The sequence below is a fragment of the Glycine soja genome, chromosome 12 (assembly GCF_004193775.1).
Source record: "Glycine soja cultivar W05 chromosome 12, ASM419377v2, whole genome shotgun sequence".
Classification (NCBI taxonomy): Eukaryota; Viridiplantae; Streptophyta; class Magnoliopsida; order Fabales; family Fabaceae; genus Glycine; species Glycine soja.
Genome location: NC_041013.1, coordinates 42,994,375 through 43,066,463, shown reverse-complemented (window position 1 = coordinate 43,066,463; position 72,089 = coordinate 42,994,375). Strand labels below are relative to the sequence as shown.

Sequence of the window (72,089 nt, the reverse complement as noted above, 5' to 3'; positions counted from 1 at the left end):
TCATACTAAATGCACGAATCACTTTCTCATAAATTGTCATAAATTATGCGTCCCTCGTTAACATACATTCACACGATTTTACCATTTATTAATCAAATAAGCACTACTAAACTGATAAACGGTTACATTTATCTACAACATATATGTAACCACTTAATTAAGGCTAGCTAGAAGATAACTCGTTTAGTAAGTAGGAGATTAAACATTCAATATATTTTTGGAGAAAAAAAGAGATTAAGGAAGCATCTTCAACACTACCAAACATGATGCCAAGGACATGTTGATGATACTGTTAGTGAATGTCTACTTAGAGAATAACTCTACAAGTTTAAGTTACAAAGTTTTACTCCCAATTGCTTAAAATGAGATTATTTCGGATCCTTAACTTCTTATCCCAACGCATTAGCAAACCTTCCATATTTTAAATGCTAGTTGTACAAACTAAGGTTGGATATATATATATATATATATATATATATATATATATATATATATATATATTCACAAGCAGTGCCATAATACAAATGTTGAAGTTTACAATGGCTTAATTCTTCCACTGTCAACACATAAACCTTACAACCCCTTCAAACTTAAAACAACAATGTATGAATTTTCAAACGCTTACCCCTCTAGAAAAGCTAAATATGTGTAAAGAAAGATATACTAAAGATGAAGCATATACCCTGCACTTTCAAACTATTTCTATATTTCTAATTTTAAAAACCAATATTACGTATGATAAGTAAATATCTATGTTATGATAAGTATAACAAATGAGTGAATCTCCTCTCTTGAATATGCTTTAACTTATTGTAAACTAACTTTGCTAAGGTATTTCTTTCTCCCAGTTGATTCTTTTTTTCTTAAGATCTCTTACTTGATTCTTGATATCATTAGTAATTAATTTGGAAACTTTACTCTGGTCGGACATGGAAATATTAGGATATACACGCATTAAAAGCACTGGTCCAAACACATGAGTTGATTCCATTTAGAAAATGAAATCATTTTAGATTAGTCCACTTATTACTACAAAACTTTGTAAAAGAAAAGAGTAAAAGAGTATTATCATAGAACTACATTACCCACTTAATGCGATTATATCCGAAACAATATCTATAGAAGAATTGATATTTCTGACCCAAAACAGTTATGCCAATATCATAATCTTAATATTACAACCACAAATATGCCAATATCCACAAAATTTTTATATCACCATTAACAAGGGGAGGGGCAAATATCACACCACAGACAGTAGGAGGAGCGACTAATTGTTGGGGCAGGGTTTACTTTGAGTTTGAGGTGATGTATGCCAGTTCCAATGCACTAGTTGGGAGATGCAACCTCAAACATGGTAGAGGTGACCAGAGTTGTTAATTTGGATTGGTTTTGAAACAAAAACCCCCATTGATATTACATGTCTAAGATCCATATTTGAAGAAAACACTCTTCTCAGTCCTTTTCATTTAATGTTCTCAAGGAAGAGGTTGTGGAAATACATATGTCACGTTCATTAAAGCAAGGACCAATAGCTTATTTGGTTCAACGTCAAATCACAAAGGATTCACATCAAATGAGAAGCTAGTGAGAGTAACTTCTGGTTATTTATTGTATTTGATGTGAATTTTTCTAGAGTAGTTGGAAATTCGTTAAAAAGTAAGAAATCGTACATTGAGAGGTGAAAGTTATAACTATTAGCTTCTCAGTAAATATGGAAAATCACATCTTAGAAGTGAAACCAAATACATTGTTATCGACGTGAGAACAAACACACACCAAGAATGGGAAAATTCGGCAATGCTCACATGTCGATCTGGCATGTGGGATGTAAATGAATGTTGTGACATGCAACTACATCATTGATGCTATTTGTTTCAAGAAGAGGATTCTTGAGGCTTTTGATGATTTTCCATGACATGAATGGGCGAGGTTGTCAACCCAATGTGGCCACTTACAATTTGCTTATTATGTACATGTGCAAGATAAGGAAAATGGAGGTGTATGAACTAGTGGATGTCATGGACGAGTTGCTTGCTTGATGCTGTTACTCATTGTTACTAGCTAAAGTCCTTGATGGAGCCATAGCAAGTTTTCAGGTTTTGGAGAGGAGGGAGAGAAATGGATGCAGATGTTTACAACTTGGTATTGAAGCTATACATGAAATGGGATTATATGGATGGAGACATGGAGTATGACAAACATGAGAAGAAATGGAAAGGAATGGAGAGGGACCATACAGGCTTTCATCATGATTCATGATCACTTTGAAAAAGTGAATGATGTCAGAGAGCTCAGGATGGATAAACATATAAATTCCATGAACATAGAGAGCATGAAAACAATGAATAATCTAAGGGGAGCCAACTATTCTTTGGGGTCTTACAATGTTGGTCCAATTGGAAAAAAGATTGACAATATTTCCTTCAACTATGTAGTTCAGCTTAGCAGCTTGAGTTTTGTTGGAAGTTGGAACCAAATATAATCGGTTTAATTTTAGACTTTTTAAATTTGGATAGTTATAAAATATAAAGCACAAAATCTAATACTCAAAAGTCGAAACAATATAGACACTCCAACACAAAGACACTAAATACACACACAATGATAGCAACAAAGAGGCAGAAAGAAGCTCAAATGAAATGAAATGAAGTGAATAACATAACAAAAGATTAAATTGACTATCAATGTTTATATATATTCTTGTTTAGAAATAAAATCAATGAATCAGCGAAGATATGACAACTTGAGCAGCAGATAGTCTGAACCTGATTCATCAAAGAAGGCTTAATTTATTTGGATTCTCTGAAGACAACATGGCGCTTTACCTTTGGATCATATTTCTTCAGCTCAAGCTAGTCCATTTTCCTGCTTTTCCTCATGGCATAAAAGAATCCAGTCCCAGCCGTTGAGACAAGCCTAATGATCTTATTCTATATGACAACAACAATAATCTAACTTTGTTATCCAGATGAACAAGCAAACAGTTAGTGAAGAAAATGAAATACTTAAGACCCCTAGTGTGTGCTTGTTTTTATGGTGGGAAATATTAGAATTGATTTTGTCTTCTGCCAAACTTGATTTTAGTATGGATACAAGTGTTTAAAAACCCGTTGGGAAAGAAGAAATGACATTTGAGATGTGGAAGCTATCCACATGTTTGGCTTCCCATTTTGTTAAGATTTTATAAGCATATGTGAGTAGCTCTGCATCTTTTTGTCAGTCTGATGCAATTTTTCTTATATACGCATGTTATCAACAAGTATCCAGACACACTCTATAACTATTAGCTTCTTAATACATTCGAGATGTGGAACCAAACATGCTAATAGATATTTGGTTATTAAATTAAATTGATTTTGCCTCCAAATCTCAGTTTGACTAAAAGTGATATAAAAGTAACTTTTGTTATACCAAGGGATTTTATACCTGTGTTCGATTCCATGGATAAAAAAAAGTAACTTTTGCAATTAGTTGAAAATTTCATCTTAAGGGTTTCAGCAAATTTGCTCTTTTGAATAAGAACATTCAAACAAACCATTTCATTTAAAAATCTATTTTAACCAAAATCAATATCACATGAAATCAATTGCAAATGCTCATCCAAACACACACATAGGCCATGGCAAATTCACTAGTAAGAAGTTCTTTTTGGCATAGTATTGAAGAAAGGGAAAAACAATGGCAAATAAAAAACGCAGCAATAGGTAGCAAGTATCAAATGCAATAATGAATGGCCAATTGATTGGTTCACACATAAAAATTGGACTTTGTAGAAATGGGGGTGCTAGCTAGTAGCTACCTTTTTCTTACTGCTGCTTCTTTAAGCCTTTCTTTGGGCCATGCAAACAACAGGAGCACGTGTTGGGCGGCAAAAAAACATGTCCTTTGACAAGTAACCTATACACGATCAATTCATTTTGGTGTTAAGCTAATGATCAAAATGGTTTACGGATATTTACATTAACATCACCTCTGGAGAAAACACCATTGGGTGAGAAAGAGGAGAAGGGCTTGAAATTTGAGTGAAGAAGAGTGGAAGAAAAAGGAGTGTGATTGAGATTGAAGAGTGGATTTCTTTATGTCAGTCTACTGCAAGTCAAATATTAAAATTAAATTATAATTAAAAATAAAAAAAAGCGGTGGGTGCGGCTATTTAATTTTTACACAATAGGAAGCACGTCCAAGGCTTATTTTTTATTATTTAAAACAATTTTTTTTTAAATTGTTAAAACGTTGTTTAAAGCAGACATAGATAAAATAATACATTTTACAATAACAAAAATGAAAAATCGCTAAATTACATTAAAAAAAATTAAGTTTTTTTATTTTATTTTTAAAAAAGCAGTGGGATGCGGCTTATTTTTACTCAATAGGAAAATAAATGAATATGACGTGCTTAGCTATAAGGAACCAGCATTAGGTGGAGTTAATTTAGGCTTCTTTTTTCTTAAATAAGATATTAAATCTGAGTCTGAAAAAACAACTAATTAAAATTAGAGATCTTATTAAAGATAATTAATTAAGTTCTTTTTATAAAAAAAATTGTAACATTTAAAGTTGGTAGATATTTTGGAGTATAACTAATTTTCCAAGTAATAATAAAATGAGCAATTATAATTAAAGATAATTAGTTATACTAACCTTACAGGTCTTATTAGAAAGGCGCAGAATTATTTTTTCTTACTAAATAAGAGTGTATTATGGGCTGATATAAAAGTGGCCCAGTCCAGAAATATTTTAAGCGAAAAAATATGCGCTGTACATACCAAATGGAATACTTGGTTGGGTTCCATGACTACGTGGGCTCTTGTGAGTGACGAACTACTTGGTTGGAGGCCTATTCAAAATTTAAATGGATACCTAAGGGAACTACTATTGTTACTACTAGAAATGCTAATGGCACTACCAAACCATTTAAAATGACCTAATAGCCCTTAGTTCCATTTTCCCACACCCCTCTCCCCTTATTCGTTCAACAACTCCCAAGATGCCGCACCACCCTCCCCCATCCGAATTCGAGAATGAGTTTGTCATTGTTGCCTCCCTCAACTCGCTCCACAACAACTCCGCCATCATCACAGCCTTTTCCCCAACAATATCGACAACCTCTCTATCTTTGACATTGACGATCGTCTCTGTCCACCACAATGCCACCATCAACGAACTCACCCACCCCCCCTCCAACGAGTGCACCCTCACCATGGTGAACCCTTGTTTGGGGGAAGCCTATTCTTTTTGTTATAGAGAGGGAGTATATTGAAGGGAGGGTTGAGACTTGAGACTCTAAGAGAGTAGAGAGAGCGTTTTGGGAGAGGAACAAAAATGAAGTGGAAATGTGAAAAAATTACTCAATGAAAATACAATTTCGTTGTTGTATAGTGTACAACAAAATTGTATTTTCGTTATTTTTTTATCCTTATATGTGCAATGAAAACATGATTTTGTTCTACAAGTGTGCAAGTGAATCATGTTTCCTTCAAAAGGGTAATTTTAGAAAATGCAAAACTCTATCCACATGGGTAGTGCTATTAGCACTTCCATTAGTGCCATAAAGTAGTTCCAATACCTAATCAATATTTGTTTTTTTCAAACCAAATAACGGGTTTGGGGATTTGAATCTTACAGTCCCATATATGTATCATGTACCACCCTCATTTATATTTGAAAATATCAAACTATCCTTTTGTTGTTATGGAATACCTATTTCAAAAACTATTTTTTATTGTTATGGTACACTTATTCTGGAAGACAATTATTTTTTACTGTTATGAAACACTTGTTTTAAAAGCTATTTTTTTACTGTTATGAAATACTTATTTCAAAAACTATTTTTTATTGTTATGGAATGCCTACTCCATAAGTTTTTTTTTTTATTGTTATGGAACATCTATTCAGGAAGGGAAAACTATTTTTTGCTATTATGAAATACCTATTCAGGAAACTATTTTTTTTTACTGTTATGTAATGTCTATCTTGGAAGTTATTTTTTATTATGAAACATCTATTATATAAGTTATTTTTTATTGTTATGAAACACCTATTTTGGAAGGAAAAATTATTTTTTATTGTTATGAAAAATTTAATTTAAAAGTTATTTTTTACTGTTATAAAACGTATATTTTAAAATGATATAATATGAAAAGGATAATTTAGAATTTTAAAATTTTTGGGAGGTGCAGGGTTCAAATCCCACGGATTTGTTTTTGGGCTATGTATACAAAGTGGAAGATGTATATATATGGTAAGAGATTTTTAACTGGTTCAGGCCTGAGTAAAACGGTTTGAACTCCCCCCCCATACTAAAGGAAGTAAAGAATTCCATATTAAAGTTTATGACTTCACGTGTATTATCTAGCCACCTCTAATAATATGAGTTTTTTTTTAAAAGACATGAGTTTAATTTTTATTATTTTGAATGTAAAATCTTTTATACTTTTAAGTGGTCATAAATTATTTTAATATGAATTTTGAAATAATTATTTTAAAAGTTAAAATTTTGTCACATTTAATAATGTATGAATAGATGATAATATAATTTTTTTATACTATATTGGTAAAATAAAAATTATTTTTAGGAAAAAAATGAAAGAAATATATGCAAAATATATTTAGCCTATTTTTCTACAATTCTTTAGTAATCTTTTGTGTTTTATTATATACTAAATTGTATACTTATTTTATTTATACCTCAATGTGCCTTTCTTTTTTATCGGGAAAGGGGTATAACCGTATAACCCTTATTACTATTCCAAAAATTTAAATTTTTATTTACTTGTGAACTTTTAAAAACACATCCTTAATAATACAGTTTTATAGATTTATTTATATGAATTAGTATTTAATTTGTGTATTATACAAGATAGACGTTTTTTCTTTATAAAATTAAAATTTATAATAATTAAATATATATTATATTTTAAATTTTAAATGAATAAATTAATATTATTATAAAGTTATTTAACTACAGACGTTTGTTTTTAAATAATTGGAATTTAATTTAAAGATGGAGATAAAAGAGTGAAAATTGAAAGGAGGCCCTTAAGATGATGTCGGGAACCTCTCAGCATCTTGATTGCTTCGCATCTGAGGTGCATCGGTAAAAGGATGAAAGTGAAATTAGACTATTTGACAATCAGTTTTAGAATATCCCTTTACCTCAGTTAATCTATTATGTTGTGTTTGGTTTAAAAAGAGAATTAGAGTAAATAAAATTTGAAGAAAGATAATTTGAAAAGAAAGAAATAGAGTATAACCAGAGTGATATATTTAAGAGAAATAGCGTAAAAAATAGAGTAAAAATAATATTGTAAAATTATAAAAGTACCATTATAGGTAAAGGTCACTTTTTATTAGATATATTTTGTTATTTGATTTAAGAGAAATAAGTGAGAAATAGAGTAAAAATAATATTATAAATTGCACTTTTATAACTTTACAATATTATTTTTATTTTATTTTTCACTTATTTTTCTTAAATCAAACAATAAAATAGACCACCAATAAACAATGAGAAATAGAATACCATTATAAGTAATAGTGACTTCTTATTTGTTTTCTACAATGGGGTCCACTTAATACAAAGTTAATTCTGCTACATGTAACAAATAATGAGAGTTTATTTTTGTCAGCACAAATGCAAGCTAAGTCCCAGATTTAACTTGGACTCAAATTGAAGCAAAAACACAACTTTTTATCATATGAGATCTAGTCGACCCAATAATCGAATCCATTTTGACAGCCTTAGATCTACAAGACTTTTGGTACATAATTTTACAGTTACTTAAAAAAAAAAATTAAAATATGAGAATTTGAATATGTACAAAATATTTAATAAAAAATAGGGTTTTAAAAGTCAAGAGACAAGATGAAAACGTCATCAACCGTTGTCAGTATTATGTTGAAACTTTATAGTAGTATCAATTAACTTTTTCATCTCTCACATTATGTTATTACGCTGAAACTTTATTTTTAAAGTACAATTTACTTTGTACAGTACTTGTTGGAAGAAGATTGCATATGACAATACTGTTCAATTCCCGTGATAATCATTAAACGTAACATATATACATTATTACCTGAGGTGTTTAGATTTGTATTTTCAAAAGTACAATTTATTTTGTACAGTAAATGTTGGAAGGGACTGTACTTTACTACTTCTAGGGTTTACAAATTGATTTGTTTATCTAAAGTAGTTTTTAGAACCTCAATTTAGTGTATATTAAATTTGCAGTTAAAATTATTGTAATACTTATTTTAATACAAATTTAACAAATAAAAATAAAGATTTTGATCTTTTAAAAAAGTAATTTTTCATCTGATTTTCAAATATGCTTTTAAACTTTGAAATATTTTGAATATCTTGAATAATAGTCCCCCGATCGTGTTTTATACATTAATCACATACTATAAGGAATACTTTGTCCTATTTATAAGTTACTAATTAACGTATTAATAATGATTTTTTTAATTTTATCTTTTATATTATTTTTAACACTTCTTTGTTAGAGAAACTTATTTTTCATGCACAGTCCATCCACTCTTCTCACTCCATGTAATTAATAAAAATATGAGTACCTCTTCAAATACTTCATTCTTTTTTTTTTATTGGTCCATATTCATTGATGGAAATAGTGGAATGATCATTGAAAGTTGCTATTGGTTCATAGATAGGGATAGTAGGGTAATGAGTGAATATTAATAATAGCATGGAAGAGGGAGAATGTGAGATGACAATTTAGGTTAAATATTTAATTAGTTATTAGTAAAATTAGTTAGATGTATAATTATGTTAGGATATAATTAGAAAATTATTTTATTTTTAGACATATTTAATGACTTAATTTTTCTTCTTTGATTTTGATGATTGAATTGGAAGTGATCGATGTATAAAATAGGAGGGACTAAAATATTTAGGAAATGATAAGAAAGAAGTATAGACAATAAAACTTAGTTAAATTTAAAATGTAGTATATTAAACCTTAAAGAAGAATTGTATTGAAATATAATAATGAGTTTTGACAAACATTGGAAGTACGAAATTGATTCTTAATTTGGACCTTGAAACAGTGCAGTGTTTGTGTGGTTGTACGAAACAGAGTGAGTACTGGTCGACCGACACACGACAAGTTGGTACTGCTACTCCGTACACGGTAGCTAAGTAGCAGCCACCCAATCAATTAATCAAACGGCGCAAAATGGCCCCATACCAATTACCGATCCCATCCAATCTAACACGTCATCCCACCTACCCACTTCCACATTATTAATCTTACCTCTCTCTCTCTCTCTCTCTCTTTATTTATCTTAGTACACCATCTCAAATTATATTAAACATCACACTAATTCGCTTCATATTACATTTCTTTTTCACTAAATTTTAATGCAAGTTTAGTTTTAAAAAATGGATTAAAACTATGTGTACTTTTTACTGCAAGAGATTCTGCTTGGATATTACTTTAAGTGTGCTCTTTTCTTTTAATTATTTTTTATTAATAAAGACTCAAATTCAAAATCTATTTTAAGGAACCTGAACTCATATTCATTCATACCAACAATAGGTTCGTGACAAATTCTGCTTAACAATGTGTTTGACACAGAAGAGAAACCAGAACTAACAGCTTTATATACTGATAATTCAAATTCAAAACTATTAATTAAAACCAAAACAACTTCGTACTCCATTAATTCATAAACTTAACGATATTAAGTTTATTGATGTTTATTAAACTCTAAAATATTTAAATTTTGAAAAAAAAGTAATACTAGTTTTTTTTTTCTAATAACAGCTCGATCTCTAAATCTTAAAAGTTTCATTTTTTAGCAATTTTAACATTAATAAATTATCCCTATAAAAACATCAATAAATTCGAGCTTTTTTTAAATAAAAAAAACACATGGATAAATTCGATTAATATTACTTACTCGACACTATTATTGCTTGCTATAAATAAAATATAAATAAAGAATGACCCCATGCACCCCTGTGACCGCGTAACCGGAGGGCGGCGGGGATGACCTAAGCTTTGTCGTCACGCGCGATTTCAGATCTCTCTCGGTTCACGCGCCGTGTTGTCTTCTTTCACTCTCTTTTCTCTTCTTTTTTGTGTTCCTTTAAGAAAAAAATATTAAAAAAATAAAAAAGAACTCACAACACAGCAACATGAACAGCAACACTTATGAGACACCTTTTTCACCTTAACCTTTTTCATTTTTACCTCAAAAAAAGTCAACCTTCACCGTTTGTCTACATCTGAAGCAGACACCAAACCCGGGTTCACTGTGTTGGACTTGGACCGGCCGGTTCAGTCCATGTCCATGTCCATCAAAATCAATATCAATGACAAACAAGGAGTGTGTCTCCATCTGCAATGAGTTTCTGTGTTGTCTTGCCACCATTCACTGTCAATTTTTTCATCTCAAAGTTTTTATTTTTAATTTTTTTGCCACACCCATCATGTTATTTAATTAAAAAGTTTGGATTATTAAATATAAAAAGGACAGTTTTTTTTTAGGTTCTGGAGATGGGTGGGGTGGACCCGGATCCGGTTCTGATTTCGACGGTAACAGGGGAGGGACCTCACATGAGGAACCGTATGTTCAAGCCATAAAGGTTGCCACTTGGAAGGTAGGTGAGACCTGCGACTAAATTGTGGTTATGCTTTTTTTGGAACTATTATTATTAGAAGAAAGTGGTTTCATGATTTGGAAGAAGAAAAAAAAGAGAGATATGGTGGGTGTTTAGTCCATTAGTTGTTTACATTTTGCACAAGTTGGGGCGTTTGTGTGTGTGTGTGTTTTTTTTTATATAATAGTGAAAATAAATGTAAAAAAGGTATGGTTGTAACATTGAGAAATTGGGTAGTGCAGAAATGGCCCAATGATGGAAATTGTGTGTGAGAGAGAAGGGGGGTGGGTGGGGTGGAGAGAAAGACCTCAGCATGCAGATTGAAGAGATGATTTGATTTGATGTAAAGCCTGCGAGGTTGGGGCTGTGCTCTCAAAATCCGAGCATGATGTGTCAAATTCCCATGGCATCAATCGCTCACACACCCACCTAGCATCACCTTCCCCTCCCTTGTTGCTTGATAGTGATGGATTAGATTGGATGGATGTGATGGCTGAGTGGGGTCATTATTCATGTTTTCAATAAACCATTTTCTCATCACACAATGTTTTACCTTTTTACTAATTTAAGGTTGCTAATTAATCCCATGATTAGCTCAAGATTTTTTTTGAAACAAGAAAATGTTAGAAAATGTGGAACATGTAAGTATGAAACATAGCATAACATGATAACACACTTTTGCTCCTTTTTCACTTTTCATGGATCCAGCTTGTTGTGTGGAAGAGGGTAAAATCAATACAATCCACGACACCATTTTGATCAGCTTTATAATATAATATGTCTCACTTTGTTTGTTCCCCACAAATTAACATTATTATTTTTGCTTGGGCTAATATTTTTGTTGAGGGAAGAAAAGGGCGTCTCAAAAAGTGAGACATTATATCCAATGTCTTTAGTGATTGGCCCCTGTGGTTGTAAAATCAATGAACCGATCTTCAGCTATTTATGCTCTTGCTTTCTGCCTCACTTTTTCCTCTCTCAGTTGCACAATACCCACTTTCAGTAACATTTGTTTTGTTCTGTGAATGGTCATTTGGTCGCCAAATGAGTTATGGTATTAAAAGCTGTTGCTTTGACATGTCATGATATTGATACCCTCTTGTGATTAGATTGTATATAACAGTAATAATTCTCTAGTTTTGGTTGTATTCTCTATTGTACAAGGGTCTCTCTGTTCTCTCAGCATTTTGCTTCTTTTTCTCTTTTCTATTTTTGATATGTCATGTATAAAATGATGGTTATTGAAAATTATGTGTACCTTGGTAAAAAGAAGTAGGTATTTTCTCTTCAAACAAATAAATTTGCCGCTAGCTATGATTATGATACAACAGTTAAATGTATCAATCACCCCATTGATATGTCATGCAAATCCTGCTAACTATCATGGTAAATCAGAGTTACTGAGCATTTCTCTTTTGGAATATGAATCTCCAACCCACATGATTCTAGAATTTTACAGTGAAAAAATTGATTTTTTCACCAAAGAAAAGAAATGATCAGAAAAAGCTGAGAGGAAAAAAAAACTTTTAAACCTAAAATTTTGATTTTAACAACGGATTCCAATAAAGGTTAGGAGATGCCTATAATATGATCGGAAAACGAGGCAGGAAAATCCATGACACCCCCTACGGCTAAAAGAAAAAAAACAATTTATTGTGTAGTCTCAGTTTTTGTAGCTTTAGACGAGATTTATTTACTTACTATTTATTTATTATTTGTCTTGTATATGTCACTAACTGTATGTCACGGTGCATCAGCAGCAAGGGTGGCTGTAACTTCCCATATAAAACTGTTTTGTTATCCTTAACTAATGTATATATTATATTAATGATATAATAATATAAATAAGGATTAATTAAATTTTTAATCCTTTCAAATTTTTATATAATTTATAGTTTTTGATTAATTTTTTCACTGATTTTAGTTTTTCTAAAAAAGTTTATCTTATTTACTTTTATTGTTTGTTTTTAGTCTCTTATTTATTTTATATTTGAGATTATTTTTGAACAATAAAAATAAATGAGATACTAAAAATGGACAAATTATTTTGGTTAAATTAGTAATTTGGTCTTTTAATTTTTTTCTTCAATTTAATTCTTTAATTTTTAAAATCGATTATTTTTTTTAAAATATATATTTTGTGATAATTTAAAATTATTTAATGATGATTTTGAATCACCACAAAAGTGTGATTTATTAAAATTTAGGTTGAAGTATGAAATTAAATCGATTTAAAAAAATTAAAGAATCAAATTAAACTTAAATAATAAATTAGAGGACCAAAATACTTATTTAACCAAAAAATTTAGAGGAACTAAATATGATGATGAAAAATTAATAAAAGAATAAAAGTTAAAAAAAATATTATGAAAAAAATAAGAAACTAAAAATTTAATTAATCCTATAAATAATATTTAAAATATGTATTAATATTTAATAATAAAGTTATTTGGGAGCAACAGTACTTTGCAAAAGCAGATAGTGGATTTCGTGAAAGCATAACTAAAATAAAAGAATTCTCCCATGAGTTGTTAGAAACCAAATGCAATAACGCAATCTGTACTTTGCGTTTCTGTGCTTTAAATGTGTCTGTTTAAGGGATCCCATGTCTCATGAACACAAACGAAATTAGGCGAGAACAAAAAATAATAATCAGACATCAGAGCCATAAAAAAATAGAATAAATTTTAATAGAGTGGTTGAAATTGAGAGTGGTGAAGCAAGATAGTACCAAGTAATACATAAATAAAAAGTGAGGAAGTTGGCGTGTAATAAACATGGTTGGTGCTTCTGATTATAGTGTGCTGACAGAGAAGATATGCAACAGCTTTATCGATACATATAACATGGTGAAAAATCTCGCATTCTATTTTGCTATTCCTTTTTTTTTTCTGTTGTAAAAAATACTACTTTTTTTTCTTATCTCTATTCTTTTTTTCTGTTTCAAAGTTTTCCCCTTTTTTCCTTTTTTATTATTTTCTTTGCTAGTTGCAATGCAATACTACTCTCTCATGAACACACTTTCTGTTCCCTTTCTTACAATTTCTTCACTGACAAAGGAATACCTGCACATTTCCTCACGCACGCACGCATACTCAATCGCCACTCCCTCGTACATCACCCTCTCTCTCTCTCTTCTCTCTCCTCGTTCTCTCTCTAGCTATGCGGATCATGATGAGAACCCTGTCAGAGAGTAGAGACAGCTATCAGAAGAGGATAGTGCAGAGAAAACACAGATTTTTCCAGCCATATCATACCTTATTATTTCACCTTTTTCTCTCTGCCACCCGATTAATCAAATCCCCATGAGACCTCACCACCCCTTATAAACCACACCCTCTTCTCTAATCCCAAACCAAACCCCACCAAAGTGAAATTAGAAAAAAAATAGAGTGACAAACCCAAGTTATAAAACCTTCTTTCACTATTTTGCTCCTCTTGTTTGTTCCCCTTCCCCATGCCATGACTCTCATTTCCTCCTATATAAAAGCCATGAAGTAGTGTTATTAGTATATCCAATATTCTCCTTTTGCTTAAAAATTAAATTCTCCCTCACTTTTCATTTTCACCTCTCTTTTTCAAGTGTTCCTTTCTTCTTTTTCTCTCCAACGGACAACTCTTCTTACCACACATGGACCACACCGAAGCTCACTTGCCACCTGGTTTTCGGTTCCACCCAACTGATGAGGAGCTCATAACTTACTACCTTCTCAAGAAGGTTCTTGACAGCACCTTCACAGGTAGAGCCATAGCTGAAGTTGATCTCAACAAGAGTGAGCCATGGGAGCTCCCTGGTAAAAACACTTAACACCCTTTCTTTCTTTCTTTAGCTATTAATATTTTCATTCATGGCTTTCTATAGTGGCAGTAAAAAGAGTTTGGACTTTCCACCTCACCTAACCTTTGTTTTTGGCAGAGAAAGCTAAGATGGGAGAGAAAGAGTGGTACTTCTTCAGCTTACGTGACAGAAAGTACCCAACTGGGTTAAGAACCAATAGGGCTACTGAAGCTGGGTACTGGAAAGCCACAGGGAAAGATAGAGAGATTTACAGCTCCAAAACTTGTTCTTTGGTGGGGATGAAGAAAACCTTGGTTTTCTACCGTGGTAGAGCTCCAAAGGGAGAGAAAAGCAACTGGGTCATGCATGAGTATCGCCTTGAAGGCAAATTTGCTTACCACTACCTTTCTCGCAACTCCGAGGTTAGTATCATTTTCTTTTTGTTCCTTTATTCATTCGTCATTCTACATGTTCTATGTTGTGTTACTTTTTCTCTACTCATGTAGCATTGAACTATGTGTACTTTTTAACCCATGATGAGCCGTTTTTATTTTAACACCCCCCAAATTTGCAGTGAAATAACTCTAGTTGGGTAGGAATCTGCTTTCCCTTTTAGCTTTCCATAAGTAGGTTTCATTTACCAATGTTGAGATGATTTTTCCCTTTCATTATCTTGTTTCCAAGTTTTTGTTTCTCTTTTAAGATTTTGTTCCCCTTCCATAAGTAACCTTTCCCTACTTTGTTTTAGCTCAATCCCCTACAAGTGTTTTTTGCTAACTTAGATCACCGGTCATTACCCAAAGGCTCATATAAGCGATTCTTAATTTGGTTTCTATGGATTTTTTAATACACGTTTGCATGATGAGGACCACAAACCCAAGTTAATTAGCCAACATTCCTTTTTTTGCATATGGTTTACAAGATTCTAATACAGCGTTTCCTTTAACAAGAACCCTTCATGAACTGTTATGACTTATGCCACATGCATTAATGCTTATTATTGTAGCCGTTGGTGTGGTACAATTTCTCACTAACATAGAAATGGTTGTGATTTAATGAAGGATGAGTGGGTCATATCACGTGTGTTTCGGAAGAGTAACACCACACCGATCACCAATGGAGGCTCCACCATGTCCGCTTCTACTAACTCCAAGAAGACAAGAATTAACAACACCACCTCTCTTATCCATGAACCAAGTTCACCCTCTTCAGTTTTCCTTCCACCTCTTCTAGACTCTTCTCCCTACACCAACACCACCACCAACACCTTCACCGACCATCACAATAGTTCTTATGATAGTGCCACCAAAAAGGAGCACGTGTCCTGTTTCTCCACAATAGCTGCAGCAACAGCTGTTGTCTCCCCCAACAACAACTTCAACAATGCAAGCTTCGACCTTCCACCTTCTCAGCCTCTTGCAACCGACCCTTTTGCAAGGTTTCAGAGAAACGCTGGTCTTTCTGCTTTTCCAAGTTTGAGGTCTCTACAAGACAACCTTCAGCTACCTTTCTTCTTCTCCACGGCGGCGGCGCCTCCCTTCTCCGGCGGAGTCTCCGGCGACTTCCTCAGCTGGCCAGTGCCGGATGATGGTGTTTCCAACATGCCACTGGGCGTGTCGGAGCTTGATTGCATGTGGGGCTACTAATCAATCTTTTGTTGACTTTTTCAAGAGTTGACTACTAGGATTAGACTTTGATTATGATGTTACATTTAGAGTTATGTTTCTTTTATGGCCTTGTTAGGTTTGTTCTTTACCTAATTGTGTGTTGCTTTTTATTGTGTTATGTTATTTTCCATAATGACCTTGTGAAGCTTGAACAATTTACTCAGGCTGGTTTTTGTTGTTTCCGATTACTACCCTACTAGGGCTAGTTTGATGTAAGGGTAGTTTTGGCATTTTGTGATGTGATGTGTGTTTTGAGCTATGGTCCACTTAGGATATGTCTTTGGAGGTGGTTGCAATGTCTGACGTGTTGATCTTGAAAGTAAATGCTCAATATGTAAGAGTATCAGATCCTGTGGGGCTGTTGTTTTTGAGCTATACTAGTATTTCATCTATGGTCCATATTATGTCTACAGAAAATCTTTGCGTTGTGTTAGAGCTTTCATCAGTGGACCGTTAGGATTTATGTCTTTGCAAATGTTTCAGTTTTGTGACGTGGTGGACTCTTAACTAAATGCTTAACATATCGAAGGAGGAGTTCCAGTGCGGGATCTTGTTCGATAATGCTAGATACGTTCCCTACTTTGCAATAGATTTTAGATCCCCGTGGATTTTAATGTTTTCAATTTTCTATAGTAAGTAACTAGGAAAAATGTATACTTCGTCAAAAACAAGAAAAATATGGGAAGAATGATAGACCTTAGATGTATTTTTTATTTTTATATACAAAGCAGACAAACAACACAAGAATGATGAAGATATTAAGTATATTCATTGTTACAAAAAAAAAGTACTGTTTTTTTCAAGATGAATTTATTCATATTCACGTAATATTACTGCCATCAATGTTAATGTGTAAAAAGATTGATTCGCAATTCGTAAAAATACTATAATGTTCCTAAGTATTACATTTTGAATATGTGTTTAAATTTCACTTTAACTTTCTCAACCTTTAATTACCAGTTTTTAATAATCAGTTTCTTTAAGTTAAATTTTAATATTTATTTTAATCAAAGAACAACATTACACCTCCAAATATCTTAACATTTAATTTCCTTTGTTTGAAACTCTTACTACCTCAATATTCTTAAGACATGTATAGAACTTCAAAACTATATTTCAGACATCAGATTTAGTTATTGAATAAAATTTTAAACTTAATGATTTAACCATGTGAGAAATGTGAGTTTTTTTATTCTTTAGGACCTTTCCGACATGGCCTCTCTATCTTATGGGTTCTCATCCCAATGACAATTCGGAGATTTCATTTTCTTGGTGAAAGTTTCAAAAAAGTAGTTGCCCTGCTTTTTAGTAAACCAGGTTGAATTTTTTTACCATAAAAGCATATAGCACAGTGGAAAATTGTTTTTTTTATAACTTAATTGTTTATAAATGGAGAGAGAGAGAGAAAAAAGAAATAAAATGATTGATTTGATGGATGATGTAATGTGATAGAGAAAAAAAATCAAGAAAAAAAATTTATTGATTAAACGTTTACAATTTTTTATTATCTAAATATAATCACTTTATCACTGTGACTTGAATTGTAAAATTGAAATTTGAAAGACATGGATCAAAGAAATCAGCCACTTGGTGAAAAAGAAAGAATTATTCTATCTTCAAAAGTTTTGAAATAACAAAAAAATAATATGAGCGTGGCATGTAAGCGAGCCAGTTACTGGTTGAAATATAAAGTGTTTTTTTTTTAATCAGATGAAATATTTTAAGGCAAACAATAAAAAAAAACGTATGAAATACCATATAATTAAAATCCAAAACATCTTGGTTGTCAGCAAACCCCCATGTAACTAATTTATCTCTTCTTTGGTCCACTCTTGTTCTTTCTTAGTGGTCCATTCAGGTTGAAATTTAACATGGAAGAAATGATAAAATGAATTATAAAATGTATAGATAAAAGATAAAGTACAAAATTGAATTTTTATTATTAAGGTTTAGGTGATGTAAATATAAAGTGAAATATTATATTTTATTAGATGAAATCTATTTGAATGGACGTATTGAAAATTGTTTTTGTTCAACTTTCAAGAAAATTTATTTATTATAGTTGATGACAATCTTCACTGTAAATAGAGAGAAGAAAATTAGTAGAGAATATACAGATGAAGAAAGTGTGTGAGAAGAGAGATTAAAAAATAAGTCACTTTGTTGAAAAAAAAGTATTTTTGCATGAAAATGTTATAATTTCTTATAACTATTGAGTGAGATACTTTGGTAAAGTAATACACAATATATGATGGATTACAATCTTATAATCATTTTTGTGATAATGAAATACTTTTGAAACGATTACGCAAACATAGACAAGGGATATCGAACCACACTAAATTCTTGTGTTCATTATTATTTTTTCTATGGAGGGGAGAGATATTAGTATCATCACACTTTCTAGTTAACATTCTTTTTATTGGTTGAAATTTTTTTAAAATAAAAAAAATTAAGGGTCTCCCAACTTATTTAATAATTTTTTATTTAATTTTATAATTTTTAATAAATTTTTAACTAATAAGAGACAATCATGTGTTAGAGAATGTGTTTATGATACTTTCTATAAAGATTTTCATTTGTAAAATTAATACATATAAACTTAAAGAAAAGGAGACATTTAATGAGAGAAGACAAGACCTGCGCCTATGGAGAAAATTCATCCATGTTGAGAACTCTAATTGTAGTAAATCTTGATGTTGAAACTCCCTGATTAGAATGACAAAAAAAAGGTCCATATACAATGTGGCAGACAATGGTTTAAATCTAAATGTGTCTATATTCAACTTTTTACCATGTTTTGAATATAATTAAATGAAAAAAAAACAAAACAAAAAGATAAAGAACTTGCATCAATGATGACAAATTGTCAGGATAAGAACCTGGAAGAAATGATATTAATCTAGAGCCATCAATGATCTAGTTACTCTATCCAGATGGCCAAACGGTGGAGTTTAATTTGTGATTCACTATAGGTGAGAATTTTGTTCAGCATTTACTAAAGCCCCAACAATTAAAATTTTCATTATCAAGAATAAACTAACTAGTCCTTGTTCATTTAATATAAGGATAGTAGTTATTGATGGAACTGTGTTGGTTAAAGATCATTTGCTTCTACGACATCCTTGCGTAACATGATGTACCCCACTCTCAATAATTTAACTAATAGTACTACATAACCTCTGTATTGATATAACTCATTCGACCATCCTGGTTGATAACAATAATTTCATTGATTGCTACCGAGGAAGCAGCTAAATTCATTCGGACATTGACTTGTTATTGACTCCATGCACTTCACCACACGTGCTTCATATTTTATTATATATCAATGGCCTAATAACTTGTTTTTTTAAGTACATTTAATGATGTGTACATTTTAGTGTACGATAACTTATATATAATGTGAAAGGATAGTGTCTGAGTAATCACCATCTCTCGTTATATCCAAGTCATCTTTAGTCATTTTCCTTCTAAATCAATGAACCATATTGTGCTAAATATGTCAAGAAAGAATATTTTTTAATTCGATTCAAATGTTTCCGCATGTGTATCATCCATGTGTTTCATGAATATAATAAATAAATACTAAATAAATTTAGATAGATTAATTATGCGTAAGGGTTACAGTATTATTCAATTATAAATTATCATTCAAATTGTTGACTTTTATAATAATTAATTTAAAAATTATATTATGATATTTTTTTAATTAATTGACAGTATTAAATAATTTATACTCAAGGATGCATGAAAATTAAACCCATAAATGAAATCTTTTAAGTCAAAAGGAAAACGAAATAAATTAATCTGAATACGCATACAAAATATAAATGCACCTTCAAGGCTTCAACAAACGCAGTACATAAATAATTATTAAAGTCCTTCACTCAGATTTCACTTAAGATTCCATTAAAGCAATTTCTTGCCAAGATTCCATTTCGAATAAACCATTAAGAAGAAACGCGAGTTCGTCCTATGATGCCAAGGCCCCATTTATTTATGTCAACCGTTTAAAGAAGTGAGAATTTTAAGTGTTTTAAGCATTTTGTAAAAGGATAAGACTTAAGATACATTATCATAGTTATTGTAGGTGTTGTTCTCGAGTCAGATTTTGAGTTTCACCTCTCTCGTATGCAAAACAAAGGAATTTATTAAATGTTATGGTATATTACTAAGGAGAAACATCAAATTTAATTGGAGAACAACATAACTTATGGTTATGTATTTAAGTTTTTTCCTTTGTAAAATATACATGTTCATAAGAACATTTTGAACCGATAATCACCAAAATAATTTTGGGATAAGTTGAAAATCTCAATTTAAGAAATTGAATACTTTCCTTGACATTGTGTTTGAAAGAGAGATAAGAAAAGGAATAAAAAGTGTGAATAATGAAAATCATTGAAAAGAGGAAAAAGTAAGGTTATTTGATTGATATGAAAAAGTGTAAAAAAGATAAAATATTTGAATTAAAGTGATTATGAAAATAAGAAAAGAAAAAATATTTTAATCATTAATAAAATTTTCATTTTATCCCCAACAAAAATAATGATTGTTATTTTTTTATTAAGAAACCTATTTAAAAAAATTAATGACATATAATCGATTATGTCTTTCAGAAAACATTTTTAAAAATTAAAGGCATAAACGATTATATACCATATAACAGTGAGCACATAGTCTCGATTTTTTAAGAGGGTGGAGCTGGAAATTCAAGAGGGGCTTTGAGGGCTAATTTTGCCAACGTAAAAAACAACCGTTCCTCTTAGTTTTTTTTTTTTTAATGTATATTTCATTGTTATTCACCTCATTTTGTGATGCATGTCACAATTTTTTTGAAACTTTCATTTTACTTTCACCTCTTAAATATATAGTTTTATTTTATTTTATTTTTATCTACAATCGTGTACGTTTTTTGTGACGTCATGGAATGCTTTTTCATTTCATAAAACGTGCGTTATGTATGTTGAAGCCGAGACAATCCGAAGTTGCTATGGCTGGCTGTTGGTTTTCCATACATGCCACAACTCTTATGATGTGCAATGATGAACCGACATTGATGATTGTTTTTCACGTAAGTCCCGAAACAAAAATTAAGATTATTTATTGTAACGGAATAAAATTTCATATGGGGTATACGGTGGAAAATTACAATGCCCCTCAGTTTTTACTTTTACCTATGATTCCCATAAGTTTTTAAATATCGTTTTAAATGTACTTTTTCACGGATTAAAAATTCAGTTATGAACATATGAATTTGGAAATGTAATATTCTCATGTATCTTGTGAGTTTTGAAATTTTTTTTCTAGTATTTTCTATTTTCAAAAAACATAATAATATCATAATTTACTTCATTCTCATTCTTATAACTACGGGTGAAAAAGTTGTATTATTGTTGTAAGAATAGGACATGTTAATTATTATCTAATCTAATTATAACTTTTATCCAACCTTTTGATTGTCTAAATTTTTTTAAAAATATTCCTAAAAATGCTCAAATCTAACCAAATGTGTTTTTAAATATTTTTAGGAATAACATTCCTGATCACGAAAGGTCCTAAGTTTTTTCAAAATTTGAACTAATTAAGCTCTCTAGCAAGTTTCTGAGTAAATCAATTAAACTTAACAAAGCCTAAAGGGCCATAAACACAAAATATTTATTGGGCACTCATCCTCAAATAAAGTACTTCAAAAGTGAAAGCATTATAAAGTATGCATGTTTAGATTGAAGTTTGTAAAAGTATCCTAATAGTTACTTTTCTTAAATTGAATTTTCAAACTAAATTCTAGTAAACATATTTTTAGGAATAATCAAACATAATTTGAAACTCATTTTCACTTACACATATATACTTTTGGATCCTCCCATCTTAAATCCAAGCACATCTTAAATAGTTATTAATTTAATTTTAATGGTCTTCTTAAAGCATTGATCAAGAAACTAAAATAAAAAAAATATTTATTATATAAATCATAAGAAAATATAAAAAAGATAATGGACGATATAATTTTTCATCTCTAAATAAAATATTTTTACTTTTAAGTTTTTTAACTAATATTCTTAAGTCACCTGTTTGTATTTGTCTAATTGTAAATACATCATCATGGTCTAAAATATCCTCCCTTTCTCATTAGCTTGCTTTTAGCAAGGAGAAATGTTTCTCGTTATTTTGTTTTTTGTTACATTTAATAGGTAGTTGTAGAGGGTGAGGTACACAGGGATGGCTTGAGGAGTGTCTTTGGTTCATTTTCACGTGGGGGTTCTTAGTCTAATTTTGGACTTGGTGTGTACTATATAGTTTATACCTAGTTGTGGGAGGGACAAATTTAAGGTGGTGTCTAATACGAATCCGTGAGGTTACTTTGTCACCCATGAGGGACAAGAATTGACCGTAGGATATATTACTAAAATATTCCGTGGCTGAGATTCAAGAAAGGAAACTAGAATGAGCCTGTTATTTTTAATATATTTTTTTATTTTATTTTTTCCTTTCTTTAACTCCTCCATAGTCAAATCCCAACCTTTCTTCAACTCCTTCGTCACCATTCTTCTGCTGCAACTCAAATCTGAATTTTCAGATTTCAGCTCAGGTCATTTTTATTTATTTATTTTTTCTTCCGGTAAAAAACCTGTCATCACAGGTCATTTTACTCCAAATTTAATGCACCTCCTATTAACATTGTAACTTTTTTTTAATTATTATTATTTTTTTGGTAAGGTTTAACCTTAGAGCAGGTAGTGAAGAGGACCCTTGAGAATAGCCAACAATATCTTGAAGCCTTTTCATCCATCGATCCATTCAAACATGCATGAAAGTTTACCCTGGCCCCCTCTCTATTGTCCTATTGTGAAGATTGTAACAGCTAAAATTATTGCAAGTGTGGGTGAAGCAGATGATGCCAGCCAAATACTAGCATGAAAATGGAAAGTTACATAAAAAGCCACATTGAAAAAATGGGGCGTGTGGCATTAGTATGGCAAAGCAATATTCAATTAATGTTGTTGGGAATAAGGTATATATATATGTCATTGCCATAACTTATGATGTCTCTTAATTGCGTCATTGTTAGTAATCAGGTAGTAAAAGTAGTAACAAGTGAAAAAGTATTAAAGAGATCAAAATTGCTTTTTAATTCAAAGTGAAGATGATGAAGTCCATTTTGTTTATTTATTTTTACCTTTCTCTTTCGCCTATTCGACTAGCTAACATCTCACAAGGAAACATATATTTTTGTGTCATATTGATTCAGAGTACGAATTTCCGTACTGTTTGGAATCCTCCTCGCAATATCCATTCAACACAGTTAATAACTTTAAGACAAAATTAACTGATATATTTTAATAAACTCGTCATATTTTAACTACTTTTAAAGATGTCCCATATAGTTATGAATAATTTAAATATGTAATAATGATTAACTGTACTTTATAAATGTTTTACTGAATCGGATAGATGCTAATTAAGTAGAGAATTGTAGCGAACATTGATCATCATTAGTGTGTACGTATTTGAATAAGCCTTGGCAAAATTATTTTTTATTAAAATTGATTTTAAGGGTATGATTATGTGATTTATGTTTGGGTTTTTTTGGTTATAACAGCAAGTTAATAGTGAAATTCAATAAAAAAAAGAACAACTTACCAACACAAAAATTGTAATTTTCTCCAAATTTTCAAAAAAAGCATGAAAAAAAGGCTTAAATGATATGATTCTGCCCTCATCCCAAAATGAAATGGGTAATCCCGTCGTTCTTAGTATGTGAATATACGTCTAAAAAATATTTAACTCAAAATTAATTATGGACATAAATCAATTCTTCAAATAAAACTAAACATACATGAAAATTTATTTAAAATCGCGTTAAGAATATTTTTGAGAAATCTAAAGTGAAAGGAAACATGCACTTATTCTATTGATTCATATTTTAATAGTACTAAAAAACAGAACACAACTTATTAGTACATTCTATTTTAATATTTTTTTTTCAAAAAATATTTAATGAACACTGATATGTTATCTTACATCTAGAAAGAGATAAACAAAAATGAAAAATATTAATAGAATATTTAAAATAGAAGAATGTATGTATTATTACTCTTTTTTTCCTTCTTAGAAGAACAATAAAGGGCTATTTTTGTTTTTAAGTTGAAACACCTGATGAATGCTTAGCTTTCAACTGAGGCAGTGGCTTCTTATTTACCAACAACGAATCAAACATTGTTCTCAGTTTCTAACCATTGGTGCAGACAGGCACCAATAACTATAATCATGATGGTGCCTATGTACTTATAGGGCTAGCCAAGCGAATGGGGTGTGACTGGATGCAATAGGAGAGGATCATCATAACGATGGTGATGATGAAATTGGACTTTGAGGTACATTAAGGTTGAAAAATTGAATGGGGTATTATGTGATCCTGTGCATGATTGGGGAGGAATGCAATGAGTATATCTTTTTCACCAGTTATGGGGTGTGTTTGTTTGTTGTTGTTAAGAGTCAGTTATGGACAAAGAAAGTGTTACGCCAGCTGCGTGTGCATGGAAATGGCATGGCACGCGGTGTACCCTACTTGAGTACTACACAAATACAATAATATAATATAATCATTTTGGTTTGGTGTTATGGATACTTTCTTCACAATTATTTGAGGTCTCATAGTCTCTCTCACTGCTTTCCAATGTTTTGGTCTCCTCCACCTTGTAATGGCTCTGAAATATAAGGCAAGGAGGAATAACATGCATGTGCTAAAGGCCAAACGCCAAAAGCTTGGGTTTGGAACTTATACAAACACAAGGGAATCATGACCTTCAAAAACTGAGGTGGCTTTGTACTTGCTACTTGGCCTCTGCTGGTCCATTTTTTATTCTCATATTGTTTGGTTTAACTTGACAAATGACAGAATTTCTTTGAGATTTTTACTTTACTGATGTACTATAGTTCAATTTTCAATCTTTCTTTTTTTCCTCTTCCCATCCTTGTGGACAGGGACGGATCCAAGGAAAACATTATGTATATAAGAAAATATATTTTTGAGTCAATATTTATTTAAATTTTTAGTAATAAATTATATATCTAATTTTATCTTTAAAATTAATAATAAATATTTTTCTAAATTTCTATTTAAATAATTATATCAAAAGAAATTATGTCTCCTTAGATATACTTCTATATCCATCCCTGTCTTGTGGTGAATTATGGAACTGGATTTTAGTAGTTATATATAGCTATATTATTATTATATTATATAAATAAAAGTAGTACTCCTAGCCCCTGTAATGGGATGCTGTTGATCTTTCATGTATAAATTAGATAAAATTATAGAAAAAAATGTTAGGAAGGAATTGCTAATTAGATTTTATTTTTATTTTTCCAGTTTTTGAAATTGTTCTCAAAAGCACAACTTAAAATTATGTTGCAAAACTCAAGTGTCTAAAAAATGTGTCTAGAGCATCTAAGTAACATCCAAATGAAGTGTGTGTTTAGATTCATGTTTGATTATTTATAATTACATTTAAAATATCAATTAATGCAGTTTTAAGTAAATTGATTTATTCAAATAAAATAGTTTGAAAATAAAATAAATAATTAATTAAATTTAAATATTATATTATTTGGATTTGATAAACCTCTGTGTACTCGATGATCAACTAAGTACATCTCTTATTTTTTTTTTCATTAGACTTACTAGATAATTCAAGAAATAGAAAAAGTCTATTATTATTTATTAGACGGTGAAAAGTTAAGGTAATAGAAAAATTTTATTTTCTATTGGAAAGATAAAAATATTCCTATAATTATAAAGCTTTTTTTATTAATAGGATAAAAATAAGATAAAATCATATATATTCCTAATTATGCTATCAAATGAGGGAGATTGAGATCAAAGATCCAATCCTCACGTCTATAAAAGGGGTTTTTAAGATTTAAGTAAACTTGACTAATTTAACTAATCATAAATTTTGACATTATTTTTTTGTTCACTCGTCCCTGACTTGAGGGTCAAAGTGTTTCCACACATACATCCCGCTACCATAAAGGAGGAACTCAAGGAGGATTACCACCATTTACCAAATCTGGTAAGAACAAATACATTTCAAATTCATTTAAATTTTAAAATTTTGTATCAAAACACTAAAACCTTAACAAATATATTTTCTCTTTTCATATTTCCTTTAAAAGTACTTACCACTGCACATAGTTTGAATTTTAATATTTGAAAATGTTGTCATTTCTCTCAAATTGAATTTGGCAAAGGAAAACAAACTTAATGTAGAGGAGTTTTATTCACCTCTTAACACTATAATCATCCAGATCTACTGGAGTGATAAATGGTAGAGTACTAAAGTCTTTGGGTAAGGGCTAGGGCAAATAGCATTGTGGTGAGGCCCCAGATGCAGTACCAGGTTCTTCTGTGATGTCGGTGTGGTCACAGGTTAAATGAGCCGGGGTTTGACATATGGGCCGTAGGATGTAAATTGGGTATAAGCCTGCTCTTGTGTGACAATAATCTACCTTACATATTTGATATATGGACACACACACGAATGTGTTTGCTAATGGATTTGTCTAATTTTGAAAATGTAATTAAACAGTATCATTTTTAATAATTAATAGAATTTAAACATTTATCGAATTCTATCGTTATACTTTGACTATCATATTTAATGCATCATTTTTAATTTTTCTTTCATATCATTTATGGATAAAATTAAATTTTATAATTATTAATTAAAAAAAAATTACTAATTAAAATTGTACTAAAATACATAAATATATGTAATAAAATATTCAAATATTAATAATTAGTATGTTTTAAAATAATTATAAAAATCTATATTCTATATTCACTTTAGTAAATAGTTATCATAAAAAAAAACCTTAGGTAAATAATTTTCATTAATCTTTGAAATGGACTTCAAGTTTGTGGTGGATACGCTGTCATCTCATCCGTTCACGCTTAATGAATTTGGTGACATTCTTAAGAATTAATGCAATGAAAATATCAAAACTTTTCTATTAAGTTTGTTCGTCTGTAAGTCAATCAAGTCGCCCAATATTCTTTGGCAAAAGTGTCTAAATCCTATGCTCGCTGACAAAATTTTTGTTTTATCCCTTCATATATCCATTCTCTGATTTTCAATGAAATAATGTGAGTTTGTTGCAGTAATTTCTTTTGCCATTTTATAGTCTTAATTAAACAAAGTATTATTACATCATTACAAGTTTGTTCCTTAATTTGAATATATCAAAAGTCACACTTATGATTATATAATAATATAAAAATAACCGTGTTGGTTATACACAAACTAAAATTAAATGCTAATATTTTCGTTTTAACTACAAAAAATTATTTATTAAATAAGTTTTTTAATTTCAATTATATAAATCAAGAAAATTACATAAATTAATAACTAAATTATTAATATAAATTATTTTATGTATTTTATAAAAATTATGTAAAATTATTTTTATATATAAATAATACAAATTTTTATTTTAATTATAAAAGGTAATATTTTTTAATTTTATATTATTTTAAATTTATATAATCTGCATAAATTCCATAATATTTTTAAGTAACCTATATATTAGTTTATGTAATTTTTTAAAAATTATAATAAATAAGAAATTTTTTTATACATAATAATTTATTAATTTATATTAAAATAAAAATTTATAATAGTAATAAATACATGTAAAATTAAATTTTAAATACGAAAAATTTTATTTTAATTATAAAGTTTTATAATTTGAAAAAAACTCTTGATTAATGATATATATAAAATAATATTTACAAAATTAATTAAACAAAATAAATATGTTAATTTAAATAAAAGATTATGAGTTTAATCCCTATCAAGAATTTATTTAATTTTTCATAACGGACCCTAAAATATTTCTAAATTTGTTAAAGATGACGCCAATATTTTTTGGCATGTATAATTTAACAATTTTCTATTTTTGTTGTCTCCTTTTGTACTAGCAGTGATATCCCAAGATGAGTGTGGTTAGAAATTCATTATTGTTGTATTCATTACCCAAAACGAAAATGGGTAGCACAGAAAAAAAAAAAACTAAGTGAGGTTATTTGTTTAAAATCTACTTTACCATTTTATTGAAAAGAAAATAAATAAAAATCTTATTTAGTCTGAGATTTTTTTTTACTTTCTTTTAAATAATTAAAGAATTATTATTTTATTTTCATTTTTATTTGAAAACATAAAACACAGTGAAAATAAGATAATATTTTTTTATAATTATTTATAATTTTATATTGATAAATCAAATTAAATGTGTCTTAATATTTATATTTTCAATTTAAAAAAGTGATTGTAAAATGTAAATTTTTTAATAAGACAATGGTTGTTCACCAAACGAAATGTTCGAACAATAATTTAAGAAAAAGGTGATAAGATTTTGGACACTGTGGCCGGCCGGCCGGCAGGCACTGGAAGAAAGATAGAGTGTCTGATGTGTTTGTCTCTCTCTATAAAAGGGGAGAGATTGAGTTATTTTAAAAGTAATTTTTATAGCGTTTTTTTAATATTCAATAATAAGTTTATATTTATTAAACTTTAATCATTTAATTATTAAATATTTTGCTATTATTTCAATGATCATGGAAAATTTTAGGGAAATAGACTATTTTTATTCAGGTAAATTTATTTATATTTTATTAAAGTATATTAAATAATTTAAAAATTTTATTAAAAAAACTGTCCAATCCTATGGTATACTTTAATTCAAGGGGAAAAAAATTGCTGAAGCATAATGCTTCTTGTTAGACAAAAACTTAGATCACACCTCATATTGCTCATCAAATGGACAATCAAACAATGCCTTGCAACAATAAACACAACTTCGAGTTGAGATGATCTTTAACATTTGACCACACCTATGGGATGATTTTTAGAATATTATGTAACTCTAGTAAACAATGGTGAACCTCAAAGTTTTACAGATTTTTTTTACCAAAAGATTTACAAAAGTTAAAAAGACAAAAAAAGAAGACAGAAATGAATTTATTAAAGCCATGGAAGAAGATATAACTTCTTTACACAAGAGTCAACCGTATGATCTGAAGGAACTACCTAATTAAGAAAGACAACCCTTGAAAAGTAGGTATACAAATGGAAGTTTGAAGGTAACTTGAAGAAGCTAATCTTCATATAAAATTTGAATCATTGTGATAAATTAAAACTACAAGAAAGGAATTGACTAAGAGCATGTTTGCAGTGTCGTTTGAACTGCGACAGCATGAAGCTCAATGTACCTCTACCACAGAAGTAATAAAGGACTTGATTTTGCAAACGTGGTTGGAATCGCCGAAACAACAATCCAAACATGCTCTAAGATAGTAGTGAAGATGTCCTTTATAAGAGTGTTCTTAGTTATATATGGAATAAAGATTGAATAACTTGAAGTCAAAACCACATTTTTGCATGAAGCTCTAGAGGAAAAGATGTGTAAATTTAAATTGAGAATCACCTCTAGTTTTTTAATTGAGTCATTATATGTGTGAAACTCTAAGATTTAGAGACAATGAAAAACGATTAAATAAATAACTCAAAACATAGGTATTATTTGAAAGTTGTACTGTTATCTTACTATTCAATGGAGATTATTTTTCTAGATTAAGTTCTGCGATTTTTTTTCTGGTCACATTAAAGAGTTTTCAATGTTAAATTTTGCTAATGCTATCTTTTTCAATTTTATTTTTTTCATTACCATTTCGTATCCAGTTGAAGTTAGACAGAAGAAAAACTTTCTTGATTTTGCCAAGTTACTAAGTCATGCATTTCCCAAAACATAAATAGATGGAAGGCTAAAAAGAATTTTTTAAGAATTAATTAATAAAAAATCATCCAAGATTAGGTAAATAAAAATATATTTTTCAAGAATCAAATTAGGATTTTTATTGTTATTATTATATTTTTCAAGAACTGATTTAATTATTTAATTCGAAAGAAAAAAAAAGTGAGAAAAAAGGAAGATTAGGTGAAAGATTAGGTGAAAGATTAGGTAAGTTTAGGTAAGTTTCCTATTGGAGAGATTCTTTCTTGTGAAAGGTATATTTTTTTTCTCCACACCCACTATTGGATGATGGTTTCAGAGTTACACTAATTATAGATGCCTCGTCCATCGCTACTTTTAATGACTCAACTACTTCACTGGAACAAGTGAAGAAGCAAACACAACAAAGTTCAATCGTCTCAAACAAAAAGAACAAGAAAACAAACACACAAACAGACAAACAATAATTTAAATTGTTCTCTGGTGTTCTTGCTATTAATTAATAGTAATTTCCACTGCTCCAGTTCCAAATATATATACTTACTAGTTTCCTACACACTCCTTAATTACTATTTTTCACTTTCTCCTTTCAATATGAGGAACCCCACTCACAAGTCCCCTGGTGAGTTTCATTTCTGGGTTACCTTCAGGTTATGTGATCCCATTGAAATATTAAAACTTTATTGGTGCTTCAGCAGTTTAGCTTTTTCAATTGAATTAACGTGTAATGTAAATGCTGTTATTTATTCTCTTTGATATTTTACTTTTTATTTTCTTTTCTTGGGGTATCCCAGAGGTTGAAAATGATGGTGATTTTAAAGTTCATCTGTTCTCTTCATCATCCGAGGTGAGATTTTTAAGCCTCTCCTTTTGTATATATCATCTTAGTTTCTCCAAGTAACACCAAAAATTAATAGATTATTAGAGTTAAATTGTTCGCAATTTGTGCGTGTGAAAGAAACCAAAGTTTATTATTTCACAATTGGAATTGCAAGCCACATAAGTGAGAAAGAGAGGAGGAGCCAAGATTTTTCTGAATTTGCTTTTCAATTCACAATGATTTGCATAATGATTGAACATGCTTTGGATGATTGAGACTGAAGAGAGAGAGAGAGAGAGAGAGAGAGAGAGAGAGAGAGAGCTAAAAATATATTTGGATACTGCCTACTTTTTGGCTTGGCATCATTAATTTCATAAAAGTTTTGTATTATCCACTAAGCTTTGCAATTTTCATTGGGGTTGCATTGTTCAGTTGCTTGAAAAGCTTCATGAAAAATGGAGTTCAGTGGAGAAACCACCATACCCAGCTATGTATTCTAGTATTTATGGAGGTATCATACTTGATCCAGCAATGATGGTAATCCCCATTGATGATCACATGGTTCACAGAGGGCATGGTGTGTTTGATACAGCTATTGTTCTAGATGGGTAGGTAATGCTAATTTTTTATTTTCTCTATACAACTCAATACTTTGATATGCATGTATGTAACAAAGCATTGGGTTTTACTTTGAAGAGAAATGCTAGCAATGCACTCTGGAACACACACCCTTTTAACATTTTCTCTTTATTGGTTGAAATTTATTAGAAATCACAAGCTTTTGTAGGTCTCACTTTATTTCATGAATCTCTCTCATGATATTGTAATTTTCGATAAATTTAAACTAACAAGACAGATGTGAAAAAGAGTATGTTGCTAACAGTCTTGTTACTTTGAATTTTCAGATTTTTTTGCATATGAAACCCATTTGTCTCTTATTTTGGTGTTTATATTTGTTTGTCCTCTCCAGATACCTCTATGAGTTGGATGTTCACCTTGACAGATTCCTAAGTTCAGCCTCCAAAGCAAAGATATCCTCTCCCTTTTCTCGATCAGTGCTTCACAGCATTCTAATACAACTAACTGCAGCATCAAAATGCAAGAAGGGAACTCTAAGATACTGGCTCAGTGCAGGTCCTGGAGATTTCTTGCTATCATCAGCAGGATGTCCAACATCTGCATTCTATGCAGTAGTCATTGACCAAGATATTTCCCAATGCAAAGAGGGAGTTAAAGTGATTACTTCCAACATACCAATGAAGCCTTCTCTATTTGCCACAGCCAAAAATGTGAACTATCTTCCAAATGTCCTTTCAGTAATGGAAGCTGAAGAGAAAGGAGCATCTTCTTCTATATGGGTTGATGAGGAAGGTTATATTGCTGAAGGTCCAAATGTGAATGTTGCTTTCATAACTCAAGACAAGGAACTTGTCATGCCTCCTTTTGATAACATCTTACATGGTTGCACTGCAAAAAGGCTCCTTGAACTGGCACCCAAGTTGGTTGATCAAGGGCTTCTGAAAGGTGTAGCAACTAAAAAACTAACTGTGGAGGAAGCTAAAGCTGCTGCTGAAATGATGTATGTAGGAAGCACGCTTCCTCTGTTGCCTATCATCGTCTGGGATGATCAACCCATTGGCAACGGTAAGTTAGTGACATACTAACAGTAATGATCTGATATCAATCTGCTTTTGTATGGTATGTAGGCTGAAGCCTTAACCTTGCTTAATTTGTTCTCATTATTGATGCATATGAAGTATGAACATTTATCATAGGTTGTTTTGACATAAGTCATGTTGTATGAGAATGAGAGGAGCATACCAATACATGACTGATCAATATTAAAGGCTACTTAAAGCCTAAGGTCATATGATTACTTAAAAATGTAGCTAGACTATTGTTTTAATCTTAACTATTCATAGTGGTCGAGATTTATTCCTTTTACTCTCCACCACACACACATATAAAGTGTATTAGGTGAGACGAGTGCACTTCAACAATATAATTAAAATTTTAAAATGGATAGTTAAGATTAAAATAATCTTGACTTTATATGTGTATGCTTGTATGGTCAAAATTTACTCTTCTCATCTCTTATGCTCACTAAATAAATGTTCCCTGTATATAACTAAATATATATATTATGCTTGAGTTCCCACTTTGTCCTATTTTTGTTTATTCCGCTATATATGTCTGACAGGAAGGGTGGGAGAATTAACAATGTTACTTTCGGATATGCTTTGGGATGATATGGTAGCTGGCCCTGGCACACAGAGGATACCTGTTCCTTATGTTGAGTAAACCTACAAAGTCATCAAATTACAGGCTGGGAACAACTTTCTTACTTTTCTATGTCATGTTCCTAGGAGTTCTCCTTGCAAAGATTTATCAAGAGGTTTCTCTTTGTATTTGCTTTTTGTATTTCAAGTGTGAACACTGAACAAGTCCTAAAGTGAAGCACCAGGTGTTTCCTGCAACGCAAAATTTACGTAGCAGATAAATAGTCCTTGAACTGTTTCACGTTGTTGTATTGATATAATAATAATAATGAAGACCCTTCATGCTGCTTTGTGCCTGAACCAGAACCACTTGACTTTGATTTTTCACGCATGTTTCCCCGATCTTCAGTTGTGTGCACTGAATATATTTATTTTCCAATAAGTTATCTATCTGCAACAGCAATATTGGCTAAGTTTCTAAGTAGATAAGTCCTTTGTTTAATCTTCATCTCAGATGCCTTTTAGATATGAACCAAATGTAGAATGTGTGAAAGGGAACATACTTATAATCATTAATTTGAATTAAACAAGGAGGAGAGGAGGTTTCGTTCAAGCCTCAGATATAAATCAAAGAATCATTGCAGCAGTAGTAAACTCTCCAAAACTTGCAGCACACAAATTCATTTTAGATGAAAATAGATACACAACATATACAAGTAAGGGTGTTGATTTTGTCATTTGTGTCCCTTTATCCTTTTTTGTTCACTAGTGATTTTGACATGGGCGGTTAGTAAATTATGATGGTTTCTTTTGGATTTGATTTGGGAAGCTATGGTGGCCAGCCCTGAGAGAAAACCCACTCAAGTCTAACAATACCAAATAATTGAAATTATGGTGCTGCATTTTGTCTCATTGCATCTATCCTTTCCTTCATTGCTCTTCTTGGTGGATCAAGTTGGTGAAGGAATTTGTGTCAGTGTTTACATATATTAAATAAGTCTTGAAGAGAAGCAGCACGCACATGCTTTTCTGCTACTCATTGATTAAGCATAATGTATTTATTAACTTGACAGAGTCATTGAAATATTGAAATGTTTTGATCAAGTGACTGCAGACCGGGCTGCCAGGAGGCCCAGGACTACTTGAGCTTCATATATGAAAAACCTGATTTTTTTTTCTAGTGTTATGAGTTTTGACAAATTGAATCTGTCCTCAGATATTCTTAGGTAGTCTCACCACTTCTTTGAACTCAGAATCATGAGTCAGCACTTTCCCTCCCCCACATCCGAGACAGTTTCAGTCAGTACCAATATTTTTGGTTGTGAAGGTCATTTACACACATATCTATTTAATAAAAATGCAAAATCACACATCAAACTTGTTACACAAATTTATGATACATGAATAATAGTAATAACACTGCTATTTTACTAAAATGAAATATCTAACATGAAGCAAAGATGTTTTGAATGAATCAAAGTACTTCTAATATTGTTGAAGAACAAATTTTCAGGTGAAATACATAAATTATTTATACTTTAACTTAAAAAACAATTTACAGAACAACTCTCATGAATTCTGATGAAATCTTATTCTCATCGAATAAGTATAAAGGGCGAAAAAGATGAAACAATATTGTCTTTCAACATAGATTGCATAAATACTCTAACAAGTCTTCTTTGTCTTTGTTGCACAACTCTTTTTTTTATTGGCACCGATATCTTCTGTGAAAAATAATCTTACTCGAACAGGTTTGGATCATTATGGCCGCAAATTTCTTTATTGAGAACGAGTATTTAACGTAGTTGCATACATAAGACAAGAACTCTAACAAGTATGTTGCAGAACAACTTCCAGCTTTCTCTTAGGTTCTTCAACGCAGACATTAACCTTCCCAAAGTCAACCATTCCTAAAAGTTGAACTCTTCCTAGCTTCTATAGCCTCCATATCTTCCTGGGATGATGCTGAATAAACATGATAATGAAGTGCAAGCACTGCGTCTTCAAGTTAAACACACAGATGGAGAAAATAAAGCAAATTTGTTGTAGCAAAGTTATGGTTGCCAGTGTATGGGAATTGCCACAACACAAGTCACAGTGATTTTAAAAGTCTAAGTCAAACGTTTTATCCGCACCATCCATGTAGAATCTTTCACCTATGTTGCTGGGTCCGTTTATTCTACATAACCAGTCACATACCGGAATTGTATTTTCTACTATATACTATATTTATCACTCACTTGTCCTAAAGAAATTATTAGGTGGTCCTCAACCATCACCTAATCCATGATTTCGACCCATCTCTATGTGATATGTAATTAAGAGTTATTGATTGTTTTTGTCCTAATCGAATTTGGATGTACTTACAGTGGAATTATAATTATATTAAAAATAATTGAGATTCTCATAAATTTATGTACTTATAAAATAGATTATGACAAGTTTTAATTAAATTTATGCACTTCAACAAGAAATTATGTACTTATAAAATAGATTATGACAAGTTGTAATTCTTTAATCAATAGTTATGATTTCGTACTTACTGTTTTGTCCTCTAAAATTACTTGATTGCTCTAGAAGGATAAAGGTTAAAGAGGAGACTTTTCAAATGAAGACAAAGCTAATCAATTATCAGCTTGGGCTTGGGATTTCTGGCCCATTGCAATCACAATTGCTTGGATGTAGGCATTAATTTAGTGTGGTTCAGTAAAAGGGTGTTTCCTTACCGAGAGGGTCAAACTCGATTTATTGAACAAAGTAGGTGAGTTGTTGTAAATATTTCGGTATTTGTTTTTTATTTCTATAGATAAAAAAATGTTTTTCATAATAAATTATATTTATTACTTGATTTGCAGAATAACCTGTAGTTAACGAACTATCAAAGGCCTTGGAGAAGGAAATTCTCCTTTCCTATTTTCAAATATTAGATGAGTGCTATCAAGAATTTGCAATCACAGATCTTAGACAAACATGTTTAAATTACAATGTAGCACAGTGTTTATCGTGAACTCAAATACTTGGTAAAAAAAAAAAAAACCAATCCTTCCACAAGATTATTTAAGAGTTTTTCATATGTAATTAGAATTAAAAAACTCTTCTCTTGTATTAATTATGTTTATTTTTAAATTTTATTATTATTGTTTGGGTTGAAATGCAAAATAACGGTTAGCATTTGTTAGCAAATTGGAATATTTTTCTAATTTCAGAAAAAAAAATTGTCATGTTCTAAATAAGCTGAATTGAAATTCATCACAAATTTGTTTAACTGTATTTCGATAATTCGCAAATCTTTCCAACAGGTGAAATTGCTCCCACAATGAAGCGGTGGAATAAATACATTCAGAAAATAAAATTCGAAATTGAACTTTCACAAATCACAAGACATAAAATGATAAATAACGTGGGAAAAGAGATAATTCGTGTTTTGGCTTATTATCCCACTCTTCAAAGCGACAACTATTAGAAAATACAAATCAATGTAGTTTGTTACAATTTGCAAAACCCTCTAAATTATACATCACTGCTGTCGCCATCACTTTGAGCAAAAAAAATTCAAAGAAAAATAAATTTAATAATAATAGAACATAGAAAAATAATTTCTTACAATAATATATGTACAATTAATCGGAAAAAAATGCACAAATAGAGACAACAGACAAATTGGTATCTTGTAACTTCTAACTCTGCTCAAGATGGGTTTAGATCCCGTGAGGTTTGGCCTTGCCATCTGTTAAACAAAGAATCAGAGATCATTCACAAGCAAATTCAATGCCATATAATGTGAATAAAAAGAGAGAATGAGAGAGGCATGCTCTTTGTTTCACTAGCAAGGCTAGGAAAAAGTGCACCATCACATAACTAGTACTACTTTTAAGAATAGTTATTCATAGGGAAAATGATAACATCCATAAACCTTGAGAGAAGAAATCTTGCTAGTGGGCTTAAATTGCTATTTGAATTATGTTCCTTGTTTTGTTGTTTCTTCCTGTTATCAGCCTCTGCATTTCGGGTTTCTTGAGCTGACTTGGTCTTGCTGAATAGTTGGTCTGCCAGTCCCTGCAGGTCCTTCAATGAATCTTCCTTTGAACTGCACACACAGGAGAATGAGATACATATATTTTCCTTTTTTGGTTTGTCTAAAGAGCTTGAGTGGAAGGCAAACCTTGCCAATCGCTGAAGCAACTTTTTGACAAAAACATCACAGGATTTAGGTTTTGTACCCTCCATGTTTATTAAAGAATTGATAACTGCCCTCACGAGTTCTGGATCATCAGCAATAGCCTACATAACAAACACAAAACATAACAAAAACCAAAAAGAACAAAAATTCTATTCATGCGGTAAGTTGCCAAAAGCATGCAAAACTTCCATCTTATCAAACACAAGTTTTTCTAGTGTCCAATCATCCTTACTTTTCTGCCACCCCATTCCCCCTAAAGTAAATATCATAGAAGTTTCTTCATATATATTATTTTTTAATTTCATCCTGTTTTATAATGCAAAGTCTTGGTACAAAAAATCATCATGTAGATGATTAATAATATGGCTTAATTATATTTAGTCCTAGAAATTTGTGGTAAATCCATTTTGGGTCTCCTAAAAACAAATCATTTTAGTCCCTCAAATTTCATAAAATACATTTTTAGTTCTTGGAGCTAGATGACGTTAACGGAAGTGGTGATGTGGTGCTCGGTAGTGCACACATGTCAAATGCTGACAGCACCACATCACTATTTTTCACCACTTCCATTAACATCGTTTGGCTCCCAGGACTAAAAATGTGTTTTTGAAATTTAAGATTTTTTTTCAATTTGGGGGACCAAAAATGGATTTACTATAAAATTCAGGGACTAAAAACATAATTAAAACTAATAGTAATTTTCAATAAATAGTCAGTATAGCTAGTGCATCATACTCAAAACTAAAAATAATAAACATATGAAACAATTTTAATTATAGAATCTTGAGGAGCAATCAGCACAGTGTACGATGCTCTATTTGGAATTCAAAATTATTTAGAATGAAAGGAAGTCATAATACAATTTTACGCTAATACACTGCTTAGAAATATTAAGGATAAAATATATGTATGAATTTACCTCTTTTAATGAAGGAATAAGTAAAACAGATAATGGCACCGATGATGACATTATTTTAGCACTTTCTTCGCCATCACTAGCATGATGTGATCTTAACATGCCCTTGTGTGCATCATATTCACCATGTGGTCTGAAAAAAAAAATCCCTAAGAATGTAGGTTCACATTTCAGCAACAGAAAATTACCAGCTCTTTTGCAATGGATGTACCTTGAAGAATCAGAGCTACTAGCCTTTTGATCTCTTTTGCTTTCCTGTCTATCATTGTTGATTTTTCCTCGGGCAAGTTTCTCTCGAGCATTTGATTTCCTCAGGATAGCAGCCTTTGCCTACAGAGACAAACAGGTAGGAAAATGCTGTTTATAAGCAATATCAATCCGAAGTAATCACAAACATGTCAAGTCTCGTAATAAATTATAAATGAACATAAATTGAAAAAATTTCGACACAGGTGCATAAGAAATGGTTTAAGAATATACCCTACAAAACAAACTAGGTGGGTAACTCAGGCAACTATATAACAAGGGAAAATAATAAAATACTGTTCTACAAATAAATCAACAGCATCATGGAACCAAATCTATACAATAGAAAGGGGGGAGGCTCATCTTGTATTAATCAATATGCAAGTGAAATTTACAAGTTATATCACAGAGAAATGGTACCTCAGCAAGATTTGCTGCACTATCTTCCATTGAGGCATTTGAATTTCTGTCATTAAGTCCCAGTCGAGACCTTGGTGTCTGTGGAGAATCAGACTCATCATGCTGGCCACGTAAAACAACAGTTCCACTTGAAGAAGCATCTTCAAAAGAAGCATAGCTGCTGCTAGACTACAGTTAATCAAAATTCTCAGTTTGTGACTGTACAGAACAGCTGTAAGAACTTATTGGTTTCTTATCAAAGTAACACAGCTTGAAAAATACCTGAGAGCTCTGGTCACGAAACGCAGATGACCTTGATCCTTTTGGAGATCGAATAACAACAGTTCCTGATCCATTCCCAGATAATTCATCCTGTAAATTGAAGATTTCAGAAAATCAAAGCAGTCCAGGTTGTTCAAAATGAAACTTCAATAAGTTCATAGTAATTCCATCTTTACTTAATGGTTGACGCGATTCTTTCAAATAATATTAATGAGGTGAATTCTCTAAATAATTACACCCACTTGAGAGTAGAGACAATATAATTGTTGTTTGTGTGCTAAATGGGTAGCACATTGGCTATACAGAAAATTTTATCAGTTTCAGCTCAAAGTATCTAAAGCATTAATGCTCAGCAGGTAAATTATTTAGAGTAAAATGGTTAAGCATTAATCATATATCCAATGTTTTATAAATACCAAAAACATTCAAAGGATCCTTTATGGAGATGTGGCTGCTAAATATATAATTCAACTGATTAAGTTAACTTCTTTGACAATTACATCTTCAAGGTGATTATCCAGATGCTCATCATGGTGGGGAACTCTAAGATCTCTTCCAAAGGAACTTTCAAGTGACTCATTAAGTGCACTTCTATTGACAGATCCCCCTTGATAGCCACTCTGTGGAGCTTTTCGCTGAGTAAGCTGATTATGTGAAACTTCAGTTATCTTATCTCTAAACTGAGGTGGTCGAGAAACATTACGAAAGGTTCCAGTACCCTGTGATCCACCAATGCTGAAGTCCCATCCAGCACTTTTCAGGGTTTTACCCTGATCACTGCAAATTAGAAACTGTCCATAAAAAATTCAATATATATAAAATAAAAATAGTAGCCAACAGTCATAACCTACCTGGGTCGATTATTTTCTTCACCTCTTAAATCTCTTGCCACCTTTACAGTACCTGATGCCTCCCCCATCCCACTTGGACCATTTCTGGGTGTCTCCTCATCTTCCTTTATTTGGTACTTTGGACGCTCCCTATAATGAAGCCACAAGACATGATCATGTCAACCACAAGCTGGGGAATAATACTTGTAATTTTCAATTTTCAGATGGATAACATGCTAAAGTTGCTTAGCAAAAGGGTTTCAGAAGTAAATTCTGCATCTCAGCATTTTTTTTTGTGAAAGATGAAATGAAAGAAAAAGAAGGGAGGGGGGAGGGAATTAATAGACAAAGGCAAAAATAGGTAGAATTACATACTACATATATCAAATATAGCAAGACCTTTATCAATGACTCACACCTTATTCTTTCTGAAAGCTTTGAACTCTTCCTAGCATTCCGGATAAAACGGTCTTTGAGAAGTTCCTTAGCACTTGGCCTCTGGAATTGAATCCATTAAAAGGGGGGGAATTAAGAGCCTGACAGAGAGTGATCAACTTCACCAATTCCACTCCAAGCTAGTCTAAAAAGCTTCTAATTATTATTTCAACAGGAAATAAACAAATAATTCTATAATCCCAATTATTACTAAATTAGGATGAAAATTAACATATCCTACGTCCAATATTTCAATTAATATTTCTTATTATTTTACCTTTCCTGCTAAAAAAATAAATGCTCTAGAAAAGCATATTAAGTATAAGAAGGAATATTGTACGGATTCTCATACAATCCATAAAGTGAACATTTGACTCAATTTGAATCATAAAGCAGAACATTTTCATTAACAATATATAAGAACAACAACTATGTCAAGAGAACTAAAGAAAATGAAATAATAATAAGTGTATGAAAAGCATAGACACTTGCCTCAGCAGGAACCTTCTTTAAGCACAATGACACAAATTCTTTCAATGGACGAGAAAAATGATCATCTAGCTGAAGAAAATGAAATTCAATGTTAAGTATGTTATGCTGGAAAAAATAACATCTCTGTTTGAAAAACTCAAGTTACTTAAAATGGTTAACAACTTGAAAGATTGACTTGTTTGATATTAAAGAACTCAACCTGTGGAGGATTCTCTCGGGGTATAATGAAAAGCACTCTCATTGGGTGAAGATCAGCAAGTGGCGGCTCCCCCTTTGCCATCTCAATTGCAGTGATTCCCAGAGACCAGATATCTGCCTGCAAAAACAGAATACTCCAGTGATGATTCTAAAAAATCCAATGACTATCACAAACTGAAAATAAAGGTGGAAAAACAGAACCAAAGAGAAACATAACAAAAGAGATTTAGACTAAATATATTACAACCTTCTCATTATATCCATCTGTATTCTGAATAACCTCAGGTGCCATCCAGAATGGTGTTCCTACAAATGTCTGTTATGATAAAAAAAAATGTTAGCATATCCAGTCAAAGATGAAGAGTAAAAATTTAAAAATCTAAGTGATTTTTCAATTGCACAAAGTATTAAATGCAGTAAGGGCTATGACAGAAAATTACAGTCTATACAAGAAAAAAACAGAAATTCAAAATTCAGTTTGCCCCACTCAAATAACATCAGGAGTAGACACAATATTCTGCACCATGTTTCCTTCACTTTCAGAGTCTATATTTCAATCTGATTATCCAACTGAAAAGAAGAGCAATTTTGTGCTCTTGAAAGGAGGTTAAGAAATTACAATTGAGATGATCAACCATAAAATAACAGACATAACTTTTACTCTAAATGTAATGAAAAAAAAAATACTATATCAATAGCCCATCCACTTTCAATTAACTTCAATAAAATATGTTTACCTTTCTCCTTGATATAGTCCTTGTTAATTGAGCAGAAACACCAAAATCTGCAACCTGGTGACATTCCACATGTATGCAAGTCCACATCTCAAATTATTAGGTGCATCATTTTTCAATGAAGTCATATAAAATAAACAAATTGAATATAACCTCTGTCAGAATATAACGTACCTTTACATCACCATTCTCAGACAATAAAATGTTTGCAGCTGTATAATTGACATATTAATGCTGTCAATTATAAAGCTAAAGAAAAAACAAAAAAGAATTCAATGTACAAAAAATTCAATGGCGATGGGGTTGCTTCTGATACCTTTAATGTCTCTATGAATTTTTCCTTCACTGTGTAGATAATCAACAGCATGCAGCAAGTCACGTAGAATGCAAGCAATTGACATTTCATCAAGGGGAGGACCTGATTGGATCTACAGAAGCAAAACCAGAATTAACACCATAGAAAAAATACAACATACAACCATATTGGAAATTAATGTCAACAGACATAAATATGATAAACAGTGGCACACAAAAACTGACCAATCAAAATATAATGATAGAAAATTAATAACAGGGAAAGTACAAAGAAGGACAAGAAATCTTCCTAGAAAAACCAATGGAAAAAAATAACAAAAGAGAAGGAAGATATAAGAAACAAATTATAAGCATCTAAAGTCATACAACTAACCCAACATTAATCTACACATTTTGATTTATTAATAATACCGGTTTATAGGCACGTCATCTTTGACTTAGACTAAACAGAATACCCTCTATTTATGTATAATTAATGTAATTAGCTTATAGAAACATGCATCCATTGTGTACTCAAACACACGGTTTCAGTCAATTATTCCTCTGTTTCTCCTATTTTAACAAAGGTTATATTAACATACAAGAATTATAACTAATACAATATTATAATCCATTTTTATGCATATCATTTCTTAGGTCCATTGGACTCTACAGATGGAGTATTGGGTGCTCAACCATTAGCATTTCCCCTAGGACACTCTGCTATATGCTGAATGTTTATACATGCTTGTAACTATTTTCTCGTCAGAAATTACGCACCCAGAATTCAAGTAACCATTTTTTCTCTTGGTTGTTCTCTACAAAGCATTTCGTTCTCTTTTCTTTGCATTTTTTTAAAAGGATGGTCTCTTATCCTCCTAGCTCTTTGTAATCTTCTTTGTCTTGATAATTTTTTTCTTTTATAAAAAAAAGTCAAAAATATATCAGACAGTTCAAGGATAAGCAGGGGAAGTTTCACTAAAGGATGATTTCTGACAAACATCAATTTCAATTTTCAAACACTGAACATATAGAAGCAAGTAAACAGAAGTAACCTACTAGATCAGCAACTGAGCCACCAGCCATGTATTCCATTATTATCCAAAGTTTAGTTTGATTGAGATAGGAACCATAATATTCAGTAATGTATGGACATCGACATTGGGACAGAACAGAAATTTCCTGAAAATATTAAACAATCAAAATTTAAAAATTTGGGTACAGCAAATATCAAGTACATGTAATCTACAAGATTATACCTTCTGGATATCATCAATTTCATCCTCTCTGTGAAGTGACAAAAGAAAGGAAAGATAAATTAGGAAGTATTAAGGAAGAAATGCATATAGATTCAGAGCACAACACAGCAAAAATATGATGTTAATACTCCGTCCAGGGGTTTCCTATTCTACAATTGAGCTGATGCTCAGTTTTCTTAATACTAACTATTGAGAATGAAATCTTCTTCCACTCTTGTCCGTACATTTAACCTAATCACTTGACCAATTATGTAACTAACTACTCTTAACCACCTAACTCAAACCACCTGCTTTGTCTCCACACCTTTCTTTCTTTTGTCCTGGGTCCTATTCATATTCAATTAGTAATGCCAGAAATATCACAGGAGAGAAAACTCATCTACCAAATACTCCTCTATTAGTATTATTTCTACCAAAATCTTCAATGGAATTAAGTGAACTGGAATGGTTGACCTGACTTCAGACTTCACCCTCCCTTAGTAAAAAGAGCTTATCAAGGATTGAAAGAAAAAGGAGAAACTGATATTTTTCCAGTGTTATGTCCCAAAATTCTAATAGACAGGCAATCTTTTATAATGTAATGAAATATGCTTTTCAACATATTTTAGGATTCTTATTGCTATAAAATTGGTTAGCACCCCTAATATGTCCAAGCATTCTTGAAAATAATAGAAGGGGGACAACAAACTTACGATTCTTCCAAGTCAATTACTTTGATGGCGACTAGTTTGTTGAGCTCCCTGTCAAATCTGGAAATAAGATTGAACAACAAAGAGACAAACAGCTCATTGCCCATGTCTAAGTGTCTAACTTAGGACAGTAAATAAAAGACATTCAGAGAACAATAACTAGTTCTTTAGACCATGTCATTTATGATTTTATTTTATGTTACAATGATAACTGACAAGAAAAAACAAATAATCTTGTGGAAATTCCTCAGATGTATTCTTTTATTATTTTTTTGTCTCTTGATCATATGAACAATATCCACAAACTTGCTAAAGTAGAAATTTTCTTCGATCCTTGCCAGTAAAATTCTATTCTCAGAGATTGTAACAAAACCAAACAGAGCTCAAATAAGTAACACACAAGAATTTCCAATGATCATGACATAAGACTTATGAATTTTAGTTTCAATAACCTGGTCATGTCCATAAAAAAGTAGTTAGTTAAACACAAATATTAACTACTACCTACCAATAAGAACAAAAGCATGCACACATACATGCTTGGCCAGCTATATCTGCCAGCAAGGTGTAGCTCTCTTGGAACTAGACGTGTCATGTTAGGAAGCCAGCAATGAATTTTCTAATTACATATTTCATGCATAGTGTGCCATGCTCTAGATTATACATATCACTTCAAATTCTAAACAAATACAAACAAACACAAAAAGAAAATAAAAATACAACATAAGAATTGTTATTATAATGGAAAAGTAAAGAAGTGAAACTGATCTGAAAAGGACATATATCCTTCTCTTTATATTAACAGTCTATGTTGTGCTTTGTTGCAAATTTTTACATAAACAAAGACAAGCCTAGATCAAAAAAAGAGGATAGAATTAGGCAATAGATACCCAGCATTAAACTTTGTCCAATACTTGTAACATTACATGGATAGATCATCTATGTGTGTTCTATAAGTTTACATGAAGGGTCAACTTTGAACCCTTGGATCTTTACCCTGGTTTTGACATTCATACCCAACATATCCAGGATCCAGTGCCTCAAATACATGTTTTTTTTGCACATGATATAATTCTAGCGGAAGAGGGCGAGCCCTGGTGCAGCGGTAAAGTTGTGCCTTGGTGACCTGTTGGTCATGGGTTCGAATCCGGAAACAGCCTCTTTGCATATGCAAGGGTAAGGCTGCGTACAACATCCCTCCCCCATACCTTCGCATAGCGAAGAGCCTCTGGGCAATGGGGTACGAAGTTTTTTTTTTATATAATTCTAGCGGAAGAGTCAAAAGAGGAAATAAATAGTAAACTAAAGTTATAGAGAAAAGCCTTGGAATCACAGTTTCGATTTAAGTAGAAACAAAAATGAAGTACATGAAATGAAAATTCAGAAAGACATGCTCTAGCATAGGCTTGGAGGTGAACTTTGGGAATCATACCATATCACAAGTAATATAGTTAGGTGTCCTACATCTATCATACAAAGCAATAGAGACATTGAAACAGATGAATACTTCAAGTTTTACTTGTGTGCTGCTTAAGCTAAAAGGAAAGCTTTACCGTATAGCCATAAGACAAACAATACTTTATGATACTATATGTTCAGTGATAAAATGCCAACAAGAGCATAAGAGTAGAATAGATGAAAATGCTGTGTTGGATTTGATATTATACAGAAAGGAAAAAAAAAATCAGGAATTCATGTATTATGGAGAAATTTGAAATGGCAATATAGAGGAAAAGTTGGCAAAATGCATGTTAGAGTGCAACATGGTTTGGACATATTACCAGAAGATTAATAAAAGCTTCAATTATAACAGTTGATCATATGGAGGATAGCCCAAATAAGAGGGTAAAGATAGACAAAGAAAGACTCGAAGTGAAACAATTAAAAAGTATCTAGGATTAAATAGCCCGAGTAAAGAATTAGTTTTGCACAGAGCACAATGGCATTGTCTGATTCATGTAGCCAACCTCATGTAATAGTAAAAACTTTGGTCATTGTTGTTGTGCTTATAGTAATATTTAACACCACTTATCAGTTATCAAAAAAGAAAAATGCAAATGATCTAGGTCTTTTTAAGTAACAAACAAATGCAATTAGACACTTGGTCTTAAAAGTGAGGCTAAATTTTACTTTTGGTACCTCTACTATGACTAATCTTTATGCTTATTTTCCAAATTCTGGAGAAAGAATTTAAACTATCCTTGATAAGATACCATTGCATACATTTTTTTTCAACATAAACTATTATCCAAAAATTCCATCCAGCCCATTCTATAGTAATGCTTATCAAATGTTTGCTTCCATCAAGGGCTCTTAATTCACACCAGCATCAAATCGCAAATTTCGCACATTTTAGTATCATATGATATCAAATGCGCATCTAAAGAACAAGTTTAAGAATTTCTATTAACAAAATAATTCTCATTATTATTCCACCTGCAGAAACAACAGGAAAGAAAGCCCTACACTAGAACTATTCATCAACCCGATGAACAAGCAATGTGCATATACAATTACTGCTATGATTTAAACTCAATGTGCAAAGTTAGTTTGACTCTGCAGGGCTCAATAAACCAGTCCTGAAACTAACACCTACGCTTTATAGACGTCTCCGAATGATCCCTGCCCAATAAGCTCCAATGAGCTGAATCTGGATCCCGATGCCTCAACTAGACCTGCCACATCGGCCATTCTCAGCAGCAGCAACTCCTCAAAGCCTCACACACAGGCTACTACACAAGCACCTGAAAAACCAAAGAGCAAAACGACTCAGAGACATCCATAGTGAAAATCACACATCTCCAATCTGCCTCCCCCCCCCCCCCCCCCCCACCTGCTCCAAATTCCACCAATTCAAATAAAACCAAAAACCAAACATTCACATTCAAAACAGCATCTGTATTTGTAAGCATCAAAATGAATTAATCAAATAAAAAAAAAACTTCATACACAATTGAACAACCCCAATTCAGTCTCAACTCAAATTCTAAACGAAGGAATCAAATCAAAGCTTAATAAACAAAACAATTGAAAAAAAAAAAACAGAGGCACAATGCAGTGAAACTGTGGACTGAAAGCAAAGCATGTGAGAGCTCGGTGGAGCAGGGCAATAATTGTTAGGTGGAAGTTAGGATGCAAAATTGACTCTGCAACAAAATGGAATGACACTGAGATTTCGTTCGCAGAGGAGAAAAAAAAAAAAGAAAAAAGGAAAGTGAAACCGCAACACCCACATCGAGATTTGGCAACAAAATGTGGCATTCGAATTTGATTCAAAGTCGCTCACTGACCCATGAATGAATACGATTCGGGTTAGTGGTAGTTTAAGGGACAGATCTGTTGCTGATTGATATTGTCTCTCTTCTTTCGTTTTTGTTTTTTTTTTTTTTTTGTGTGTGTTTGGCTTCGGCGTGATTTGTGTATAATTGCCAATGATTAGGAAGAAAAGAGGGTTAAAACTAGAGCTCAACCTAGCTTATATAAATATAAATAGATAGATAAATAGTTATGACATTGTAAATTTGGTTTTAGAGATTAATTTAGTCTCTAAATTTTTGTAAAAGTAAATTTAGAGATTTATTTAGTAATAGAAATTTTAAGAGATTCATGTGATCAAATTTGTAGTAAAAAATATATAAATTTGCTTTATTTAAAATTGATTTTGTATCTTAAGTCACAAACTACAAAGCCATTGGCTCTACAGTGAATTAATGCACACATAACATAAACAATTTCACTTTATAGAAACATGTTTTGCAAATTTCAGTTTTTTAATTTTGTTTTCAAATAGGTATGTATCTTCTATCTTTTTTTAAAGCCAATGTATTTTCTATCTTGTTCGAAGTACAATTGAACACTAAATATAAAAATCTTACCTAATTAGGTTGAATATTACGTTAAGAGATACTAGCTCATTTTGCTATGTCTAATCTCTATTGTTCCATGTTTTCCTCTTATAAAATATCATCCATTTAAGTATACTTTTAGTATGGGTAAAAGGAATATGTTTTTTATTTTAGTCCTTTAAAGGAAATATTGTCATCTCTCATATGACTAAAATTATTGTTTTGATCTTACTATTATGTGACATTCATTAATTTTTAGTGTTTAATAAAAGATCAAGCAATATTGTTAAAAAAAAAATTAGATCCCTAAAGTAAATGTTATTTGTTTACCTTAAAATGAACGTCACGGACAAAAAAGAATGATATTAGATTTTAGAGGAATTGAAAATTTAAAATAAATTGTTTATTTTATAGAGAGAAAAGGCATTGATTTCAAATTTTAGAAGAATGGAAAAAAAATATAAAGAATAAAATTAGAACATGCTATTTTTTAGAAACTAAAAATATATTTAAGTTAATATTATTTTTAGTTTTAGAGAGATAGATTTTTTACTTTAACATTTAGGTGGTCACTAATAATTTAGGAGATGTCAATTTTAAAAGTCATTGGCATATGTGGTAAAGATTCATGCACATATTTTATTGATGATTTTTATCCTTAAATTTTAAAAAATATATAAATTTAGTCCCTTTTACCTTTAAGAAAAAATAACGAACTTTTAGATATTTTAAATAGAAGGTACTAAATCCACATATTTTTAAAAGTTTAAAGACCACCTTTATAAATGAAAATATAAGGACATTAATCACATTTGACCAAAAATATAAAGATTAAAATAAAAACTCCTTCACTCTTATTTTAGATCCACTTCAATATCGAGACAATTAAAAGAGAGAGAAAACTTAGGTTTTGAATATTTAAAGAATATTGACAAAATTATCCTGCATATTTTTTAATCTTTGGAACCCTATAAGGGTATAAAAAAGCTTACGTAGGTGTTATTTTTTATGCTTTCCTTTCAACCAAACCAAACTAAGAGAGTGTTATTTTTAATCTCAAGCTTACTTTTAGATTTAACAAAATTTATTGTTTATCCAAATAGGATTTGTCTGAAAAGTGCTAAAATTATATAAGAGAAAACCCAGTGGCTCATTTATGAAAGCTGTTTAATTTGACTATGGATGGATGACTCAATAGCATCTCATTGTCAATTACTCGTTATGTGTGTTCTATACTTTCTTGATAGATATCACAATTTTTTACCAGTTCTTGTCACCAACATTTTTTACCATTTACTCTTTTGCAGTTTTGCTTATCATGTACTAACATTTTGGTAAAATTCTGTGGTTTGAAAATTACTTTCTCTGTGATAACGACGTTTACTACACCTAATATAACTAGAATTTTGAATCAGGTGCCAAATAGGTTGTAATTAATATAAGGTGTTACACTTTTTTTTCTTTTCCTACCCTATTGTTGTACCCTTTACGTGACTAAAAAGGAATTGCAAACTATGTTTAATTTCAATGCTTTTTTCAAATCCCTATTGCCTAGGTAGGAAACAACAACTGAAAAAAAATCATTTCATTTGATTGTGAAGGAAAAAAGATCACGTCTATTAACAATTTAACACTATTCTAACATAGCTGCAAGAAATCATATACTGCATCATTATGATTATTTGTCCAGCTGTCTATAAAAAACGACATCAACATTTTCTGTAGTCTTTTTTTAATGGCCATTTGGATTCTAAGAAGTACATTCCAAAAGCCCAGAAACAAAAGGTACAAAATAAAATTATAAAAACCCATATTTTTTTGGAAGACTGCTTGTTTTTGTTTAATTTCTTGGTCTACAAGGGTTGCTTGGTTATCATCAATAATTAGGCTGGGCTCCAAGGTCCATTAATTGGATATGAAGAATAAAGATTAATGATTCCTAAATAGTAAAGATAGGTGTCTTCAATTCAGGACCAAAAATCTTTAAAAAAAAATGAAGAAGATATGTCAATATCTTTACTGAGAAAAAACATTTCACTAAATCTTTGCATTTGCTGAAAGGTGAAACATGGACCAGCTTTAAGGCCGCAAAGGATGCCTTACAAGCATGGTCCACAATTTGTAATTATCAACTAGCCGAATGATATAATATCTACAATAATTTTGATAGGTTCATAGATTAAATTAATGTATTTTTCGAAAAAAAAAAGTATTTTACATAGGTGAATAGAAATTCAAGGACAAATTTTAAGTGGAAGCACGTTTATAGTATTAGTAGAGTTGGATAAGTGGATAAATTTTTCTACAAGTGTTTATGGGAGATTAAAACAAGAAAGTAAAATAAATCATATTTATTGCGTAAGTTAAAATGCATCTCAAAAGTTCAATGAGATAATTTTTATAATAAATTAATTACATAAAATGATTTTAACTTATGAGAGGAATATAATTTATTTTACTTTTTTTATTCTCTTCTCTCATTCAAAGATAACCTTAAACTATTTTTATTAGGGTGACTAAACAAATAAAATATTATTAAAGAGGTGTTTAAGAGTGTCATAATATAAAAAATTTAATCGAATGCTTATTTAATAAATTTTATTACACAAGAACTAATATCATAAATTTAACTATAACATTTGTTAAAATAAGTTAAAAACAACTCATTTTCATAAATTTTTTCCAAATGATTTATTAAAAATAACTTTATAAGAATCATAATTTAATTTTATAATTTTTCCCAAAGTTTCATACAGCTAGAGGAAGTGATCATTTTATGTGTTTCAAATCCCTATTTATATTTGAAAGGTCTCAAAAACCTTCCGAAAATTGGATTATTCAATATTTACTAGTTGAATAAAGGACGGAGTGAATAAAAATACATGTTAATAAACTAAGGATATTAAGCGTTAAGTATAAACAAACATTTTTATATAGTTAGATTAAAAAAAAGTGATATATAATATACGTATGAAAACATCTTTTTGTCCTTTGTCCGTATTTGATGTGATTAAAAACACTCAATTTGACACAAATTCGAAACCACTATTTTTTGTGTAATAAAATCCATTGCGAGTTTGCGACACGTTCTCATGGAATCATGGTGGAGACCGTGTTACACTCTAGCTATACAGAGTGGTGGTCCTGTTGGACTCATGTATGCATGCAATCATGCAGCCTCACGACTAAAATAAGTCTCATATACACACGAAGAATGAAGGGTTTAAAGTTTTGCATCAATATTTCATCATCATGCACGTTTTCCCCCAAGAATAAAATCTAACCAATTCCATATTCAAATTATTATCAAACAGTGTGTGTTGCTCAATATGGTCATCAAGCATGCATTCAAGCTGGTTTGCACCTTATCACAACCTTGCATGCATATATAAACAGAACAATCTCTGGCTGGCATGCATGCATGAAGATAGAAATTAATTTCATATATATATTCGGTGTGGAAAATAGGGTGTCTATGTTGATTAATGAACAGTTCAAATTTGGTTGGACTTTGAATTGCTATCCTAATTTGACAAACAACATTTGTAGAAACATAATTTTTTTTACAAAACAACTAATATATATTCACATGATTAACTCGTATTATAGCTTAAACAAACTGTTTCATTTATCTATGTAACATAATGGAACAATTTGTTTAAACTTAAAATAAATATTTTTTTAAAATGTTTATTTAATGAAAATGAATTAAATTATACTGATATAACTTTAACAACTCTTATATGATGCACGTTCTTAGAGATTGTCCCCTTGCTTCCCAAACTTGGATCCATTTTATTCCTTTTGATAAAAGAAGTGATTTTTCGGTGTTGATATTGCTGATTGGATTTTATCCAATATGAATAATGATATGGGGCATGCCTACTTTAGTCCTTGGGCCAAGCTTTGGGTAACCATATGCCATTATCTTTGGACTTGGCGCAACAAGGATATTTATGATGAATCCTTTGTCAGGCCCTTTAAGCACTAGGAATATATTATGGCTAAGTGGAAGGAATTCCTCAAGGCTCATGATCTTGTTACTACAATGGATGCTAGGAAGAGGGAGCAAATTAATATTAGCTGGGAGCCTCCCTTAGATGATTGGATTTGTTTGAATACAGGTAGAGAAGTTAAACTTCAATCCCAGGTGGCAGGTTGTGTTGGGCTTTTCAGGGATCAATCAAGGCATTTTCTTGGTGATTTCACTAGGAGAATTGATATGTCTAATGCCTTCATTGTTGAGTCGTAGGGACTTCTCTAGGATCTCCTCATAGCCATAGAGAGACAATTCACTAAGCTCATCATTGAAGTGGAATCGCAATCTATTGTTGAAGCCATCAAAGGCCATGGTGGTGGCAGTGTTGGGGATGGAGCTTAGTTCAGAACATTCGTTCTATTTTGAGAGTTCAGCCCAACTTTCAGGTTGTTAACATTTATAGAGAAACTAACAAGTGTGCGGATATATTGGCGAATTTTTAATGTCATTTGGAAGACTAGTTTGTGATTTTCCAGCAACAACATCTGTTTTTGAGTCATTTATTGACTAATGATGTTCCAGGGATTCAATCCTCTCATTTCATTGTAATGTAATTCTCTCTTTTTTAGGCCTTTGGCCCCATTTGCATGGGGAAAAAATGAAAAAAATGTAATTTTTTTTATATTTTTCAATGATTAATTTTATTTACTTTTCTATTTGCATTAAAATAAATGCAAGAATGGAGAAAATAAAATATAATAATGTTATTATTGCACAAAACATATAGTTATATGACGTATTGATATTAGGTAAAAGCCAACTATATATATTAGGTAAAAGCAATTTTTTTTATCAGCCAACAAATAGTTATAAAGCAATTAAGCATAACGTACTACGCGTGCGTTGTACTTGTGCAATAAAGTGGCATTTTTTAAGCATTGAATTTATCAATCAATCTTCGAAACTAGACAACACATATGGTGAGCCAACTTTTATTCTTTCCTTTTGCTTCAACCCAGAATGGAAGTACGTTGAAATCCAAATCTTAGGCGATTAAGCAAGTCAAAGAGTCCAATCCCACTTGTAGCAAATATATTAGCACTAACTTTAATTTGAGTAACTTTTTTACAATCTTCTTCGTTATTAAGAAAGTATATACAAGTTTGCCTAAAAAACAACAAAGTATTAAGTTACTGTAAAAAAGAAAAAGAAAAGTATTAAGTTTCTTAAAAAATATTAATTTTTTAAGCTTTGTGAGGTTGAATTTTTTTATAGATTCATTTATTTTAACTTGTTCTAATAAACCTATCTTAATACTCTATTTCGAAGATATAAAGTATACGCAAGTTATAATAAAAGTTTAAATAATGTTATGCATATTGTTATATAGTTTGGTCTAATGATAAGTGAGAGTTAAAATAAAATTTAAGATAAACATTATATAATAATGATATAGTAGGTCTTTTTTGTCAACATACATGAATTTATTGCCAACATGAAGTCTCTTTGCTTTATAAAATTAGTACAAATATTTTTTTTTAAACCTAAAATTTGAACATTAGTTGTTTTACTATTGAGCTGGTCTTTTTTTTATATGTATATTGTTTTATTTTGTATATTTACACTTACATTCTTTCTTTTGTCCCATAATATTTATCATCCTAGGTTTTTATATAGATAAAAGAATTGAGAACTAATAGATAGATGAAAAAAAATTATAAAATTATCCTTATCATTATTAATTTATTTATAAAAAAATTTGTTTTACAGTAATATTATAAATGATCTAAGTGAAAAATAAGTAATTAATGTTACATTAAAAAGTTAAAATAATTATTATTTTAAAATATTTTTTCTTTTTATACTATAATTATTATGAGACGGAGAAAGTATATATATATTTTTTCTTTCGCAAGTGTAATATGTAATATTCTTTCGAATTAGGTTCTATGTAACAGAAAATCAATTAAGTCCCAATCTCTTATTTAAGGGGACAAGAACCCTTAGTACAAGTCGCCAACCTCAGTTGGTCTTTATATATAATTTCCTTAGTTCAGAATTCTTCTTTATTTGATTTGTTTTATTTTTTTACAAAATCAGTTTATAAAATTTTGATTTAAACAATTTTTGAAAAGCTAACTAAAGAAATCTGAACTACTCCATTTAACATGGACAATTCATGAAGAGAATATAACATTACAAATGGTCTATTTATGCGGCAATTGGCTCATTAATGTCTCCTTAAAAAATAGTACACGTTCTAAAGGATTATTCCAACCATAATTAGCAATGCAATTATTATCATGGCCATAATTACATGAATATGTATAGTTGCCATAGCTAGGTAGCTAGTGCTACCGACACAGCGTTTTCATGCAGATTGATTAAATTTTAGGTAAATTTAAACCATTTCCATCCTTTCCTTACCGAAGAATTGGCTTTTCAAAGCAACAATTAATTTGCGCTTGACATTAAAAAAAGCTTTTCAGATAGGTACTGATCTATCATCAATTGCTTTTTAATGTCAAGCATATACACATCGTGCTATCTATTTGTGAGTTTATTTTCATTATATAGTTCTTGTAAAAAAATTACGATTACCTAAAGGGTTTGACAGGTTTAACCTAATTAAAGTGTGCTTGTGAATATGTATCGAGATACTCCAAAAGAAGTTCCTTACTCAACTCATGCGAAAAATAGGGAGCACTCATGTGGCTCCATCCCCTAAGATTATGAAGTTTCCCTCCACAGTCACACACACACAAAAAAAACCACAACTACAATTTATTGTAGATATAAATTTTAAAATAATTATTAAAAAATTAACAATCTTACTATAGATCATTGTGTAATTTTTTTTACCTTATTAATATATCTCAATTAAATATTTTCTTTATTTACTATCATTATATTATATATATGAGAAATAATCAAATTATACCAATGTAACTTTGATAACTATTATATTATTTTTATAGCTTGATATATAATGAGATTTTTATTGATTTAGCCATTGAATTATATTTACATATTATCAAGATCTGTGTCAAAATTTATCAAAACTTAACAACAATAATAAGATAATCAAATAATTCATATTTTAGTATATTTATAAATGTTTATATTACATCGATTTTAATATATACGACAAGATAACAAATGATTTTAAATTAATATAAAATTTTATATGTGTGATCTATATGAAAAGAACTTTCAATCTAACTGTAAGTTTTAAGAAAATATTATCTAATTATAGAATGTGTAATAATTATCAAAATTATTCCGGTATAATTTGATTTATTCTCTCTATATATATTGTTAAAAAAAACATATATGAGGTTTTTTTAATTCATATACAATTTATTAAAAGCATAAATTAAAATAAAAAAGGTGTTTAACACTACAAAAGAAAAATATTGGTCTTTTTTATTTTGGAATATACTAAAAAACCTTAAGAGTTAAAACAAAACACTCTTAAGGAGTATATGGGTATTTTTTATGGAATTTATAAAAATTAAGAAAATCTCAACTAAAAGGACAGAGAATATTTAGGAATAGTTTAAAATTTATATAGAAGCAAAGAGGTATCTATTAAAAAAAAATAATAAGCTATAAAAAATTTACAATAATTCACATATTTAATAAGTTAATTAAGATAGACTTCCTTAAAACTTACTTGATTTAACATCAATGTATACAATAATTAAGTCTTAATAATATTGATAAGTTTACAGCAATATTTATGTAACGTATTGGTAAAGTTTCAAAATCAAATTTTAAACTTAATATTTTCTTATTAACTTTTGTTTTTTTGGTACAAACTAACTCTGTTTGATATAATTATTTAACTCAATGTAGCTGTTTAATCACTCTTTTCTTTTACTTTAACAATAATAATTTTAAAAGTTATATTTATCCTGATTTTTTTATTGATTGAGGATGTAAGTACTCTTATATTGGCAAAGTATAAAAAACTAAAGTTTTTTTTTAAATTTTATAGCATCTTTAATTAAAATTTAAACATAAATTGTATTTCTTTCTAATCTGAAAAAGGACAAACCGAACATATATATAATCCACACTTATTCCACTATTTGAGCCAACCGCGAAATTCAACAATTGTGACTAGACTTGGAACACACAAAAAGAAAGATTTAGCGAAATTCATGTTGTGAGCTAATGCATATGCATATGTGTTGCTGATTTTGTCCCATATAGAAGCTAACTTAAAGACAATATATATATAAATGAAAATCCGAGAAGATTTAGTCCAGGAATATTATACGTTAAACTTTGGCTCCTACTCAGTTTGCTCACATCACAATCTCGAAACTATGAGTGGTGGTTTATTTTATAAACTATCCTATTCCTATTCCTGTCAAAGAACAATTTGTTTTGTTTCAACATGTAAATATCTTAACTAACACTATTAAATAAAAAAAAGAGAGTGAATATAACAGAGACTGGTCGATTGAAGCGAAGTATAATATAAATTATGACTAATCATACTCTACTCTCAACTACTATAATAATAACGCAGACTTCATATTTTATTAGCCATCACATTTAAGTGCACATAACAGAGATTGTGATGCACATCACATTTAAGTGCATTAAACTAACATACAATTAATTATAATCTGATAATACCAATATATATAAATAAATAATATTATTATATATTTTTAAACAAAAACAAATGTTTATTCTACCGAAAGTAATATTTCTATCTAAATATTAAGATAAAATCGATATCATTGATTAAATTAAAATAATTTTGTTCAATTTGATACGGGCATTCGGGTGTTATTGATATCATTGTAATGATATGTCTCTTTTAAATTAAGAGATTTACTGAAGAAAATAAAAGATACATCGATCAGAAAATTAACATTTAAAATTATAAAAAATATATATAATCTGTTTTTAACTAATGATTAAAATTGTTGTTTTATTTTAAGTTTTTGCTTAAGAGGCGTTGAATCTAATTATAACTGTCAAATCAAATTTCCTTGAAAACGTTGATGCAGTGAATTGATTCTCTTTGGGTCATAACAACGTATTCAAGTCCCTAAAAAAACATATTTGAGCATTAGGGTGAGCCGTCCAATACGGAGGAGAGAGACAGAGGAGGCGCGTGTAATTAACAGCCCGTGTAAACGAATTCAAGTTTCAAAGTCCACGTGGCTCCATCTATGGCGCGTAAACTTTGAGCGCGTGGTGGAGATGGGTGGAGCAACCCCGCAATTCGTGCGCTACGTTGTTGTTTATGAGAAACGATGCACCGATTCACTGGAATGGCACGTGTGCACGTGATAGCTTAATCTCACACTCGCACTCGCACTGGCACTGTTGTTGCTTCCTTTTATTTCTCTGTTTTTTGTTGATTACTTGCACCACACAAAATAAAATAATGCCTGCTTTCCTCTTTGCCTCGTGCTGCATCTCAATGACTTTTTGGGGCAACCCTTTCTTTGGTTTTGGGTTTTGACCATTAAATTACTAATTGCTGTTCTAGTTGTCTTCAACAACACTCATTAATTATCAAATATGCTATGAGATGATTGGTAGATTATTGTGGTTTTTAAGTATGTAATTAGGGGTGTAAAATTTTTAGTTTGTGTCCAAAAAATGTTATGTTTAGGAAGTTATTTAAGTTAGTTTTTAATTTTTTTTATTAATGAAAAAACTTGTTAAATAGTTTGGTAAATATTTTTTTTTTTGCATTTTTTTAAAATATTAACTTCTAATTTTTTATATTTTTTATTTTTATTCTTAATATATTTATCAAATTTTTTAATTATCATTTTTAAATAAATCATAATTTTATTACTTTTTTATCATTTTATATTTTTAAATTACTTCAACAATTAATTTTATCTAATACTTCTAATTTAATAAGCTAATTTTCAGTTTTCAACTTTTAACTAATATAATTTTGCTAGTCTATTAATATGTTGAGACTCTAAATTAAATCAGCTTCCAATACTTATATGTTGAGACTCTAAATTAACTAGTCATTCTATTAATATTGTTGGTTTGGTGATATCATACTCAAATCTTTTTAAGATTTTGAATTTTGTAGATATAAAAAAAATATTTGAGAGAAAAATTCTCATTAAAAATAACTTTAATGATAATTAATTATTGACAAAAGCAATAAATATTTAATATCAATGTTATGTTGATAAAAAAAATTAAACTCTTTAACACCAAAAAATACAACTGATTAATTACTTTCTAAATGATGTTAATAAGTAACTTTAAAATATCAATTAAAGAATAAAAAACTTTAAAATAAATTAAAATGATTGATATATTTTTACCGTGATTTTAATGTAATTAAAATTTTTTTAAAAAAAATTATCAATATTTTAAAAGTATGTTAGCACGTATATTATTTTTTATAATATGAAGTTTGAAAACATTATGCCAACATTGCGGGTAGAATACTAGCAAACTAAAATATAGACGATGAATAGGGTGAAAATAGATAAAAGTCAAACAAGATTTAATTAGCTCTGAGTTTGATTTGAGTTAAAAATATGAACTTGAGTCTGATTTATTCTCCTTTAAAGATTTTTTTTTATGAACTTGGGTCTAACCTATAAGTATGTTTTAAAGTCTAATTTGTTATAATATAACATTAAGATAGAGTTAAAAATATACTTAAATATCTTTTTAGTCCTTATGATTTAATATTTTTTTATTTTTTGTTCTTACAAAATTATTTTTTTTCTGTTTTTAGTGTTTGTAAATTATATTTATTTTGTTTTTTGTTTTTATGATGCTTTAGATAATATTTTTTTATTGTTTAAAGTGCTACCTAAAATGTTTTAAGGACTAAAATAAAATAAACATAATTTACAAGGACTAAAAATAATTAAAAAATGCAAGGACAAAAAGTAAAAAAATGCTAAATTTAAGAAATAAAATATATTTGAACTGTAAAAATATGTATGTGAGACTTCATAAGAATAAAATCTAACACTAAACATATTTTTAAGGTTTAATATAACATTCACTCTTATTTAAAAATATATTTCACAATAAAACATTTAAATATGGCATAAAATTATTTTTCAATAAACTTAACTATAAACTTTAGCTTTATTTTTTATGTTGATCAAAGATTAAAAAATATAAATAAATGTAAGATTTTAATAATTATAACAAATTAATATAATAATAGACTAACAATTATTAATTTTTTTATAAATTTTTAAATAGGGCAACATGTTAACATAAAAGACTTTTTGAATGATGTAAGGAGTGACTTGTTTAGCAAAATGATTTCACTAAAAACTTTGGTCTCATTTATTTTTTTGAAAAAGATTTAATATGATCTTGACCTACCGTAAACTAGGTCATAAATTTTTGTCAACGATCTGACCTAATTTTATCTCTAACGACGAGGTTAAGTGATATTTGGACTATATTTGAAAACATTAATTATAAGAATATTTTTTTTCATGAAAAATCTTATCATGCTGTGAAAAATGTTTTTTAAAAAATAAATCAATTCAAATATACATTAAACATCAAATCAATTATCTTCTAAAAAAAAGGATATAGTAAATTAGGAGTCATGTTAGTCATTGTAATTTAATGGGTTATGGGTTATTCGGGAACAACATGCTCATTGATAAATTATAATTGTTTTCTTTGGATAGAAATAGAATCAGGTGGTAATTGATATAGTTACAAGGTTGTAAGTTAGCATTAGTAATGATGATTAATTTAATTCATAAAATCAAACATTATTAATAAAAAAATATTAAATTTAATTTCTATAAATAAATTTTTTACTTAATATTTATTGATAAGCTAGTCATAATAAATATTTTTTTTGTATCACTTTATAAGTTGGAGTACTCACCCATTTTACAATTATTAATCTTTGTTAAAAAAAATATAATCTCTCCTTTTAGTTATGTTTTTTTCCCACAAAATTTAAATTCAAAACATTGTTTAAGAATTCGGATACAGTTTTACTCTAATTAACCTAACAATATTAGTAAGAAAATCATTTTGAAAATATGGTATATATGTACGTCAGTACGTGATGATCTTGAATCGAGACGACCATGTGATTTCCTTCATCCACAAAGAAGAAAATTATAAGCATTCATAATTCATTATTAAGTTCTAATAAAGTAGAACCTTTTCTTTTTTCATGCAGTGTTGATGCAAGAGAATAAAAGATTCCAACCTTTATCTGAATATTATAGTGTACATGACATCAAAGGATTCCTTGACAACATTGATGGCAAAAGATTTCTCTAGACATAGATGCCATGATATTTCATATTATTTTCAGCTAATGATTCTTTGATTACCCAAGTGTGACCAAATAACACTAGGCATTCAGTAAACAAAACAATAGGCAGGTATTAATTTTTTTTTCAGAGATCATAAATATTTCCACCAATAAAATCTTATTTAAATTGAATAAAACTATTGCCAGAAATAAAGTACTTTTTCTTTTAGATCTACAACAATCATACATAGCAGATAAATTTGTTTTTAATCCAGTGAATAGGGAGCATTTGACACATGACAAAAAAAAGTATTTTTTCTAAACATTTAATGTGACCGTGTATTTGAAATTCACATTCAAAATGCAACAACTTTATACAAGTCATTCGTCCCGATGATAAGTGTCAATATTTCTAATATATCTACTTGGGAAGGATTAATAAAGAATGCATCCCATGACTAAGGTCTAAGGATAGCACTAGGTTTTCATTTGCCTTAGTTGGGAAGATCGGTTTGTCAATGTACACAAGATGGAAGAAGCAGCTACTATGGTGACATACCCTTTTTCAGTTTTCAGCCGTACAACAAAACTATAATAATCACTAAAATAAAAGCTCAAGCTGACGTATAAACATTATCATATGCCCATCAAATATATATTAATAGGAAGAGTTATTATATTTTCACAATAAAAAATTACATTCCTTTAATTAATAATTTTTTTATTTCTCTTTTCTACCGTACTATATCACTAATCAAATTAATCATTTACCTCTTTTTTTTTCTTTTTTTTTCTCGAGTTATAAATAACTTAAGGTTAAAGTTGTCTAAAAAAACATTTTTTGTGATCTGAACTCAAGTATCAAAGTCCACCCCTTGCACTTTTGATCAGTAAAGATTCTCTGGCATTGCCAAATTTGTCGTGATTATCCTTTGCATTGAGTATTAGAATAATAATCATTAAGGTGTGTTTGGAAACTTGCAATAATGAACGCATCTACACAAATCAGGTGAAAGTGTTTCCATCCCCGTTGGGAAGACAATGCACAAAGCGACCATGGGGAAACGAGTGAGGTGAGGCTATCCCTAGAGAAAGTCGTGGAGGTCCTAACTCTTCACCCTTTTACGAATATTTTATGAGATAATTAATGAAAGTATCTAAATATAAAAACTAAGAAGCAATGCCATGGCTAGTAAAAATGCATAAAGTCTTTAAGTTGTTTAAATATAGAAAGATCAAAATCTTATGAGTATTGCGTTTGGTGGAAGGAAAATCTTATGATCAAAATTTTTACTTTCTCGAGTTTGGTAAGTATATATATATATTAAAAAATATTTAAAAAAAAATATGATTTCTGAAAATTAATTTTAATTCATTTCTTCACAAATTTTTTTAGGAGAAGTCAGAGTCTAACTATCCCAGATTAAGAAAAAGTTTTAATTATCTAAAACGACTACATTATTGATTGTCAGAAAACTTATTAATACTAACTAAATGCATTTTAATGATTCTCAAAAATCATGGATTATAGTTTTCTAAGAATGATGGATTTCTGAAAATGAAAAAACTTTTCATCTACCTAAAGCCACTTAAGAGAGAGGAGAAATATGGTGGATTCCATCCCTTCTCTTAATAAAATTAATATTCAAATAAATTAATATTTACCAATAAAAAATAAAAACAAACAAACTACTCTTACCAAAAAAATATTTTTAAACCATCTCAAACTACTTGTCTTTTTATCTTTGTATGAGTACTTAACTTTCTTACATGTCTATCCCTTTTTATATATCTTTTTATTTTATCTTAAGAAAATCTTCTCAATATATATTAGTCACAAAAAAAAGATATTACCTTATCACTCAACCAATAACAAAAAGTTAAAATAAAAATTTTAATATATCAAAAATTCAATGCAACAAAAAAATTGACTAGAGACTCAAAATAAAAATTGACTTACTGAGAACCTCAATCATATTTAAGTAAAAAAAGAAACTAACAAATATATTGCTCCATCCTTACTCTTGCTTCCTTATTTGGATGGGTTTGAAATGAGAGCCAAAATATATGGATGGTGTTGAAATGGGAGCCATAATATGAAATTTTTTCTTTATAAAAAGAAACTAGCACTTAGTGTATTTGTATAATATTTTATATAAATATAATACAATTTCATCACGTTTTACACGGAAAATGCATCATTTTAACTCAAAACCCTAATTCCAACAGATTTTAAACCATAAACTAATTAATTATTTAAATAAAAATTATTTTTAACACAATTAATTATTTATATTAAACATTGCCAATTTACCTTTGTAATAAAAATAAACTTGTTGAAAAATCATGTTGTCCAAAGCTAATTTATATCTTAAAAAAACAATGAATATTTAGATAAATATTTGGATAAATAAAGAAAATTTTATGATTATTTACATATTTTTCCGTAAGTAAATACATAATTCTTATGACCTCCTTAATTTTTTAAGAAAAAATAATACTTGATTCAAAAAGAAATTAAAAAAAGACTGGCTCACTTCTAAAATGGTCTTATATCGCATTAATTATGACTTACAATGAAAATTTTAATTTATATTCAATATAAATGTCAATTATTTTTATTTCTTAATTATTGGTTAATTTAATGTGTTGATTTTTATATGTATATTTTTATCTTCATATTTTACTCCTTCCAAAGAAAATGGCTACCCCTTTACACACACTTGCTGTCATGAGGTCAAGAACAAGTTTAGGATTCAATTTATAAATTGTTAAAAATATAGAAGTAAATTTTTTAAAGAAATCAACATGAAATTTACAAATTTCATTTGACGTTTAGGTATTCATTTTTTTTCTTTCATATGAATTTTTTTTAATTCTATTTTACCTCAATAAAATAGTATATATTTTTTTAATTCTGAACTTATATAAGTTAATATATTTATTTCTTTCCATTATTCTACGTTATAAGATGATACACATGTCAAGAAATATAATTAATAAATTTGTTTATATTAAGATTATTATTTCTTAATACAATCATTATTTTTCTGATTTATCATATGTAGTTTGAGATGTTTGACCTGAGTTTTAATTGAGGTTTGAGATATTCGCGCGAGAGGTTTTCCTTTCCATCACATTTGAGATCAATAGTAAAAAGTTAGGGTACATGCAAAACGCTATAATGCTCAAGTGCAATGGTGGATCTACATTATGGGTAATGGGGCAATTGTTCCCACAAAATAATTTTTTTTACTTAATATATTAAATAAATATATTTTTTGTTTTCATAAAAAAATAGATATTATTCCCGTAAGATTTTTTTAATAAGGTGAAAGTGAATATTTGTAAAAGACAAAAAAATAATTTGATATTAATTTCATCCATTTTATTCTTTTAAATTTTTATGTTTTTCATTTTTTATTACCATTTTTAATAAAGCTTATATAATTTTTGGTTTGAGAAAATATTAGACTATTTTTTGTCCCACTAAATTTTCTTTTATCCGTCACTGCTTAAGTGAGTAGATATTTTAGTAGAATGACAATAAATGTCATAATTAAATTAATGTGTAGTTGAGAAACCTAAGGTTTATTTATAAGGATGTTTTTTTTTTCTTGTTGAATTTTTTATTACCTATTCGAGAGTAACACATTATTAATTTACTCTTGATTGAAGCATGTTCGAATGCACTAATTAGGTGTATCAAATTCACCTTGTAACTAGGTCTTGTCATGGACTTCAACCCAATTGTCTTCAAGGGCCTTCAACTAGCATTTTCGGTTGAATTAAATCATCTTTCATGGATTGAACTTGTGTTTGTTCAGTCTGAAACAATAAATATAAAAATTATTTAAAAATTAGATAGCGATAAAGAAACAACTAAAAATATAAAAAATATTATTTTAAATTTTTAAATAGACAAATAAAAAAATATTTTTTTCTTTTAGAAATGAGCAGATAAAAAGAAACAAATCATTATAAAGTTATATATTGCTCATGTATTTGAGATATTAAATGTTGAATATATATTTTTAGGCTTAATTATATTTTGTCTTTCAAATTTGAAGATCTATTATTTTAATCTTTCATTTTTTTCTTCAAATTAAAATATAATTTTTAGTCTCTCAAATTCTGACTGAGGGATTAAAAATATTATTTTTTAAATTTGAGGACTAAAAAGTGAAATTTTTTTATATTTTGAGAACTAAAAAAATACACCTCAACTAAAAATGCAAATAAAGCTGTATTTTTATTTTTATATTTAGCTCCCCTAAGGAAAATGACTGCGTGATACGATTTCGCCCCTTGATACGTGCATGTTAGGTGAGGTTAATTAGTAATGAATTTAGGGACGAGGTTAGTAATGAATTTGGGAATTAATTTATGAAGGGTTAAAGTTATAAAACTAAAAAAATTGAAGTGTGTAAATGCTTATAACTTCCATTTGTCTTTTTCGATTTTCAACTTCAAATCTTCTTGTTCTAAAGTATTTAACTTCCACAGGCAAGCTATCAAATATTCAAAGTTAGGTTTCCTTTACAAACTGGAAAAGACAACTAGAATACTATTTACGTAGGTGTGATTGTATAATCTGCTTTTTAGTATTGTCTCTTTAAATTTGGAAAAATATGTTTTTTATCCTTTGACAACCGCATTTCAAACATAGCCTAACTAGTCATTTAAATTTGTGTTAGGTACGAGTGCGTAGGACTGTAAAAAATTGGCTAAAAAAAGGACTGTAATTTTATCTTTGGAACACTGGACTGTGAAATTTACCACATGCACTTTAACATTTTAAAAAACTGAAACTAAATATAAAATATAAAATATAAAATTTAAACATGCATGAATATAATAGCTTTAAAATAAAAATTTTATTGTAAAATATAGTATTCTAAAAAAATATTAACAAAACACTTTTTAATACACTCTTATAAATATACTATTAACTATTGACTAATTTAAATTAATTAAAAACAAAAAAAATTATATAAACATGATTTTCTATTTAATAATATTTTTATACTATTATTTAGTAACTTTTTCAAATAACACTAAAAATAGTCAATAAATAATATTCTAGTCCTCACCTCTTATGAAAGGAAGAAGGAGAAAGTGCTGAGCTGACATTAGTGCGATAGTGTTCACCTTGTGTGTCATTTACCATTGATTCTATTTTCTGTTAAGATCCTTGTTGTCACAAGAATACAAATTCTGTTATAGGAATCACTACTTTATAAAGACTACTATGTAATAAGGCAGATATGAGAAATACCTTATCCAAGTTTGTGCTTTGGAGGTACTGTCCCTCGAAGTCCAGACCCTTTCCCTATCCCCTTTTCCTCTGCCTTTCCTAACATTGGTGCTCTCGTTGTTCTTCAATGGCGAAATCAACCAGGTTGAAGGCTTCTTCAAATCGCTTGGCGGACGCCATTGCTAAGCTCACCACACATCAATTATTGATGAGTGAAACCTTAAAAACTATGACCCTGAAGCTTGAGGAACTAATCCACAGATTTCCTCCACCTGAAACTTCCTTTCTGCCACCTTCCTCTTCCACTACCACTCCATCTTCTTCCTCTGCGAAGGCACTCCTTGCACACACACCCATGCCGACTCCGCCGCTCATGTCGACTCTGCCGCCCATGCCGACTCCACCTCCACTCCTCGCACTCATGCAGTCGCATCCCATACCCTTGCCGACTCTGCTTCTCATTGCGGTCATTCCCCTCCTTGCTAACAACAACCCCCATGCGTCCTCCGATCGCCACTGGGTCACCATTTCCCAAAGCCGCAAGGATGACCCCAGCCGCCACAAGGAGCTCGACCACTCCTTCCTCTTTTACGCTACTATTGACGCCGCAAAGTGGCTATACTTCCGCAACACTAATCTTCATTCACTCATTCCTTTACCCATTTTAATTTGAGATCCCACTTCAAATTTTGAAGCCCCAACACCTTGAGGACAAGGTGTTTTTGATGGGGCTGGGAGTGATAGGAAGAAGGAGAAAGTGTTGAGCTGGCATTAGTGTTGTAGTGTAGTAGTGTTATCCTTGTGCTTTGGAGAAATACCTTATCCAAGTTTGTGCTTTGGAGGTACTGACCCTCGAAGTCCGAACCCTTTCCCTATCCCCCCTTCCTAACATCTTCTTACACAGACTTACAAACATACGATGAACTTTTTAAATGAGAGAAAAGATATAATGATTAATGAAATAAAATGATGCTTTTTTTTATCATATATTGTTCGGATGCAGGAAAAAAAATAAAAAATGAAATTAGTTTTGTTTAATTATTTTAATGAAGATAATTTTTTTTCTTATTTTTAATTGAGAAAAATAAGGAAAGTATAATTATGTTAAATATATTTTTTATTATTTAACGATCATAATATATATTACTAAATAAACAAATAAATCTATAATTTTAGCACTTTATTTTTTTTTTCATTGAGGATATATTTTTAATAATATTACTCGATCAATTTTAAAATATTTATTATTTTAACAATATTTTTGTTATTGATATCTCACCTAAATGCTTAATTATTTTACAACTACACTTTAATTAATTTAATTAAGACATTTTTAAATTAAGTTTAAATATCTTTAAGTAAGATTTTAAATTCGAGCTTTAATTAAATTCTTGACTATTACGAGTGACGTGCTTGTGATTAATTGAGATTTAAACTATAATGTGTATAAATAATAATGCAGTTTAATGTGATTGAAATACTATGGATATGAGATATGAGATATTGAAATGAGTACCTTTACCAAACACTTTAACATTGGATGCTTAAGTCAATAGTCATTTGACTAGAGTTGTAAAATGTAATAAATGTTTACCTAGCACTGTGACATTAATTGCACTTATAAGAGTTTGAGATGGGCTAGATTCCTTGACATGGTTCAATACCTCTTAAAGGTAATGTTACCATATTTTAGCATAGCAACATGATAACTTAACTCTATGACAAGATATGTATTTACTGGTCATAGATGTATTGTAATTTGTAAGAATCTTCCATTTGAGAGTGGTGTTGACTTCGATTGACCCTCATAGCATGATTGGTTAAGTGGTGTGTTAAAAGAATTGATTTAATCTTCACAGTAATAGCCAAGCTACTTGAAGTTGTTGTAGTTTTTTTCGCATAAATATGCGCATTAAGAAAGTTTACCATGAAATCGAACACGCACGTAGAGAACTTGATTAATACATTTCTTTAGGTTGAGGCAACCTACTTTGTGTAGATTGAGCTTAAAATCTAGTCTGAAATCAAGTACGACATTAACTAATTTTCTTAATTAACATTAAATTAGTTATTTTTGTTTATATTTAAGTTGGGATTAGTATTACTATTCAATAAAAACTATGCAAATAATGTGAAAGCACCATAGATAAGTAGCGTATGATTTAGTAAAAATGTGAAATAGGCCACCAGATAACCCTGTTTTCTTAATTTTTGTTTCACTTTCCTCTTTGTTGTGCTGTCTGTAAAAAAAGACAGAGTTAGAGACAGAGAAAGAAGATAAAAGCTGTCCCCACAGTTTTTTCATGGTTAAAAACGTACTCCATTAGAAAAACACACACACACACACATACTTACTACTACGCAAAGCACCTCTCCTTCGCTCCTCTTTTACCGCTTTGTGTCAAAGTAATAAACCAACCAACCAAACCAAAACCTCCTCTCTCAAGTTCAAACAAAAAGCCAAGTGAGTGAGTGAGTGAATGTGTGTGAGAGAGAGAGTAAGATAAAGAGCCCTTAGTCCTTACCCAAATAAATAAAATAAACAAACAAACAAACATCATCGCGACTCCAGAGAGACCTGGAGAATCGGTCTTCTCTGTGGTTGTTAAGCAAAGCATTGTAGAAGAGGTGTTTCAAATACTATAGAAAGAAGAACAAGAGAAAAAAAAAAGTGTTTGTGCTTGTGTGTGTATGTGTGTGTGGTTGTGAAGTAAAAGGAAAAAAAAAGGTGTATAGTGAGAGAGATGGTGGGCTCTGGAGCATCAGACAGGAGCAAAGAAGCTGTTGGGATGATGGCCCTTCATGAGACCCTCAGAAGAGTCTGTCTCAACTCAGAATGGACTTACTCTGTCTTCTGGACCATTCGTCCTCGCCCGTATGCTATCTATACTTCTCTTTTTTTTTTTTCTTTTTTTTTTAATCCGTAAAAATTGAAGACCGGTATCAGGCAATACCCACACTCTTTTCAACCAATTGAGCTATAGTCCTTTGGTCTCTCTTTCTGTTTCTTAACTCTAACTTCAACCAATAACCTCTTACCTCAACTGGGTCTTGTCCATTTCATACAGGAGAGTCCGAGGTGGCAATGGCTGCAAGATTGGAGATGATAATGGCAGCTTGTAAGTCTCTCTCTAGCTATTCATGTTGCAATTTAATTTGGTAGCTATTTATTTTAAGGTTTCAAACCGCTAGGATCTGCCTAGTGATAGGGGTTGAGACAGATGCATGAGGACTACTTAGTTTTGATCCTCGGTGTGACTATTGTACACTTTTCTTTTTTAAGATTTTGGTTTGTGGTATATATTTGTTGTTGACGTGTGCTTTTTTTTTTTTTTTGAAGGATGTTGATGTGGGAAGATGGGTTTTGCCGAGGAAGAGGTTCAGGATGTCTGGAAGATATTGATGGAGAGGATCCTGTCAGAAAGGCCTTCAGCAAAATGTCCATTCAGTTGTATAATTATGGAGAAGGGTGGGTACTGGGTAGGTGTTTTGTTATGTTGTGGTTTTGTTCTCTCTCTCTCTCTCTTTCTTTCTCTATCACTTTCTTTTCTCTCTCTCTCTCTTTGTGAATCTTGTTCAATATCCAATACCATGTGGAGGGACTAGGGAGTTAAGTTACTTATGCACATCTGAACAGTGCTCTGATTGGGTGGGAATTGGATTTTGGGAACAGGTTGATGGGGAAAGTTGCATCTGATAAGTGCCACAAGTGGGTCTTTAAAGAGCCCACAGAATGTGAACCAAATATCTCCAACTACTGGCAGAGCTCCTTTGATGCTGTATGTGTGCATATTCTCAACTCTCTCCCTCCTCATCCATTCACCCTTCTACTTCTCTTCCTTTTTTGTTTATTTATAATATATAAATCTAAATATAGATGTGGATTTGGGCAATGATATGTTGTATTTCAACCAGTGTTGTGTTTTGTTTTTTTCTGGTGGTTATTATGTGTGTCTGTTTGTTTGATGATTGATTGACTCAACCTCCTTTTTGTGATGCCATTAATTGCAGCTTCCTCCTGAATGGACAGACCAGTTTGAGTCAGGCATTCAGGTCAGTAACAGAATCATTGTTAGCTTTGTTTGGCTTTTGTTATTATTGGTCTTCATGAGATTTCTTTTTAAGATTTTTCATCCCAATTTTATTTGCTTTTGTTCCATGATGACCAGACCATAGCTGTTATTCAAGCTGGACATGGCCTTCTCCAACTTGGTTCTTGCAAGATTGTGAGTTAATTAATATGTATCACTTTTTCTCCTCCAAAAAATCATTTTTACTCATTTTAAGTTTACTTATTTGACATGGTAATTTTAAGAGTTACATCCGCTAGTTTTGTACAGTTTTTATAGATATTGATTGGATATTAGAATCTGACACAAAGTTTGATATTTTTGGTTCTATTTTCAGATTCCTGAAGACCTCCATTTTGTGCTTAGAATGCGACACACTTTTGAATCCCTTGGCTACCAATCTGGTTTCTACCTCTCTCAACTCTTCTCTTCAACAAGGAATACTTCCTCATCAACTTCTGTTCCTTCAAAACCATCCACCAATATTCCAATTAGGCCACCTCTTCCACTCTTCAACTGGGGTCAGAGACCACTTACTTCAGCCACTTCCATGCTATCCTCACCCAATTTTCAACATGCAGCTAGGCTTGGGTTTCCAAAAGATGAGGCACACATGTTCCTCATGCCTCATGCATCACCTGAGGGTGCAAGAATCGAGGACATGATGGGGGAGCATGAAAACGACATAAAATGGCCCAATGGATTGTCTTTCTTCAATGCTCTCACTGGAAGAACGGATGATGCTAAGCTCTTGTTCAATCCTGAGAGCTTGGGGAACAAACCTGGTGATCAGAATCAGCATCACACAATTGGCCAAAACCGCAACTCAGAAGGCTCCAACATGCAAAATGCTAGTGGTGGAGCCAACCCAAATGAGTTCTTGAGCTTGGATAGCCACCAAGATGATGTAAGGAAAATGGACAAGTTTAAGAGGAGCTTCACTCTTCCTGCAAGAGTGGCCTCATCATCTTCATCCACTTCAATGGATCAACACCACCACCACCACCACCACCACCACCACCACCAAGGTGTGGAGTATAGGAATTCAGAAGGAGGTATGTACCCGGATGTCATGGAAACCTTTTTGGAGTGAATTGAGGTGGAGAAAAAGGTGAGTTTTTAGTAGGGGAAATAATGAAAAATGAAAGATGAGAATTTGTATCTAGGAAAAAGTTACTACTTGTGTTCCTTTTTCATGTGTTGGCTTTTCACTTTCTACCTTGTGTTTCTTCTGTCTTCCACTTAATGAGACTTGATTAATGATCATTTGTTTGTTTCTTCTAGTTTAATTAGACATAAAGTTTTTCATGCTGGCTTACGATCATTTTTTTTTTAAATTTTAGATACTGAGTCATCATTGTACGATTGAAGAAAAATTATGAAAAGTCACACTAATCATTTAACGCAATTAATTTTTTTTATTAGTTTATTAAGCCATGGTTGTTAATATTAAGATTTTCAATATATTTTTATTCAACAGTATTACAAGATAACCCCAGTAAGCTCAGCTCATATGATTTGGATGGTGTTATGGAAGAATGATTATTAGTGCATTTGCATTATTCCTTTTAAAAAAAGTGTATTTGCATTATAGTTTGCAAATCATAGTTAGGCCCAAAAGAAAAAGTAAACTTTTCTTAAAAAAAACTTTTGTTTAAGTCATAATGTGGGACCCAAAATTAAGTTCAAACTTAACTATAATTGTTAAGGATTTTTTTTAAGTATTCATGGGCGCATTTAGTGGGAAAATATTTCACATACTTTATTAAATATTAACACTGAACACGAGAATCAACTTATATTAAATTATTTTAGTTTAATTAGTAAAATGTCTTAACTATGTTAAATATTTAGAATAAGAGTTTAATCATCTATAATTGTCTCCTATATTGAAAAATACATATATGTAAAAATAATGTATCTTAAATTACTACAAAAAATTGAATGAATTTTGTGTTTCTAGTATTTTTATCAGGGTATTGGTTAAGAAATAAAATTGATTTTTTTTAATTGAGAATCATTTTAGGAATGTATTGAAAATTATAGTGGGAATTATGTAATTATAATATTTTTTAATGCATTGATTAACATTTTCCTTAATATAACAACGCATGGATCCTTAATTACTTTTACTCAAATCATAATGTGGGATCTAGAATTATGTTCGAGTATGATGAATACTTGTTTCTCTTTGTGTGTCTATGAGCCTTTGGTATGAAAGTTTTGATATACTTGAATAATGCTTTAAATTATTTTAAGAATGGGATTTATATTTTTAATATAATAAATACTTGTTTTTTCATTAAAAATATTCTAATTTTAACTTCTTTTTTCCTGACTATACACACACAAAAGACAACTCCTGTTGCCAAATGTACTTTTATATATGAAATCTCGTCTACACGATCTCCAAACCATGGTTGGGAATGTGCATATAAACTGCAATTTAATCATGCACATTTAAATCATGTATATCTAAGAATCTTTTTGCAGATACATGCTGACTGCGGCCAAGATCTGGTTTCAAATTATTGAAATAGTAACATGTAATTTAATCAGATTTTAAGAAATTAACAACTAAAACTGCTGCTCGTTCATTATAGTTCACCAATTGGGAGACATTTACTGCTTAATCCTTTGTTTTAAACTGAACCATAACTCTTATTTTATTTTATAGTCATTTATATGATTTTTTTATATCCATAAAAATAAAAAACATGTATAAAAGATTTATAACAATTCAGATATCTGTTCAACCAAATTAAGTAGACCCTTAGTATCATTTATGTGTTTGATTACTTGTGTCATTTTTT

General features: G+C 30.3%; 4 protein-coding genes across 6 annotated transcripts; 3 read left to right on the top strand and 1 right to left on the bottom strand.

The window, feature by feature from the left end:
* The first annotated feature begins 13,619 nt into the window (after positions 1–13,619).
* LOC114379424 (protein CUP-SHAPED COTYLEDON 2-like) lies at positions 13,620–16,695 on the top strand. The gene is made up of 3 exons (XM_028338075.1): positions 13,620–14,421; positions 14,544–14,827; positions 15,467–16,695. The coding sequence occupies exons 1-3, from the start codon at positions 14,259–14,261 to the stop codon at positions 16,049–16,051; spliced, it is 1,032 nt and encodes a 343-aa protein (XP_028193876.1). The 5' UTR covers positions 13,620–14,258; the 3' UTR covers positions 16,052–16,695.
* A 13,547-nt stretch (positions 16,696–30,242) lies between these two features.
* LOC114380424 (D-amino-acid transaminase, chloroplastic-like) lies at positions 30,243–33,277 on the top strand. Its single transcript, XM_028339472.1, has 5 exons — positions 30,243–30,494; positions 30,667–30,719; positions 31,125–31,300; positions 31,663–32,336; positions 32,893–33,277. The coding sequence occupies exons 1-5, from the start codon at positions 30,467–30,469 to the stop codon at positions 32,991–32,993; spliced, it is 1,032 nt and encodes a 343-aa protein (XP_028195273.1). The 5' UTR covers positions 30,243–30,466; the 3' UTR covers positions 32,994–33,277.
* A 3,023-nt stretch (positions 33,278–36,300) lies between these two features.
* On the bottom strand, positions 36,301–47,301 carry LOC114380219 (germinal center kinase 1-like). Of its 3 annotated transcripts, none has more exons than XM_028339213.1 (21): positions 47,099–47,301; positions 46,462–47,011; positions 43,869–43,925; positions 43,177–43,204; positions 42,977–43,099; positions 41,940–42,051; positions 41,798–41,835; positions 41,627–41,680; positions 41,137–41,205; positions 40,891–41,007; positions 40,692–40,760; positions 40,183–40,262; positions 39,786–39,914; positions 39,435–39,711; positions 38,935–39,024; positions 38,674–38,841; positions 38,219–38,337; positions 38,011–38,140; positions 37,074–37,192; positions 36,825–36,998; positions 36,301–36,638 (listed from the first exon to the last, which is right to left on the bottom strand). In XM_028339213.1, the coding sequence occupies exons 2-21, from the start codon at positions 46,554–46,556 to the stop codon at positions 36,599–36,601; spliced, it is 2,088 nt and encodes a 695-aa protein (XP_028195014.1). In that variant the 5' UTR covers positions 46,557–47,011; positions 47,099–47,301; the 3' UTR covers positions 36,301–36,598. The 3 variants fall into 3 exon arrangements, with proteins under 3 accessions (XP_028195014.1, XP_028195015.1, XP_028195016.1); XM_028339214.1 differs by having other exon boundaries at positions 46,462–46,609; XM_028339215.1 differs by having other exon boundaries at positions 46,462–46,609; positions 47,156–47,299.
* Positions 47,302–67,539: 20,238 nt separating this feature from the next.
* Positions 67,540–70,584, top strand: LOC114378519 (protein RICE SALT SENSITIVE 3-like). Its single transcript, XM_028337118.1, has 7 exons — positions 67,540–68,081; positions 68,275–68,325; positions 68,547–68,675; positions 68,880–68,985; positions 69,218–69,259; positions 69,376–69,432; positions 69,614–70,584. Exons 1-7 carry the CDS (start codon positions 67,951–67,953, stop codon positions 70,367–70,369), a joined length of 1,272 nt encoding a protein of 423 aa, XP_028192919.1. The 5' UTR covers positions 67,540–67,950; the 3' UTR covers positions 70,370–70,584.
* The last annotated feature ends 1,505 nt before the right edge of the window (positions 70,585–72,089 follow it).

Excerpts from the sequence above, each read along its gene's own strand:
- LOC114379424 (XM_028338075.1), top strand. The coding sequence starts at position 14,259 with ATGGACCACACCGAAGCTCACTTGCCACCTGGTTTTCGGTTCCACCCA. Across the intron at positions 14,422-14,543 it reads TGAGCCATGGGAGCTCCCTG|AGAAAGCTAAGATGGGAGAG; the intron begins GTAAAAACACTT and ends TGTTTTTGGCAG. Across the intron at positions 14,828-15,466 it reads ACCTTTCTCGCAACTCCGAG|GATGAGTGGGTCATATCACG; the intron begins GTTAGTATCATT and ends GATTTAATGAAG.
- LOC114380424 (XM_028339472.1), top strand. The coding sequence starts at position 30,467 with ATGAGGAACCCCACTCACAAGTCCCCTG. Across the intron at positions 30,720-31,124 it reads TGTTCTCTTCATCATCCGAG|TTGCTTGAAAAGCTTCATGA; the intron begins GTGAGATTTTTA and ends TGCATTGTTCAG. Across the intron at positions 31,301-31,662 it reads ACAGCTATTGTTCTAGATGG|ATACCTCTATGAGTTGGATG; the intron begins GTAGGTAATGCT and ends TGTCCTCTCCAG.
- LOC114380219 (XM_028339213.1), bottom strand. The coding sequence starts at position 46,556 with ATGGCCGATGTGGCAGGTCTAGTTGAGGCATCGGGATCCAGATTCAGC. Across the intron at positions 37,193-38,010 it reads TTATTCCTTCATTAAAAGAG|GCTATTGCTGATGATCCAGA; the intron begins GTAAATTCATAC and ends TTTGTTATGTAG. Across the intron at positions 36,999-37,073 it reads TTGCTTCAGCGATTGGCAAG|TTCAAAGGAAGATTCATTGA; the intron begins GTTTGCCTTCCA and ends CTGTGTGTGCAG.
- LOC114378519 (XM_028337118.1), top strand. The coding sequence starts at position 67,951 with ATGGTGGGCTCTGGAGCATCAGACAGGAGCAAAGAAGCTGTTGGGATG. Across the intron at positions 68,082-68,274 it reads TGGACCATTCGTCCTCGCCC|GAGAGTCCGAGGTGGCAATG; the intron begins GTATGCTATCTA and ends CATTTCATACAG. Across the intron at positions 68,986-69,217 it reads GGCAGAGCTCCTTTGATGCT|CTTCCTCCTGAATGGACAGA; the intron begins GTATGTGTGCAT and ends CATTAATTGCAG.